The sequence below is a fragment of the Equus przewalskii genome, chromosome 9 (assembly GCF_037783145.1).
Source record: "Equus przewalskii isolate Varuska chromosome 9, EquPr2, whole genome shotgun sequence".
In the NCBI taxonomy this organism is placed as follows: Eukaryota; Metazoa; Chordata; class Mammalia; order Perissodactyla; family Equidae; genus Equus; species Equus przewalskii.
In genome coordinates, this window is record NC_091839.1 from 59,962,709 (window position 1) to 60,034,315 (window position 71,607).

The window sequence follows — 71,607 nt, forward strand, 5'->3', positions numbered from 1 at the left end:
TTAAAGCATATAATTCAGTGGTTTTTAGTATGTTCACAGAGTTGTGCAGGCATCGCCACTACTTCCCGAACATTTTCATCACCCAAAAGAAACCCCACACCCAGTAGCAGTCGTTGCCATTCCCCTCCCCCCGGGCCCTGACAGCTGCTAATCTACTTTCTCTCTATGGGCTTGCCTATTCTGGACATCTCATGTGGATAGAATCACTCAATATGTGGCCTTTTGTGTCTGGCTTCTTAGCATAATGTTTGCAAGTTCCTCCACGTTGTAGCATGTATCTGTACTTCATTACTTTTTTTTTTCTTTTAAAGATTTTATTTTTTTCCTTTTTCTCCCCAAAGCCCCCCGGTACATAGTTGTATATTCTTCGTTGTGGGTCCTTCTAGTGGTGGCATGTGGGACGCTGCCTCAGCATGGTTTGATGAGCAGTGCCATGTCCACATCCAGGATTCGAACCGACGAAACACTGGGCCGCCTGCAGCGGAGCGCACAAACTTAACCACTCGGCCAGGGGGCCAGCCCCTGTACTTCATTACTTTTTATTGGTGAGTAAGATTCCATGGTATAGATACACCACATTTTGTTTATTGTTTCTATTTTTATTTATTTATTTTTGCTGAGGAAGATTCACCCTGAGCTAACATCCTTGCCTATCTTCCTCTAATTTTTACTATGAGGGCAGCTAGCACAGCATGGCCACTAACAGAGCAGTCTAGGTCTGCACCTGGGAACCAAACCTGGGCCACCAAAGCAGAGCGCACTTAACCACTGGGCCACCACGGCTGGCTCAATTGCTGCTACTTTTAAGTGAAGATAATTTAGTCTTTTTCAGCTGGCATCTGTGCCTTATTATCTTTTTTAGGATTGAGAGTAGAAGGTATTAAGAATGGACTCCAATTACAGACCATGGAAATTCCTCCCAATCACCAAAAGGCTTCTTTTTCTCCCTCTTTCAAAGCTGATGCTGATGGGTTGTTCTGCCCATTAAGTTCTTGTTTTCTGCCTGAGAGATGTTTCAACCTTTAAGCTGATTTTCAAAGGGCATGAGCTCTTGGCATGGAGCCAATACTATAATGTCTTCTTTCCTCCCAAGGGAATGGCTTTTTAGTCTGTGTGCTATGTTATAATATTAAAATTATTTTACAGATTTTGTATACACATGTCTTTGTAAATACACAGACTATCTCTGAAAGGATACATAGAAATTGGTAAAAAGGGTTGCCTGTAGAAAGGGGAGCTGGGCGACAAGGATGGAAGGCTTACTCTTTCTATCCTTTTGTAAATCATTCAAAATAAATAAAAATAATTACTTCAGAAATAATAAACAATAATAACCTTAACCAGAAGTGTGAGGCTTGTTTATTTGAAAGGGAATTTTGAGTTATTACACTGACCTTGTAAAACACATATATATATATTTTTTTTTTTAAATTTTATTGAGATGGTATTGGTTTGTAACATTGTGTAATTTCAGGTATACATTATTATTTATCAGTTTCTGTATAGACTGGATTGTGCTCACCCCCAATAATCTAGTTTTAATCCAACACCCATACATATATGCCCATTTACCCCTTTCACCCCCCTACACACACACATCCTTCCCCTATGGTAACCACTAATCTATTCTTTTTATCCATGTGTTGGTTTATCTCCCACATATGAGTGAAATCATATGGTGTTTGTCTTTCTCTGTCTCTCGAGGTGGTGTGACCAGCTGAGAGTTGTTTCTCATGGTCTGGCCACTTGACCTGCACATTTGGGTTGAGACCATGTTTGTTCATGGTTTGCTTTATGTTGTATATAAAACTCTTTGGCTTATAACATAGGAAGGTAAAAATGTCTTCTCTTTTATTGTTGCCTTGACTGTGTTTCTTTTTGGGGCCAGTTACCACTGCATCATATGCCATTGGATTCCCAAGCAGAGAGCCAGCAATTGCCATACATTTATTTAGAATTATTTTGTTCTGATTCAAAGGCCTCTTGCCAGATGCTGGCATTTTATAGGGGGAAGGAGCCCTGTTTGAGATTCCATTGTCAAGGGTTAAGAAAAGCTTAGGCTTTGGAGGGGAGATCTCCCCTTTGAGAGAGTTTCCTCTCTCCCCAGCACCGTCCTTTACAGCACAACCCTGGAGCCTGGAAGCTGTAGATCAGTCTGGAAGTGACATGCTCCAGGATGAACAAGCTCTTGGAATGCAGTCCACCTCACCCAGCTGGAGACCAAGTCCAATAGCCATGCTACTTGGAGGCCTTACTGTTGGCGAGGGTGACAGAGCTCAAAATTTGTGATCCTACAGGAAATCACTGCAGAGTGATGTGAGCCAGCCCTGAAAAGCCCTGTCTGGAGATGAAGAATCACTCTCGGACTTACCAGGAAGTAAACCTCCAGCTTGTTTTCTGGGCACCAATAAGAAGAGTCTTTCTTTCCTTTGTTGTACCATTTTCTTGCTTATTTTGCTTAACATAATACCCTCAAAGTCCATCCACATTGTTGCAAATGGGACAATTTTGTCTTTTTTATGGCTGAGTAGTATTCCATTGTATATCTATACCACATCTTCCTTATCTATTCATCAGTCAATGGGCACTTGGGGTGCTTCCATGTCTTGGCTATTGTGAATCATGCTGCAATGAACATAGTGGTGCACAGATCTCTTTGTATTGTTGATTTCAAGTTCTTTAGATAAATACCCAGCAGTGGGATAGCTGGGTTGCATGGTATTTCTATTTTCAATTTTTTGACAAATCTCCATACTAAAACACATAGATTTTCATTTCTCAAGCCTTTGCACCTGCTGGTCCCTCAGCCTGGATTGTCCTTTTTATTCTCCCATTAGCCCGATAAAAGCTGACAATTTATGCACTTTTTCAATTTATAAAGCACTTTTAGATACATGATCTAATCTTCAAATAAAAAATATACAGTAAGTATAAATGTTTTTATCCTCATTTAATAAATAAGGACACAGGTTGACAAAGCATACCAGCCTGTGCCAGATCACAATTATTACATTTCAAAAGCTAGAACTCAAATCTGCAACTTCAGATCGAGTGCACTTTCTACTTTTTTTAAGCTAAGAAGTCCTATTCATTTAATGGGGCAACTGGGTAAAAATGTAGAAAGATGTTTACTAAAATGTTGTGTAATATCAATATTACACAATAAATACTATGCAGTTACTAAAAATTATGATGTAGATCTATATTTATTATAGAAAACATGGAAAAACACCCGTGATACTGTAAACAGTGAGAAAAGCAAGTTAAAGACAGATGTACAAGTTTGAACACATTTTGTAAAAAAAAGTGTGCATGTAGAATGCTGAAAAGATACATACAAAATGTTTGTCATAATACTCTAAAATTTTGTACTTTACTACTAATAGATTAAATGCACATTGAATGCTTAATACGTGCAGAATACTGGGCTAAATCTACTTTATATGTATTATCTCATTTAATCCTCACAATAACCAACACCTAAGGCCTTGCTGCTAATAATGCAGTGGAACCGTTCATTCAAGTACTGGACCCCAAAGCTCATGCTCCTGGGAGCTCGATCATCCTGTCTCGGGTACAAAGATCATTTATTTTATGATCAGGAGAATCCATGAGGTTACTTTAAGGAAATTCTGTTCAAAAGTTCACTTCTCCAGGTCTCTTAGTATTCCCATAACAATTTACATCCCTTATAGTGATGTGGATCAAGGCTGCCCCAGGGAGAGAAGCCCAAGGGGTCCTGGCCTACATGCCCATCTATATGACCTGATTCATATCTAAAGTCACACGACCACACAATAACCAGACCCCACCTGCACCCACACTATTTTAACAACTTTTTACCTTATCTTTTCTTTGGTAAAAAAATAAGTCAGTACCTATTCCTTATACATTTAGCCCTATCCTCAACACATCGCAGCTCTTCACTGCCCACGGGTGCTGTCACCACACCAGCCCCTCTCACTGCCCATGGGTCCTGTTCCCATGCTATTCTCTGAATAAAAGAGAACTACGACCAGACCTTGAGAGTCCAAGAAACATTTCTTTCAACTCCTCGGCTCACAGAGCCGACATCGACAGCACCTGGGGCACACTGGTTAATGTATAATTGGTTGGGTCCCTTTATCTACCTCTCCTGGACCCTACGCTCCGGCAGGACTGAAACGCAAGCCCACTTCCTACCGCCCGGCCTCGCGCGCAGCGGGCGTGTTGAATTGCCCGGTACCCTGAACTTGGCTCCGGGACCGCGAACTGAGGATGCGTGCTCACGCGAAATTAGGGATTTCCCTGCGAACAGGCAGGCGCGGGCCACCCGCAATCCTCTGCGCTTCCGCAGCACCGGGCGGCTTCCTAACTCGCCAAGCTTCTCCTCTCCTTTGCGCGGGAGAGCGAGGCCTCCCGCGGTCGCAGCACCGCCCCAGCGGCCGCCAGGGCCCCTCCTCTCCGCAGAGGAACGACGCCTGACCCGGACCCCCTGCGCGCGGCACGGTGGCTGGCTGCCCTCACTCAAGATGGCGGCGCCGGGGGGGCGTGGCCGGTGACGCGGAGGCCCGAGCAGGGCGGGAACATGGCGGCGGCTGAGGAGCCGAGTCGCGGGGACCGGGAAGACGGGGAAGAGGAGGAAGAGGAGGAAGAGGAGGCCGTGAGTGCCGTCCGGAAAGCCGCGCGGCGGCAGCGGCGGTGGTGGCGTGCGGGCTGTGTGTGGGGAAAGGGTCGGGGGCGCGGCGGGCGCCAAGTGCCACACGGTGGTTGGCGCGGGGAAGTAGAGGCACTTCCCGTAGGGCACGTCGCCTGCGGGCTGTCGGTGACAGCAGGCCGTCCCAAGGCGGGATCGTCGCCGTGGGGCTCTGCGGCTCCTTTTGTTAAATCGCTTCTCCCGCGCGCGCCCTAGCCGGCTGGCGTGCTAACCCCTCTTTCTTCCGCCAGGAGCAGTTGGTTTTGGTGGAATTGTCAGGAATTATTGATTCAGACTTTCTCTCAAAATGTGAAAATAAATGCAAGATTTTGGTGAGTCTTCTAGAGTTGGAGGGTGGTTGTAGATTTTCTTAAACGTGAAACAGTGAATGGTGAAATAGCTGTCCCCGAAGATTGATAATATTCGCTCCACGTAAACTCGAAGGCGGCTCCAAGAAGTACAGGGACTGTGGTAGCAGATCGGAGAAAAGGGCAAACTCTGCTCGAGTGTCTGAACGTGTGGCTGGAGAGAAAGGTGAAGATTGGGAGGAGGTCGCAGTTTGAAATGGAACAAGACATACATTTTTAAATGCACTGTTTTAGAAAGTGAGGCAGGAGAGAGAAACACAAGGCGAGGAGAGGACGATCAGATATGCACCCGGGTTAAACTGTGGAGCAGGGAAAGAAGAGAGCCGCTAAGACAAGACTTAGAGACCTCACGCTCTGCTGTTGCCTTGAGCCGTGCTATCATAAGTTACCATCTGTTTTATCACTTTACGTGAAAATCTTTGAGCTGTTGTTGACAAAACTTCCTCTGTCGTTGCCATAAACTTGAAGAGGATGTTGATTGAAATAGACCTTGCTACTTGGGTAGGAGTTAAGTAGTCTTCAGGTTGTGGCTACGGTGATGACAGCAGTTTTAGCTTCTCTTGTACTTGCTAGGACAAGAAGCCCTGGAGATTCCCTCGTTTTGGAAATTAGTCTCCTTGGTAGCTAGGTTACCCTTGGAAGCCTCTCTCTTTCTTTCTTAATTGAGATGTAATTGGCATAAAACATTGTATTAATTTCAGATGTGGGCCATAATGATTTGATGTTGGTATATACTGTGAAATGATCATAAGTCTAGTTAATATCTATCACCGCACATAGTTACAATTTTTTTTTCTTATAATGAGAGCTTTTAAGATTTACTCTCTCGGCAACTTTCAAATATATAATACTGTATTATTAACTATAGTCACCATGCTGTACGTTATATCCCCAGGACTTATTTAGTTATTTTGTAATTGGAAGTTTGTATCTTTTGGCTGCTCTTACCCATTTCACCACCCCACCCCCCACAAGACTTTTTTTTTTTTTTTTTTTTTTGCTGAGGAAGACTTGCCCTGAGCTAAGATCTGTGCCAGTCTTCCTCTATTTTGTACGTAGGTCACCAGCACAGCATGGCCCCCAACCAGTGGTGTAGGTCTGTGCCTGGGAGCTGAACCTGAGCATCCAAAGCAGGGCGTGCCAGACTTAATAACTAGTCCACGGGGCCGGCCCCATACCAAGACTTGTTTTAATGATGATTTTTTATGATCCTGTATCCTGTTCTAGGGAATTGACACTGAGAGGCCCATTCTGCAAGTGGACAGCTATGTCTTTGCTGGCGAGTATGAAGGTAGGAGGATGTCAGATAGATGACACTCTATTTTTTTTTAATATGCTTTTTAGAGAAAGTAGCTCTGTTATTTCTCAACAAGTTTCCTTCAAATTTTTCTACAGACACTCTTGGGACTTGTGTTATATTTGAAGAAAATGTTGAACATGGTAAGTGATTGCTATGCTAACTCAAGTCTTTTTACTATGAAATATTTCTAACATACTTATGTACAGTGAATATTAAAATTAACATCTCATGTACCCATTGTCTAGCTGTGTCAAATCCTACCATTTTGCCAGATAATTAAAAAACATCCCAGATACATTTGAAGCCCCTGGTATACCCCTCTCTAAACTTACTCCCTTCCTCTGTGTTCACAGGTAATCACTCTCTGAATTTGGTGCTTTTCTTTCCTATACCTGACTTTATATTACATATGTATCCACAATAAATAGCATTTTTTGGTATATTTTCAAATTTGATATAAACTATAGCATACAGTACATATCATTCTACATCTTTTTTCAATCAGAGGTATGTTTTGAGATTTATACGTGTTGATAGATATAACTCTTATTTTCCCTGTTGCTTAGTATTCCATTTGTGACTATACTGCAGTTTATTCTCCAGTTAATGGACGTGTTGGTTGCTTCCACTTTTACTAGTAGTTATTAATTACAACTAAAATTTATTGCGTGCCTTCTGTATGTCAGGCACTGTTCTAAATGCTACATGTCTAAACTCATTTAATTACCACAAGCCTATGAGGTAGATACCATTGTTATCTTTATTTTATATTTGAAGAAACTGAAGCACAGAGAGGTAAATGACATTCCCAAGGTCATACTCAAGTAAGCGGCAGAGCCAGGATTTGAACCCGGGGGGTCTGCTCCAGAGCCCACGTTCTTAATTATGCTTATAACTCACTACTAAATGCCGCCATGAATATTTTATATGTCTCCTGTGCCTATATGTAAAAATATCTTTAAGGTATACTCTTAGAAATGAAATTGCATGATTGATGGGTGTGTGTATCTTCAACTTTGCCATTAGGTTCAGCCATATGAAATTACCAATTTTGGCTGAAGCTCGACAGTTTCATATGGTTCAACTTAACAGATGCCATTATGTTGCTTTCTCAAGTGGAGTTTCAGTTTACACTCACAGTAGCAGTGTATAGAAGTTCTCAGTGGGGTTCGCATCCTTAGCTCAGACCCTCATCCTCCCTCCTGCCTGTGTCCACAGCTTTCTATAAAGCTGTAACCCTCAGCAGCAGGTTAGCAGCAGTGTCTGTCTCAGCCTTCTTTCATGATTAGAAATATCCGCACTCCAGTCTCTGGCTTCAGGATTTTGGTCCTTCTTCTTCTTCTTCTTCTTCTTCTTCTTTTTTTTTTTTTTGCTGAGGAAGACTGGCCCTGAGCTAATCCATGCCCATCCTCCTCTACTTTATGTGGGACCCCTGTCACAGTGTGGCTTGCCAAGTGGTGTGTAGGTCCATACCAAGGATCTGAACTGGCAAACCCCAGGCCATTGAAGCGGAATGTACGAACTTTAACTGCTGTGCCACCTGGCCAGTCCCTGGTCCTTCATTTTGAGTGGTAGAATTTTAGACCTCATTACCCTGTAAGGCCAAATTCTTGGCCCCAGTTTCCTATTTAAGGGCTGCAGCCTAAGTGGCCCATAGTTTAATCTCACTCAGAGCTTTGGGTTTTCTATCCCCTGGAGATATGTGTTGTTTTTGAGTCTGGTTGTGCCCTCAGTTGTTACGTGTTTTTGTTTTTTTTCTTTTTTCTGCTTTTTCTCCTCAAATCCCCCCAGTACATAGTTGCATGTTTTAGTTGTGGGTCCTTCTAGTTGTGGCATGTGGGATGCCGCCTCAGCATGGCCTGCTGAGTGATGCCATGTCTGCACCCGGGAATTGAACTGGCGAAACCCTGGGCCGCCGAAGCGAGGGCATGAACTTAACCACTCCGGCATGGGGCCGGCTCCTGTTACGTGTTATATCTGTCATTTATCTGTGCTTGGGGCGGAAGGGATGAGTAAATCTTGAACTTACTACCTTATCTTGACAGGAAGTAGTTTAGTCTTTTGAGGCTTAACATGATGATTTTATTTAATGGCATCCAGCAGTATAATAATTGAGTTGATTTTGTTCTAGTGGATGCAGAAGGAAATAATAAGACAGTGCTGAAGTATAAATGCCATACAATGAAGAAGCTCAACATGACAAGAACTCTTCTGACAGAAAAGAAGGAAGGAGAAGAAAACATAGGTTGGTTCACTTAGGTCTTTGAAAACAGATGATTTAATATTGGCTCTGGTAATGACATATTGCTGCCAGGACGTTCCTTGTACTTTGAAGTAATGACTGTATGTAATATGTTAAATATATTAAAATTGAGGTGCTCCATGAAAAGTACCAAACATAAATTTAAAATTCAGTGGAATTCTAATATAGCAGACATATGTAAGAAATCTCTATCTGCTTTGCATGGGAAACAATTGTGAGGAATTTCCCAAGAAACTTAATATGATTTCCAACCCCTAGGGAATTCAGCGTGTGTGTGTCTGTCTCTTCCTCTCTTTTATAATGAAAACTTCCCTGTAAGTAGAGGAGATATGATAGCAGTTCTGGATTCCCAGGGTGTAACCTCAGAGATCTCCTGACACTTTTGGCAGCTGCTGCAGCCTTCTCCAGGAGCTCACAGCTGGAAGAAGCTGGCTTTAGACGTGAGGGAGGGACTCAGACTCTAGTACACAGTTGTTAGTCCTGAGTCCAGTTCTTAATTAGTGTCCATTTAGCCTTCTCCAGTTGCTTGTCATCCCAGACTAGAGACTTTAGACCAGGGCTGCTTGTGTCCACAGCAGTCACATGTTTATGGAGATAAACAGAGAATCACTCGAGAGTTTTAAAAGCTCTTTGCTCAAAGACATATTTGAAACTCTAGTAAACATGACCTTAGTGATGAATATATTCATGACTCAGTAGGTTTATTTTATTTTAAGGAATAAAATTTGAAGGTACATTAATCATACAGAAATTAATAACACCAACTACACATTACTCCATAACAAATCTCTGTTCTTATGTATATCCCAAAACTATCCCCTTTTTTAGGCACTCTCTGAAAATAGCAGGAAGAATAGATAATACTTGAAGTTCTAGAATGAACTTGAAGGGCAGATGCATATCAGATGAGCTTAGCTATTGTTTAGATACTCTTGTTAAAGGAAATTATAGAATTTCCTCTCTTGTAGTCTTTAATAGTCTGATAGATCTTTGGAACAATTTGGATGTTTTGCTTAATCAAATAAATTAGTAAGCAACTGTTCAAGGCTGTATTAGTTATCTATTGCTGCATAAAAAATTACCCCTAAACTTAACGGCTTAAAACAATAGCAAAAAACGCCATCTTACACAGTTTCTGTGAATCAGGAATTTGGGAGCAGCTTAGCTAGGTGGTTCTGGCTCGAGGTGGCTCCCGAGGCTGCAGTCATCTGAAGGCGTGAGTAAACCTGGAGGGTCCGATGGTAAGATGGCTCACTCACATGGCCGGCAAGTTTGTGCTGGCCGTTAGCAGGAGGCCTCAGTTCCTTGCCTCCACTTAGTACTGTTTGAGTGCCCTCCTCACAAGGCAGCTGGCTCCTCCCAGATCAGGTGATCCATGAGAACATCTTATGAACTAGCCTTAGAAGTCACATTCTGTGATTTCTGCAGTTTCCTATACAGTGTGGGAGGGGGTGACACGGGCATGAAGGTGAGGATCATTGGGGACCTTAGAGGCTGGCTGCCAAACATGGCAGTATGCTGGAGGCAGGCAAAGCAGACAGGAGATGTGGTCCTTACTTTCTGGGAACTTCACTCTAAAGGAAGTCACACTGAAATAGCCGTGGATGAATGTGAGTCCACGCCTATTTCATTCAGCTTATTTTAAGTATCTGTTATGGGCCAAGTATTATGCTAAATAACAGAATAAAGGATGGCTTCAAGGTTTTGAATCTGGGTGACTAGGAGAATGATGCCATTGCAGGAAAAAAATAAGAAGTCAATAGTTGAAGCTGAACTGGAGAGAAAAGGACTAATCAGTTTTTGATAGAGGTAGACTTTATAGGAACAACACATGAGAAGACGTGGGATCAGCAGTGAGGAAGTTTCCACAAACAGCTGCAGAAGAGCTCATTTATAGTGGGGAGTAGGAGCAGATGGATGTGTGAGCAGGTGGCAGGATATGTTGGGGTATCTTAGAGATAGCTAGTGGAATTTTGAAAATGAGAGTAAACAGCTTGGGCTTGCTACAGAAATTAATGAGAATCAATTGCAAATATTTGGCTGAAAGGGTAATAAGAATAAATGAAAAAATGACTAGCATTATTGGAGCAATTCTTGATTATAGGGCTTCATTGAGGGGTTAGGGCTTTGACTATGAGTATGGAGAGAAACGAAACTTTTCCAAGTGTTTTTTTTTTGAGAGGTGTCTTATTTCACAATTGGATATTCCAACTCAAAACGACATGTAAGTGTTGACTTAGAAGATGATAGGTCAGTATCATCCATTGTGTTATGAAAACTGAGAGGTAAGGAGAAAATTGTAGGGAAGTGACAGTTTTCGTCACTCTGAGGTGTGAGGTGGCAGTGAGAGCTCAAATTATCGTTCAGAATGAGTTGGGAATTGAACTCTGGGAAGAGCCCTTGCAGTGCTAACTGAAGTTGATTGCTTTTAGTGATTTTGACAATACATCCCCTGTTAGCATTCCAAGGTCTCCATGTAAGATGGAAATGACTTAATTATTTATCAGTAGTTACAGGCACCATGTTCCTTGGTTTATGGTGGGCTTTTACTTTGACATTTATTCATAGGATGAATATTTAAATTAAAGAAAAATATACTTAAGTAACTAAGACTCCTTTTTCCTGTGTCTTTCTTGGTTTGTCCTCCCCTCTTTCCTCTCCCTCCCCATTAGGTGGTGTGGAATGGCTGCAAATCAAGGATAATGATTTCTCCTATAGACCCAACATGATTTGTAGCTTTCTACATGAAAATGAAGATGAAGATGTTGTAGTTCCAGCCTCAGATAAACCTTTGGAGTTGGAAGAGCAAGAAATTCAAATGAAGGATAATTCAAACCTGAGTCATGAACAGGGGAAGCCACTGCACCTGGAAATAGAGGATTCTGGTCCTCTTATTGATATCCCTTCTTTTGAGACAGAAGGTTCTGTTTTTATGGAAACTCAAGATGCTACTTTAGAAAGCTCTCCTAGATGAAATGTTTCTCGTAATAACTAGTCGTGAACTTTTTAGAGTTTTTATATAAAATATTTGGCTGTGTAGCTTTCAGTTCACTATTATTTTATTTTTGTTGGCTATACACATATTTCCAATTATAGCTACAACTTAATATAACAGAATCATTAAGGACCAGGTATGAACTGAATTTTTTAAAATATGGTTTAAATGACTATAGCAACCCTTCTCTGCTGAGTCCTTTAAACTGGAGATTTTACTAAGGTAAGTGTATAAGTTTTCTATTGCAGCCATCATAAACTACCACAAACTTAGTGACTTAAAACAGCAGGAATGTATTTTCTTATAGTTTTGTGTCAGCAGCTGGACATGGGTCTCAGCTGGGCTGAAATCAGGGTGCTGGTAGGGCTTTATTCTTTTCTGAAGAGGGGCGTGGGGAGACATTTCCTTGTTCATTCAGTTGTGGGCAGAATTCAACTCTTGGAGTTGAAGGATTAAGGTCCCATTTCCTTGCTGTCAGCTAAGGGCCGTTCCGGCTTTTAGAGGCTGCCTGCATTCCTTGGCTCATGGTCCCCTTCTCTTCAAAGCCAGCAGTGGCAGGTCAAGTCCCTCTCACGCTAAAATCTATGCTGCTTCCACCATCCTGTCTCTAACCAACCCTTCCTGCCTTTGCCTTTAAAGGTCCATTTGATTACATTGGGCCCACCTGGATGACCTTCCTGTTTTAAGGTCTGTAACTTTAATTTCATTTGCAAAGTCTGTTTTGCCATGTAACTTAATGTAAACAGGCATAAAACTGAGGATTAGGGCCTGAAAATTTTGGGGGGCCATTTTCCGGTCTACCACAGTAAGTATTATATCTAGGAACAGAAAAAGAATTCAGAAGTGCTTAAGGATAAAGTTCAAGTTCCTGATAGTCCAGCTGTAATTCCACTCCTTTCCCCCTTGAGAAAGATACTGGAATTCAGATGTAACAGTCATTCTATTATGGTGATGAGCAGATCTGGTCTAATTTGTGTTTTTTAAGTAAATTATTCACAAACTTTAATACTTTGTTATAGGTTGAACTATATGAAATTGCCAATATTCAATTGTTTCTAACTACAAAAAACAGCAACTTCGTATGGTTTTACCTGGTGTTAATACGTTAAAACAAACCTGACATTAATTATATCTCATAAGGGTTGGAGATATAACTGTTTTTTGTGACAGATCAGAGAACTAATGTTCTAGGGTGAGGAATTTTTTTCTTCAATAAGTTTTGTAACTTTTCAAAAAAAAACTTATGCTGATTAAAAACATTTCCAAATCATAAGTGCATATGTCTTCTCAATTTTTATACGGCTTTTTTAGCCTCAGCTTTTGTTAATAAAAAGCTTACTTTTCCCACCATATGTCTGTGTAGGAGAGACTGCTAATTATCTGACCCAATATCTGTTCTTCCTTTTTTTCTTTGTAACAGAATCCCAGAATTTATTCAGGTTATTAATGTGCCCAGCTTTCCTTGCGTGTATACATGGCCATTTGACTAAATTCTGGGCAGTGACATGGAATTAGAAGTGTCGAGAGTGGGATGATTCTGGCAAGTTTTCTTAAACTTTAAGGTGTAAGAGGAAATGGGCCAGCTCATCTTCTCTTTCTTCCTGCTGGAACATGGCTGTGGCGGCTAGAGTTCCACCAGGCTTCCTAGACTGTAAAGTAACCTTGGAAATAGAAGCCCTGGGTGGCAGAGCAACAAGATAGAAGATCGGATTCTGACACTATGCTGCTGCCCTAGACTGCTGTGAACAGAGGGTTAGTAAAACCCTTCTTTTTCTTCCTAGTAGAATGAGCTCGACTTTACCTTTCAGCAGCGTTTTCTCTGGAAGCCTGCTGGACAAGGTACTAATAGAGCATCAGCTGTAATGCCAGGCGATATTGTTTGTCATTTAAAATTACCCTTATTGGTAAGCTGTACCTGGACCAGGACGACTGTGACAAGTGCTATAAATGTCCATTGGAAAGCGTGTGCTTTGGACTTCCTTAAGTGCTGTGTTTCTTTTTGCAAAGATCCCTGGAAGCGACACTCATGGGCTCTGAAGAGATATTGGTTCTTAGGGAGCATGAAGGTTGTAAGCCAATGTGGCTTCTGCACCCACCCAGATGATCTTGTTCCGTTAGAGTGGAGCTCACACTCGGGAGTCTGGAGCAAAGACTCCTGCTGAAACAAGTCATGCTGCTGTGCTTTTTCCTATGAAGTCAAGTGAGCCGCTGCAGGTTGGGTCCCCCAGGCTTATTGGGTCCTGTGAGCGAATGTCATTCCAAAACTCTGACTACTACTGCTGTTCAGGCAGAGAAGGCATTGCAACTACCTACCTCTGGCCTTTTACGTGAGAGAAATAACTTCTCTCTTGTTTAAGTCACTCTGTAATGGCCACAGTTAACCCTAATGGATACAATGTGCATTTTAGAAAACTTGAAAAATGTAGAAAAGTATAAAGAAGTTGAGTGGAAGATTCTTGAGATTTGTAAACTTGTAAAAGAAACTGATCTAGACTATTAGGTAAGTTACACCTTAAATTGAAGAAGAAAATGAAATCATAAATTCTGAAGAGAATATGATGTGTTTTAGCTTCTTACCTGTTAATAGGATAGATGTTTGGAATTTAGTGAAATAAAATCTTATTTTTCAACCGTGAAATATTTTGTAAGACTAGAACTTCATATATGAATTTCTCCTCTGTTGATTTGCCTTGTAACTTACTAGGATTACTCATCTTGGAACCAGTCTCTCTGTGGCTGTCACACTAAAGACTACTTCTGACACCAAATGCAGTGGGTGGCTTTTACTTGCAAATGATGGTGTTCTATTCAAAAGGGATCATATTGTTAGAATGTATCATGGAGAATTCTTCCTTAAGGCCATTATAGAAATGTTTGAAAACCCACCCGTTTTTCTTTTGTTTTTCTTTTTTGAGGGAAGTACTGGTATTTTGTCTCTGGGTTTAATGTAACTGTACTTACATAACATTAATGAGAATGTCAAGGTAGCAAGAGGTTCTAGTTTTCTCAGATCCAAAATAAAATTTCTTTCACTATCGTGTCTTAACAAGCTCTTATTTCCTACTTATATTCCACGCTCCCAATTTGTGATTGTGTTAGTTTCCTACTGCTGCTGTAACAAATTACCAAGAACTTAGTGGGTTAAACAATATAAATTTATTATCTTATAGTTCTGGAGGTCAAATTTCAAGATTAAGTCTTGGGGGATAAAATCAAAAGGTAGGGCTGCATTTCTTCTGGAGGCTCCAGAGGAGAATCCACTTCCTTGTCTTTTCCAACTTCTAGAGGTTACCTGCACTCTTTGGCTTGAGGCCTCTTCCCCCATATTCAAAGCCAGCAATTAATATCTTCACTCAATCATCAGTCTCTTTCTTCTGACCTCTGCTTCTGTCATCATATCTCCTCTGATTGTTACACTCCTGCCTCCCTCTTAGAAGATCCTTTGTGGGTCAGCCCAGTGGCTCAGTGGTTAAGTGCACATGTTCCGCTTCGGTGGCCGGGGTTCACTGGTTCGGATCCTGGGTGCAGACATGGCACCACTTGGAAAGCCACGCTGTGGTAGGTGTCCCACATATAAAGTAGAGGAAGATGGGCACAGATGTTAGCTCAGGGCCAGTCTTCCTCAACAAAAAGAGGAGGATTGGCAGCAGGTGTTAGCTCAGGGCTAATCTTCCTGAAAAAAAAAATTATAAAAAAATAAATAAAAAAGATCCTTTGTAATTAGATTGGGGCCACCCAGGAAATCCAGGATAATCTTCCTATCTAAAGATCCTTAATCACATCTGCAAAATTCCCTTCACGTATAAGGTAATATTTACAGATTCAGGGCATTAGGACATGGCATTTTAGGGAGCCATTATTCTGCCTGCCACACTTTGGTGCATAAATTTTTCTGGGAGACAAATGAGGTGAGCCCTGTTATTGCCCCAGCATACCACCTGGAGAGAGTTTCCATGGCCCAGTGTAGGGAGGGGGAATCCAGATGGAGCCCAGTAGTCTCTGAGTTGAGGACATGGAACTGGGAATCCAGGGAGACCAAGGGGGCTGGAGTTTGCAGAGCAGAGTATTAGAAAGAGGAGAGTGTACAGAGAAGGATCCAGAGATCTGCAGAGAGTCTCCCTGGAGTCTTCAGCAGAATACCAATCAAGTGTGTCAGAAGACCCCTGGAGGCAGGGAAAAGAGCCGTCTGAACAGTCCCCGGAGCTTTTAACAGTTCCCAGCCAGAGTATAAAATCTCCTAATTCGTGGGGCATGGATAGAGTGCTTAGAAGGGTCCTGTCTCAGTACTGGAGCAAAAGTAGCCTAAATAGGGCTCTCGCCCCACCTAAGAAAGCTTAAAAACAAGACCTGAGAGGATCAAACTGTTAGCTGCATCCCAGAATGACACTCAAGAATATTTTTAATGAATCCATCACCCAGCAAGGTAAAATTGACAATGTCTGGCATTCAATAAAATATTACCAGAGACTTCTCGTTTCTGGTCTGGCATGTAAGAAGCTGGAAGTCATCACTCTATCCTAACAAATAAAAAGGTAAACTGAAAAGCAACTCTCCTAAGACCCATCAGAGAAGTGAGGTCCCAGGGCAAACCACAGGGACAAGAATTGGAGAAAGTGAATACAGACAATCACAACTTACCAGAGCAGAAACCCACAAGCACAAACCTGCAAGAAACAGTGCTGAGATAGGAAAACCTGAACTGTAATTGATGGATTGCTAGAGGCTCAATGTGGACAACCGAGAATTTAAAACCCCATGGGGTCTGGGTCATTGGGGGCCTCCACACTTGCTTTTTGCCTCCAAGAGGTAGACCAGGTTGTCACAGTGAATATTGGAGAAAAATTCCTTTGTGCTTCTAGCATGGGGAGGGACAAAGGAACCATTTTCAAATATGCCAGAGCATGTTCTTAACAATGTCTGCCTTTAGGAGAAAGTATTTAATCAGAGCCAGCTGACCCTGGGGAGGGGAAATACCCAACTCCATCCCATTCTAGCCATCCTGTTCCAGTAAAGAGAAGGGAGAAAATACTGAGAAGCACATGTGAAGTCCACAGTCCAGAGGATCAAGTCCACTGAGAGACCGAGTCCTCCCCATAGGTCTGGAGAACACTCCCCTGTCCCACACCTCACCACCACGTTACTAGAGGCCTGTTTACGGTAGTTCCTTTTACCCAGTACATCATGTCCAGCTATAAAAACAATTACAAGACATACTAAAAGGTAGAAAGCACAGTTTGAAGAGACAGAGCAAGCATCAGAACCAGACTCAGATATGGCAGAGATATTGGAATATCAGACTGGGAATTTAAAACTATGATTAAGATGCTAAGGGCTCTACTGGACAAAGTGCATAGCGTGCAAGAGCAGATGGGCAATGTAAGCAGAGATTCTAAAAAGAACCAAAAGGAAATGCTAGAGATCAAAAACACTGTAACAGAAATTAATAATGCCTTTGATAGGCTTATTAGTTTACTGGACACAGCTGAGGAAAGAATCTGTGAAATTGAGCATGTCTCAATAGAAACCAACAAAACTGAAAAGCAAAGAGAAAAAAGACTGAAGAAAAAAAAGAACAGAATATCAAGAATGTGGCACAGCTACAAAAGATGTGACAGACGTGTATGGGAATTCCAGAAGAAAAGACAAGAGTAGAAGACATAATTGAAACAATAATGACTGAGAACTTCCCCCAAATTAATGTCAGATAACAAACCACAGATCCAGGAAGCTGAGGGAACACAAGAGGATAAATGCCAAAAACCCTACACCTAGGCAAATCTTTTTTCTTCTGCTGAGGAAGATTTGCCCTGAGCTAACATCAGTGCCAGTCTTCCTCTATTTTGTATGTGGGTCACCGCCATGGCGTGGCTGCTGCCAAGTGGTATAGGTCCACTCCCGGGAACTGAACCCAGGCCACTGAAGTGGAGTGCACCAAATTTAACGACTTGGCTGTGGGGCCAGCCCCTAGGCGTATCATTTTTAAACTACAGGAAATCAAAGATAAAGTAAAAATATTGAAAGAATATAGAGGGGGGAAAAAAACCTTACCTATAGAGGAGCAAAAATAGGAATTATATCTGACTTCTCATCAGTAATCATGCAGGCAAGAAGAGAGTTGAAATGAAATAAAGCGTTGAGAAAAATAAATCACCCTAGAATTCTGTACTCTGCAAAATTATCCTTTAAAAGTGAAAGAGAAATACATTTTCAGACAAACAAAAATTGAGGGAATTTGTTGCCAGTAGATCTGTCTTACGAGAAATATTAAAAGAAGTTCTTAGAAGGAAAGTGATATGAGTCAGAAACTCAGATCTACATAAAGAAGGAAGAGCATCAGAGAATAAGTGAAGGTAAAATAAAAATTTTTATTTTTCTTATTCTTAATTGATCTAGCAGACAATAATTTGTTCAAATAAATAGCAACAATATATGTGGATTGTTATAGAATAAATGTCTGTGTCTCCCCCAAATTAATATATTGAAATCCTAACCTGCAGTGTGATGGTATTAGAAGGTGGGGCCTTTGGGAGGTGATTAGGTCGTGAGGGTGGAGCCCTTATGAATGGGATTACTGCTCTTATAAAGGAGACCCCATAGAGCTCCCTTGACCCTTGTTCCTTGTGAGGACACAGCAAAAACATGGCTATCTGTGAACCCAGAAGTGGGCCCTCACCAGACACCAAATCTTCTGGTCCCTTGATTTTAAACTTCCCAGGTTCTAGAACTGTGAGAAATACATTTCTGTTATTTACAAGCCACCCAGTCAATGGACTAAGACATGTATGCTTATGTACAAGTGAAATGACTGACAGTAATGATACATGGGACAGGAAAGATGAATTAGGATTATTTTGTTATTATAAGGTACTTCAACACCCCATGAAGTGGTATGTTGTTATTTGAAAGTAGACTTGGGGGGCCAGCCCTGCAGCCTAGTAGTTAAGTTTGGCATGCTCCACTTTGGTGGCCTGGGTTCAGTTCCTGGGTGTGGACCTACACCATTTGTTGGCTGCCATGCTGTGGTGGTGACCCACATACAACATAGAGGAAGTTTGGCACAGATGTTGGCTCAGGGTGAATCTTCCTCAGCAAAAAAAGAAAGAAAGGAAGAAAGGAAGGATGGAAGGGATGGAGGGACGGAGGAAGGAAGGAAAGAAAGACCATTTTTAAAAAAACAAAAAGTAGACTTGGATTAGTTGTAAATGTATATTGCAAACTCTAGGGCAACCACTAAAAAATGTTAAAAAAAGAAGTATAGCCAAATATGCTAGGAAAGGAGTGGAAATGGAATCATATAAAATGTTCAATTAAAACCACAAAAGGCAGAAAAAGAATGGAAGACAAAACTATGAATGAAGAACAAGGGCAACAAATAGAAAACAATAATATATATGGTAGATATTAATCCAACTATATCAAAAATCACTTTGAATGTCAATGGTCTAAATGTACCAATCAAAACACAGAGATTGTCAGAGTGGATGAAGAAACAAGACTGAACTCCATGTTGTTTACAAGAAAGCTGTTTTATGTATAAAGACACATATAGATTAAAACTGAATGGAGAAAGATATACATGCTAACACTAATCAAAAGAAAGTAGTAGTAGGGGCCAGCCGGGTGGCATAGTGGTTAAGTTCGCATGCTCTGCTTCAGCAGCCTGTGGTTTGCAGGTTCAGATCTCAGGCACAGACCTACACACTGCTCATCAAGCTACGCTGTGGCGGCATCCCACATACCACAACTAGAAGGACCCATGACTAAAAATACACAACTATGTACCGGGGGGCTTTGGGAGAAAAAGGAAAATAAAGTATTTAAAAAAAAAGTTTAAAAAAACAAAGAAATGGACAGATCCTGCAGGCAAAAAATCAATAAGGACATAGTCGATCAATAACACCATCAGTCAACTGGATATAATGGAAATCTGTAGATTGCTTTATACAAGAAGAGCAGCATTTACCTTCTTTTTAAGCTCACATGGAACACTCACCAATGCGGACCATAATTGGGGCCATAGAACACACCTTAACAAATGTAAAAGGATATAAACCATATAATGTCTGCTCTCAGGCCACAACAGAATTAAACTAGAAATCAATAACAGAAAGAGAGCTAGAAAATTCCAAAATACTCAGAGATTAAACAACACACTTCTAAATAACATGAGTCAAAGAAGAAATCTCAAGAGAAATATAAAAATATTTTGAACTAAATTAAAATGAAAACACAACTTATCAAAGTTTATGGGATGCAGAGAAAGCAGTTCTTTTTTTTTAATTTTTTTTTTTTTTGAGGAAGATTAGCCCTGAGCTAACATCTGCTGTCAATATTCCTCTTTTTGCTGAGGAAGAATGGCCCTGAGCTAACATCCGTGCCCATCTTCCTCTATATGTGGGACACCTACCACAGCATGGCTTGCCAAGTGGTGCCATGTCTGCACCTGGGATCCAAACCGGTGAACCCTGGGCCACTGAAGCAGAACATGCGCACTTAACTGCTGTGCCACCAGGCTGGCCCCAAGAGAAAGCAGTTCTTATAGGGAAATTTATAACACTAAATGCATATATTTGAAAAGAAGAAAGATCTAAAATCAACCATCCAAGCTTCCACATTAAGAAGCCAGAAAAAGAAGAGCTAATTAAATCCAAAGTAAGCAGAAGAAAGAAATAATAAAAATTAGAGCAGAAAGGAGTGAAATTGAAAACAGGAAATAGAGAAAATCAACAAAACCAAAAGTTGGTTCTTTGAAAAGATAATAAAATCAATAAACCTCAAGCCAGACTAAGAAAAAAGAGAGGACACAGATTTCTAATATCAGAAATGAAAGAGAGGACATCATTAGAGATCCCATGGGCATTAAAAGGATAATCAAGGAATACTATGAACAACTCTGTCTACAAATTTGATGACCTAGATGAAATGGACTGATTCATTGAAAGATACAATCTGCCAAAGCTCACAAAAGAAGAAATAGACAATCTGAATCGGCTTATACCAATTAAAGAAATTGAAGCAATAAATTATAAGCACCAGACCTAGATGGGTTCACTGGTGAATTCTACCAAACATTTAGAGAAGAAATTATAAGAATTCTCTACAATCTCTTTCAGAAGCTAGAAGCAGAGGGAATACTTCTTAACTCGTTCTAGGAAACTAGCACTATGTTAATACCAAAAACACATAAAGACATTACAAGAAAAGAAAACTACAGACCAACATCTCTCATTAACATACATGCAAAAATCCTCATCAAAATATTAGCAAATTGAATCCAACAATGTATAAAAAGAATTATACACTGTGACCATGTGGGATTTAGCCCAAGTATGCAATGCTAGTTCAACATTCGAAAATTTATTAATGTAATTCATCACATCAATAGGCTAAAGAAGAAAAATCACATGATCATATCAATAGAAGTAGGAAAAGCATTTGACAAAAATCCAACACCTATTCCTGGTAAAAACTCTTTGCAACCTAGAATAGAGGGGAACTTCCTGATCTTGATAAAGACTATCTACAAAAAAAACCTACCACTAACATTATACTTTTATTTTTTTAAGATTTTATTTTCCCTTTTCTCCCAAAGTCCCCAGGTACATAGTTTTATATTTCTAGTTGTGGGTTCTTCTAGTTGTGGCATGTGGGATGCTGCCTCAGCATGGCTTGATGAGTGGTGCCATGTCCGTGCCAAGGATTTGAACCTGTGAAACCCTGGGCCGCTGAAGCAGAGCATGCGAACTTAACCACTCAGCCATGGGGCTGGCCCCCTAGTAACATCATACTTAATGATTAGAAACTTGAAACTTTCCCACTAAGATCAAGAACAAGGCAAGGATATCCTCTCTCACCACTGCTTTTCAACATTGTACTGGAAGTCCTACCTAATGCAATAAGACAAGAAAAGGAAATAAAAAGTATACAGATTGGAAAGGAAGAAATAAAACTGTCTTTGTTCTCAGATGACATGATTGTCTACATAGAAAATTTGAAAGCATTGACAAAAAAACTCCTAGAACTAAAAGTGATTATAGCAGAGATGCAGGATGCAAAGTTAGTACACAAAAGTCAATTGCCTTCCTGTATATCAGCAATGAACAAACGGAATTTGAAATTTAAAACACAATACCATTTACATTAGCATCCCAAAATGAAATACTTAGGTGTAAATGTAACAAAAAATGTATAAGATCTATATGAGAAAAACTACAAATCTCTGATGAAATAAATAAAAGAAGAACTAACTAAATGGAGAGATAATTCATATGGATAGGAAGGCTCAATATTGTGCAGATGACAGTTCTTCCCACCTTCCCAACACTGATCTATAGATTCAATGCAGTCTCAATCAAAATCCCAGCAAGTTATTTTGTAGACATTGACAAACTGATTCTAAAGTTCATATGGAGAGGCAAAAGACCGACAATAGCCAACACAATATTGAAGAAAAACAAAGTAAGGAGACTGACACTGTCTAAGTTCAACACTTACTATAAAACTACAGTAATAGAGACAGTATGGAGTTGGCAGAATAGACAAATAGGTCAATGGAACAGAATAGAGAGCCCAGAAATAGACCTATATAAATATAGCAATTGATCTTAGACTAAGGAGCAAAGGCAACACAATGAAGCAAATATAGTCTTTTCAATAAATGGTGCTGGGACAAGTGGATATCCATATGCAAAATATTGAAGTTGGACTCCTTTCCCACATTATACACAAAAACTAATTCAAAATGGACCAAAGGCCTAAATATAAGAGCTAAAATTATAACTCTTTGAAGAAAATAATAGGTGTAAATCTTTATCATCTTGGGTTAGGGAATGGCCTCTAAGATATGACACCAAAAGTACAAGCAACAACAACAACAAAATGGATAAATTGGACTTCATCAAAATTGAAAACTCTTTTTGCTTCAAAGGACACTATCAGAAAGTGAAAAGACACCTGCCCAATGGGAGAAAATATTTGCAAATTATAGTTCAGATAAGAGACTTGTATCTAGAATATATAAGGAACTATTACAACCCAACAATTAAATGAGAACAGAATTTAAAAAGGGGCAAAAGAGGGACCAGCCTGGTGGCGTAGTGATTGGGTTCACATGTTCCACTTCAGTGGCCCAGGGTTCACTGGTTGGGATCCCAGATGCGGACCTGCACACTGCTCATCAAGCCATGCTGTGGTGGCAACCACATAGAAGAACTAGAAGGACCTAGAACTAGGACATACAACTACGTAGTGGGGCTTTGGGGAGAAAAAAGAAATGGGGAAAAGATTTGCATAGACATTTTCCCAAAGGAGGTATACAAATAGCCATCAGCCTGTGAAAAACTGCTCCACATCAGGGAAATGTAAATGAAAATGTAAATGAAAGCTACAATGAGATACCACTTCACACCTGCTGGGATGGCTTAATTAAAAAAAAGATGAATAAGAGCAAATTTTGGTGAAGATGGGAGAAATTGGGAACCTGTGGTTTGTAGACTAATGCTCTCCCTAAAAGATGTCCATGGCCTAAACTCAGGAATCTGTGAATGAATTACCTTACGTGGCCAAAGTGAATTTGCTGTTTGATTAAGTTAAGGATCTTGAGGTGGGGTGATTATCATGGATTATCCAGGTGAGCCTCATGTAACCACAAAGGTCTAATAAGAACAAGTCAGCATTGTCACAGTCAGAGAAAAAGATGTGACAGTGGAAACAGGTTCAACTAATGCCCTTTGAAGATGGAGAAATACCAAGAAATGCAGACAGCATCTAGAAGTTGGAAAAGGCAAAGAAACAGATTCTCCCCTGGAGGAACGAAGCCCTACTGACATCTTAATTTTTGACCTGTAAAACCAATTCCAGACTTATGACTTCCAGAACTGTAACATAATAAATTTGTGTTATTTTAAGCCAGTAAATTTGTGGTAATTTCTTACAGCAGCAATAGAAAAACCAATACCAAGCACTCTTATATTGCTAATGGAAATGCAAAATGCTGCAGGTGACAAATAGTTTGGCAGTTCCTCAAAATGTTAAACATAGAGTTACCATATGATCCAAAAATTCTACTCCTAGAGAATTGAAAAGTCTGCGCAAAAACTTCTACATATTCAAAGCAGCATAATTCATAATAGTCAAAAAGTGGAAACAATCCAAATATCCATCAATTTTTGAATGGATAAATAGGGTATATCCATAGAATGGAATATTATCCAGCCCTCAAAAAAGAAATGAAGTACTAATACATACTACAACATGAACCTTAAACACGAACACGTGTACACCTAGTAAGTCAAAGAAGCCAGACAAGGAAGGCCACATATCGTATGAATCCATTTATATATGTTCATAATAGGCAAATCCATGGATACAGATTGGTGGTTGCCAGGGGTTGGCAGGAGGGGAAAATAGGGAGTGACTGCTACTGGGTTGGGAGGGGGCTGTTTCCTTTTGGAGTGATGAAAATACTCTGGAATTAGATAGTAGTGATGACTGCACATCTTGTGAATATACTAAAGACCACTGAACTGTTCACTTTACAGAGGTAAAATTTTATGGTATGTGAAGTATATGGCAAACAAGAAATTGGGAAAAAAGTCACGGTCAGCAGCGCTTTTCTGCACACCTTTTACATGCCAGGCACTGTGGTAGGTTATAAACTTTGCCTCACCGATCTCACAGTTCAGTCAATAGTGCACATTTCACACGGATATTTTCAGTGACTACTTGAGTACCCATCGTGCTATCAACCTTTCTAGCATCCCGGGAGACTCCCAGAAGAATAATACCTGGTCCCTGAAAACCTGACTCCGGGTACACACACAGGTGTGTAAGTCAAGCTGCTAGAGGTGAAGTTACCCAGAGCGTTACCTGCGGGTAAAGACCCAAAGCAAAAACGCGTAACCAAGGAAACCAGGCGCGACTCCACCCAAAATGGCCGCTCACGCCTCGCAGTGCCCGCGGCGCAGCGGCCCCAGGAAGTGGCGTCACGTGCAGCTTCCGGTTCCGCCTGTTCCGGGGCACGGGCCTATCTCGCGTCCCCGCGCGGTGCACGTGTGTTCCTCCGGCTCGGGTTGCGGTAGCGATGGACGCCTTGGATCGAGTTGTGTAAGTTGGCTGGCTGGCGGCCCCGGGGAAGGCTGGGGAGAGGGGCTCCTGTGGCGGGAAGGCGTGGTGCAGCCCCTGCCGCCCGCTCCTCCTGGCTGCCGCTCCTTCCTCGCAACCTCTGCCTGTTGGGCCCGGTCGACCCGCTAGCCTGCGTCTCCCTCGGTTCGTGCCGCCTGCCGGGAGACGGAGAGCGGGCAGGCCCGGGGTGGGGGCCGCGGCGTGGAGGTGCCGCGTTTTTCCTGGCGGGTTAGAAGCGTCCTGATTACTGAAGCAGTGTGAGCGAGGTGGCGGAGTGAGGCTTACGAGCACAGGCCTCGGAGTCTGACGGACCTAGGTGACAGTCCGGGCGGTCCACTTAGAGCTTTGTGACTTGGGGCTATTTCATCTCCATAAGTCTCAGTTTACTCTGTAAAATAGTGTTCCTAGTAGCCGTACTTCGTAGAACTGTGAGGATCGTTTTCGAGAATGTATGTAAAAGCCTTTGCCACAGCACGTAGAAATGCTCATTTGCTTTTTTTCCTTTCAACCTTGTCCACGTCTCCGAGTTATCCTGGAGCGATGGCTGTTTTCAATTCGTTCCATAAATATTTTTGATCTCCTAAATATTATTGCAGTTATTTGCTGTGGTTTTCGTGCGATTTACCTGGGTTAACATGCGATCAAGAAGAGCAAATTCTTTCAGTCATTAATGCCTAGATTTTTGCACACTTGCTGTCTATTTCTCTAGATGTGAGGACGGCAAATATCCGTAAGACTGGTTTATGGTCTAATTGGGGCACAAACAGCTAGTAAAACATAGAAGGTGTTACATTTGTTGCTGGTTAGCGAGAAGTAACAAACCACATGGAATATAGAGCACATATCACTTAATTGCTGTATAGACCCTAAAGACCTCTTGATTCCATTTAATAAATAATGTGTCTTTACCAACCAGTAAGGGATTAGAAGCTTTATATGTGCTTGACATTTTATCTGGAGAGGAATTTTTTAAGTATGCACGGTAAACTAAAGTGTATGTATATTCTGTTTTTCTTCTCGAAGAGTCCATAGGACTGGAAGAAGTAGGGAAGGTCATAGTTATTTAAAAGAAGAATTCTTTCAGTAGATGGCAGAGGACTGTTGGAAAAGCGACATAATCACTGTAGAGGAAGTAGAAGTGAAGCCCTTTCTGAGGAGAAACATATAAAAAACATTCTACTCCTGCTGTCACATCATCAAATCAGAGTAATGTATTTGTTTTCATATTGTGCAGGATGACTGGTCTAGATGAGTTTTTAGTCTAGCTCATTTTGAAGATTTGCCTCCTTACAAGTTATGTGACCCTGGGCAAATGACTTCTCTGGCCTCAGGTGCCTCGTCTGTAAAGTGAACGTGATTGCGCCTGTCACATAGGGTCTTGGTGAGGATTAAGGCTTAATAGAGTGACTCTATAAAAGTGTCAGTCATTTTATCCTCCTTTTTTTGGAGTCGTATTTGACTTCTCAGCAGTGATGTTGTAGTGGGACAGTGTATACTTCCTGGCAGGCATTATGGTCTTAAAGCTGGAGGAAAGATAAGCAAGAATTTGCCTCCCTATGCTTAGTAACTGCCCCCGAGTTCATGAGCTGTCGGTGTGCAATTCTGTGTGTTAGGATACAGCGTACAGTTTGATTGCTTTAAGATTAAAGAAAAAATAATGGAGTAAAAACAGCAAGAGTATTCAAGTCTTTTTTTTTTTAACTAAAAAAAAGATTTAGGAAAAAGCAGTAATGAAAGAGTGCTTGGACTATGAAAATGAAAGTGTTATTGAAAAACCAAAAGCTAATAAAATTAACGTTTAATTTAACAGTAATAACTGAATGTCCTTTACTAATTATCTCCTTAAAAAGTGAGATTTTGTTTAATGGTGGAATCCTAACTGATGAATGTTATGTAATGCCTCTGTTGATTTTTAAGATTTTGCACATTAGTCAAGTCATGGTTTTGTAATAGGAGGAAAATGTTTTAAGTTGTTATGAATTGTTATTTTCTGAACAGAAAGCCCAAAACGAAAAGGGCCAAGAGATTCCTTGAGAAGAGAGAACCGAAACTCAGTGAAAATATTAAAAATGCCATGCTGATTAAAGGGGGCAATGCAAATTTAACAGTGACACAAGTGCTTAGAGATGTGGTACGTATATATACTTATTTTTAAAATAGTATTGAAATCATTTTAGGAAATTTTCTGCATGCTAGTGTGGGCTGCTGGAGAAATGCATAGGTGAGTTTGCCTTGCCTTAAGAACTGCTAGCCTTAGAGAAAAGCTGAAGTCGGAGGTTATTTGCCTTGCCAAGGCACTGACTATTGTTTTCCTTAAAGCAACTAGTTCCTTTAGAAAATTTTAACTGGTTTCAATTACTAGAATTTGGTTTACTCACCTTTAAGGCATCGATCTAATTTGTGAAGTGAAATAACTGCATGTTACTGTATATATTTATTCCCTCACCAACACCACTTAGCTGTGCTAGGTGCTGGGCATTAACAGATACGGCAGCTTCTCCCTTCGGCGAGCTTAATGAGGGAGATAGACAAGTAAAAAATTTATAGCCCTGTGAAGTAAGTGCTGTGCTGGAAGCGTGTACAGAGTGGGATGGGAGGCAGAGTTAGAGTCCCATAGGGGTACCCGCACACAGGATGGGCTTCCCAGAGGTGATGCTTAAGCTTCATTTTGTAGGAGGAGTTGGAGCAAGAAAGGAGAGAGGAAAAGGAAGAAAGGGGCTTCCAAGGATGAGGAAAAAGCTCGTGCAAAAGGGAGTGTGGGGGAGCATGATGCGTTTGGGGAACTGCAAATAATTGGGCATGGCTGAAGGAGGGTGGGCTAGATGAAGCTAGAAGAACAGGCAGGGATCAGATAGTAACGTGGAGCTTGGACTCTATTCTGAAGGCTCTAAGGAACCGTTGAAAGATTTGAAGTGAGAGGTATGATCCTTCCATTTAATTGGCTTGACTAGAGAGGACTGAGAGCAAATGTAGGAAACTAATTAAGCCATTGCTGTCAGCCAGGCACAGAGCAGCTGGAGTCTGGCAGCAGTGAACATGAGAGATGACCAGGGAGAACAGATGTTGAGGGTAGAAGAGTTTGTGCAGGAATAAGAAGTGTGACTGACCAGGTTTCTGTCTTGGATGCCCATGAGCAATAATGCCAATTAAGGGAAAATATCCGGTGAAGCAGGTTTGGAGGGAAAAGTGACATGTTCAGTTTAGGATGCGTAATTTAGGTGATGAAGATAAAAGCTCTGTTTTTTTTTCCTTCCTCTGTAGCCTGGTGTGTAGCCCAGTGTCTGGCACATAGTAGGTGCTCAGTAAATGTTTGATCAGTGACCGAAAGGCATAGTCTGTGGGGTTATCTAGTAGATAGTTGAATATTTAGGTCTCCAGTATAGCAGATAAATTCGTTGAGTTAAATGAACTAAGTAATTGAGTAGATTTTTAAATTTGACTAAACTCCCTATGCTTGTTAAATACGATGGTCAGTTCAGATATCTGAATGTCTAAATTGGCTCATCCTTTTTTAATATATTTGTCTGAATGTCATTGTATTGATGGGATACGGCCCGTCTTCTAAGAGCAGTACAGTATTACAGGTTATTACAGTAGGTAACGCTCATATTGATGACTCTGAGTTGTCAACAAAGGTGGTAATTCATTACACTGAGGCAGGGAAACGTTTGGTCAAGAATCGTCAAAAGTTTTAGGACTTAAGATAGATTTTCCCTGTGAATTTCCCTTGTTCACCAGCTCTGATAGTTGATGACTGATCATTTCACCCTATTTTTTGTTGTTTCCCTCACTTTCCCCTTTCTCTAATGCGAGATAATGCCTTAGATCTTTGTTATTTCCTATGGTAGAGCATGGGACCATATGGGTAATAAGTGATTATTAGTGGATGGGTGGAAGGTAGTAGGAAAAAAATGAAAGAAGGCTTGAATCACAGGAATTTTTTTGAAGGGCTTTGTCTCTGGCTAGTATTCTGATTGTCATCATTGTGACTGTTTCTCAGTTCTTTTATCTCCAGACAATGAGTTTTCGATTCTCTCAGCCTTTCCTTATAGGATTTATCTTTTGTGTTTTCTTCTGCTCTTCTTTCTACTCTCAAATTGTTTGCCTGGAAAGAAGGGAATAGGTAGAGTTTAAAGAAATGAAGGGAATCTTTTAAGTTGGATGGACTGTTGAAAGGACATAGAAACCTTTAAGTAAGAAAATCTAGTCTAGGTTAGAGTATCAGGCATGTGTTGCAAGTTGTAAGTGATCAAAAGGGAGCCAAGCAGAAGACATCAGAATAGGATTCAGGGACCAGGGTAGTCTTGTATAGTGACTATTATAATGCTTTATTTTGTCTCTGCGTTTTAGAATATGTTTTTTTTTTAAATCTGTAAATTATGTTTTACAGTATGCACTGAAAAAACCATATGGCGTTCTGTATAAAAAGTAAGTCATGATTTCTTTTACTTGAAATTGTATTGTTCCATTATAAAAGTAGCAACCAACCACTTTATGGAAGATTTAGAAAAGAGTTTTTTTAAAAAAACACTGCAGTTCCTTATATACTTTTTTTTTTAAAGATTGGCACCTGAGCTAATGTCTGTTGCCAATCTTTTTTTCCCCTTCTCCGCAAAGCCTCCCCAGTAGATAGTTGTAGGTCCTTCTGGTTGTGCTCTGTGGGACGCCTCCTCAGCATGGCTTGATGAGTGGTGCCATGTCCATGCCCAAGATCCAAAGCGGCAAAACCCTGGGCCGCCAAAGGGGATTGCGCAAACTTAACCACTCGGCCACAGGGCCGGCCCCCCTTACGTACATTTTTAACTTATTTCTTTCCAGTCTGTTTTTTCATTTGTGTCGAATATTCTTACATAGTTGTAATCATATATATTATTTTGAAATAATTGATAGACTTAGAGAAAATTTGCAAAAACTGTAGAGTTCCCATATACCCTTCACCTAACTTCTCCTAATGTTACATCTTGCATAGCCATGTTACAGTTATCAAAAGTAGAAATTAACACTGGTACAATAATGTTAACTAAATTACAGGCTTGGGTTTTGGTTTGTACCAGTTTTTCACTAATATCATCCTTTTCTTCCAGTATCCCACAAGTTTAATGAGTCTTTACCTACTTTTGGTTTATTTTTTTAAATTAAAATCATATTTTGTTTAACTTAAATTTTTCATTTGTTCCCAATAGGTCATATTAGCTTATTTGTGAATTGCTGTTACCTGTTAATCATAAATCCTGCAATAATTTTTCCTGATTTGTTTCCCTTATAATTTTTTTTTTAAAGCTTTTTAGTAAGGAAGATTGACCCTGAGCGAACATCTGTTGCCAATCTCCCTCCTTTTTCTTTTTTCCTCCCCAAAGCCCCAGTACATAGTTGTATATCCTTGCTGTAAGTCATTCTAGTTCTTCTGTGCAGGATGCTGCCACAGCATGGCTTGATGAGCAGTCTGTACGCCCACACCCAGGATCTGAACTGGCGAAACCCAGGCCACTGAGCCAGAGTGGGTGAACCTAACCACTCAGTCACAGGGCTGGCCCCTAATCATTTTTTTTTAAATACTTTCTTTTTACTGATTATAAAAGTAATACATGTTTATCTTAGATAATTGAGATAATGCTTAAAGGAGTAAATAACCACTCATAGATAAGCACTGTGTAATTTTAACATTTTCTCCCAATTTTTTTTTTTTTTTGCGGAAGATTAGCCCTGAGCTAATGTCTGTTGCCAATCCTCCTCTTTTTGCTGAGGAAGACTGGCCCTGAGCTAACATCCATGCCCATCTTCCTCTACTTTTTATACGTGGGACGCCTACCACAGCACGGCTTGCCAAGTGGTACCATGTCTGCACCTGGGATCCGAACCAGCTAACCCCAGGCCACCGAGGTGGAACATGCGCACTTAACTGCTGCACCACTGGAGCAGCCTCCTGTTTTATTCTTTTAGACAAAATTGAGATCATATTGTATATGATTTTCTTTCTCTTTAAATTCTTAAAAATGATGAATTATATACTTTATTTACCTGATTGAAAATCAGAAATTATACAGTGAAAATATAAACACACACTCTTCCCAGAATAACCACCACCATTATTTTCTTGTATATATTACAGAATTTCTTTATGCACATTTAAGCAAATAAAAATATATATTCTTATTTCTTTCCCTTTTGCATGAAAGGTAGCGTGTTCTCCATTTCTCTGCCCACTGCTTCTCTGTCTCCACTACTGTCGTTCCTGGTGCAATCCATCATTTTCTTCTTTCTCTTCTGGATTTCTGCAACAACTCCTTACTGACTCCTTTCACTCTTGCTGCACCGCATTCCATTCCATTCCGATCATATCACTCTTCTGCCTAAACCCTCCAGTGCTTATTCTTCTAATATCTACATTCCTTACCTTGACCAGCGAGGCCCAGCATAGTCTGGGCTGTCTATACTTATTTGACCCGTACCCCACCATTATGCCTTTGTTCACTAAGCTCCAGTGACTCCTGCCTTCTTTCTGTTTCTTGAATAGTCTAAGCTTGTTCTGTCTCAGAATCATTGCGTTTTCTATTCTCTCTTCCTAGAATACTCTTAACCTCAAAACTTTTCCGTGGCTAACTCCTCATTAATCAAGTCTCAGCTCAAATAGTCATTTTCCACTCTTCACACTAACAAAATGCCTTCTTTTACTTTTCTCACAGGTTATTTTTGAATTTGTTTATTTTTCCACTAGAATGTAAGCTCCATGAAAGCATGGATCTTGTTTGACATGGTATGATAGTGTCGCTAGCTCCTAGAACAGTGCCCGGCACATAATAGGCACTAAATAAATATTTGAACTGAGGATATCCTTCCAGGTTCTTTTTTTGATCATCTGAATATAAAATTTACCTGATATGTTACTTAATTATTATGGATGAATTACTAAGATTATTAAAGTTAGGATTAAAATTAGAGTCACCTTTTTTTTAAATTTTCTTAGGAAAAATATTACAAGACCATTTGAGGATCAGACATCATTGGTAAGTACAAGGATTTTTCTGATTTAAGAGAGCATATAAATGATTATTCAGGCTAATTTATGCAGTACTCCTAATTTATGATTTTTTTGAATCATAAATTTTTATGAATACATAAATTTGATGTAAAATCTAGGGGAAATAAGGCTTTTATACTTTCAAAAATAGGAATATAGATGTTACATTTCTCTGTGATTAGTATGTATATTCACTGCTTGCAAGTACTATATTGGTAGAATTTTTAAAAATTGAATTACATTTTAAGTGCATAATTAATAGATTATTAAAAAGGAAGCTTGTTATGAATCTATTTTATAAAGGAAGTTTAATTTTAAAAATTTGAGTTTTCTTTCTTCCAATAAAGGCTAGTAAGTGAAATCAGAAGATAAAAGGTGATACGTAGTCAATGGTGAATGATGAATGGACTTTGAGTATGTGGTGGTATTGGTTTCTTTCTAAAGAAAATCTTAAGGGAATAAGTGGTTTAAACTATTTAAATTGACTTAAAAAAATCAGAATGTGATTGTGTTCTCTTGACAGGAACACATTACGTGTTTTTTTTTTTTTAGTGAATTTAAAGAAGAACTTTCTGAATAGAATCTCAATAATTAATTAGAAGACTAAAATTGAACATATTATCCTAATGTGGCATCTAACTGCAATGAAAATTATATTAAGATATATTGCCAAAAATATTGGTAAAATAGATATTCAGTTTTTTACAAAATTTCTTTCATTTCAATCTTGAGTTTTTCAGTCATTTGTTGAAGAGATCACAAGAATAAAAATACAGGGCTTACGCCAGAATTCTAGCTCTTCCATCCACCACTTACTGAGGACTTGTTTTGTTTTGTGGCGCTGTGATGTTAAATGACCATTGTAGCAGTGTCATATTGTAAAATCTGTAGCATTCTGTACTTCTTTTTTAAATTAGTGCTGATATGACAGCTTTTCCTACACTTGAAATTAATAAATCTCAGTCATCTAGAGCTCGAAATGGCTGTGGAAACAGTGGTCATGTTGGCAATGTGGTTGAATTCCTCCTCCTGACCCCTTTTCCCCAGTCACACGTTTCTTATACTATCGTCCTGGAACTGTGCTTTAGAACAAGAGTTGGCAAATATACCTCCTGTGAGCGAAATCCCTGTGTGTGAGAGGCCTGTGAGCTGAGAATGGTTTTTACATTTTTAAAGAGGTTTTTTTTAAAGCATATTAAAAGCCTAGAATATTTACTACCTGTCCTTTTGCAGATAATTTGACTACCCTTTCTCTAGAATTTTAGCTTATAAAAAGACTTCATGGAGAAGAATGACAGATCAGTACTGTATGTATGTGAAGGGTATTTTACGGAAAGCTTTGGGGTATTAGTCATAACATGAGAATGTAAAAAAAGATTTTAAGAAATCATTTTCATTGATTTGAGCATTTTTTTTTTTTTTTTTTAAGGATTGGCTGCTGAGCTAACATCCGTTGCCAATCTTTTTTTTCCTTCTTCTCCCCAATGCCCCCCAGTACATAGTTTGTATTCTAGCTGCAGGTCCTTCTAGTTGTACAGACTTGAACATTTAAAAAACGTTTTTTGAATACCTACTTTGTTCCAGACGTAGTATAAGGTACTTTCACATAGGATGTCTCATGTGGCCCTTGCAGATTTTTGCAGGAGGTGTTATTGTCCCTGTTACACATGATAAAACTAATTTTCAGAAGGTTGAACAGATCCCATAGTAAGTGGCAAAACCAGAATTCTTGTACCTTCTGACTCTGCATCTAGGCTAGTGGGTAGTTGTGTGCTTGTTTGCTTCTGCTTAAATACTGGAATGAATGATAATCAAACGAGGGGCGCACACCTCAGGGACTCTTGTAACCAATGAAGAAAAGTTGAGGATTATGGTTGTTTCATCTGTTATTTAATTTTTTGTCATTAGTTTTGGAAGCTTTTCCAACTAGGACTAGACTAGAACACGTGGACTCTAATTTTTGTGCTGAGATTGGGAATCTCAATAACTATCAAAGTGTGTGTGAGAGAGAGAGTATAGGCCTCAGTTTGAAACGAGCTGTCTAGGATAGAAAGCTCCATAACTGTATTTCCACTTCTCTCAAATCTGTAATGGAAGTCAATACTTTTGAGAACCAAATGGAGATGCTATCTCTTACTGGTAGGAACATCATAGATCTGTCAGTCCGTCCTTACCGGATGTACCACATGGAACTAGTCACAGCTGGGGTGGCATGAAGATTCGAGGGCAAGATTGCTGCATAGATGAAGTTTGCAATGAAAAGTTGCTAAATGTATTATAAACTCATGAGTCCAATTATAAACATCCAAGAACACCATTTTGATTAGTTCATGTAGGTCCTCTGTATATTCATGTGTGTTTTAAATGCATACTAAGATGCACCATTGATGTCAGTAATGTCCCATGAGTAGAGGCATTTGTTCAGCAAGTGAAATATTTGGTGTGCAGTTCCAAAACAACTGCATAGCTGAAAATAAATGGTCTCATTTTATTTAGTAACCTAATAGTTGTCATGTATTTTTAGTCTTGATCTTACATCTTTCTTTTTTTTTTAGTTCAGTGGTACAATTCTTAAGGTTCTTATATTTATGCATTGACCAAATGGGATTTCTGTGGTTTTACAGGAATTCTTTTCAAAGAAGTCAGATTGTTCTTTATTCATGTTTGGCTCCCATAATAAGAAGCGACCAAATAATCTAGTAATAGGTAAGTATCATTTACTTTTTAATATTTTTATTTATAGAGTCAGCTCTGTGACTCAGATTAATTGATGGTGTTGAGGATTCAGGAGTAACCAGTAAGCCCTAAGCTAGTTATTTTTTTCCTTGTGAATTTGAATAAAATTTTTTATCTACCTCTCTGCAGGCAAAGAGTAGGCATGTAAATATCACCATACCTGAAGTTGTAGATATTTTTCTAATATAAAACATATATATCCTGAGGCCAGCCCAGTGGTGCAGCAGTTAAGTTCACACATTCCGCTTCGGTGGCCTGGGGTTCGCCAGTGTGGATCCCGGGTGTGGACATGGCACCACTTGGCAAGCCATGCTGTGGTAGGCATCCCACATATAAAATAGAGGAAGGTGGGCATGGATGTTAGCTCAGGGCCAGTCTTCCTCAGCAAAAAGGAGGATTGGCAGTAGTTAGCTCAGGGCTAATCTTCCTCAAAAAAAAGTATATCTCTCTCTCTCTTTCTCTCTCTCTCTCTATATCTCTCTATATATATCTCCTAAGTCAGTATTAGAATTAGAAAAAACAACGTGGCATACCTACCCACGTAAATTAACTCTTTGCTAGTAAGTGTCTGTTGAATGAATACATTTGAAAAAGAAACCTTGCTTGGGTTTATTGAGACTTGTTCTTACATGCTCACTGGCTTAGGCAAGCCCTTTACCCTCTGTGGGGCTTCATTTACTCTTCTTTAAAATAAGGGAGTTTGGCCAGATGATCTCTGAGATCCTTTCTAGGGCAAAGATCCAACAGTCTATTCTGGGTAGAGTTGAAAACTTAAGAAAGAGAGGACATGTTTAGAGAGTATAAGGAGGAAGAAAAGAGGCAGATATTGAGACATTTTGAACATGCCAGTAACTGGGCACATATAAGCCAGCTGTTTGCAAAAAATAAATGCTTAAAAGAAAATGTATTTTCTTTCTAGGTCGTATGTATGACTACCATGTGCTGGATATGATTGAATTGGGTATCGAGAAGTTTGTATCTCTAAAAGATATTAAGGTAACATACTGATCGTAAAAGTTAAAAGCGTTTTGTGATGTTGCTCTTGGGTGAGAGTGACATCTTGTGGTGAAGAGTACCAATACAGTTTTGTACCTTAAGTGAAAAAGAACTTTGTTGCTCTAAAAGCACAATTTCATTTTACCTTTACTTTAAAAGGAGGAATATGTTTATGGCACGTAACACATACGTGGGTCTTCTGGCCCTTAGACTTCGGTCTGGTCACTGACTCTTCTCTTGGCCCACGGTTTAAATGCTATGCTCTCCCTCTGAATTATCGCGGCATCTATTTTATGGAACCGTGAAATACTAGAATTTTCAGTGAGCCCTGTTCTAACCCTAGGAAGCTCTGGCTGATTCTACGGTATTTTGGCTGCCAGCCACCAAATGGCTAGATCTGTCCTCCCCCTGAGGACTTGTATTTTGTGTCTCCTTTGTTTGAATGGGATTATGAAATAAAAAGTAGTTAAGTAGCCTCAGAAAAGCAAGAAAACTGTCCTAACTCAGCTCCTAGGTCCAAATTGGCCTTCTGCTCTTTCGAAACTCTGCTTCTGGCTTAATCTACTCCATCAAATACATTATTTCACTTAGACCTCATAGCTAACCTCTGTAAGGCTTATCGTATCAGATTTGTATAGATTTGGAGATTGAGGCCCAGAGGGATTCCATTGGTGACCTAGAGTCATACATAGAGTAAATGGTATAACCAAGGTTAGTACTCAAAGACTTTGAAAGAAAGGAGATCGAAGTTTGTAATGGGAAGCTATGTAACTGTTCTAAATTTATGGATCTTTGAGGCTCATGGTATAGTTGAAAGAATTACAGCAAATATGTAATCTCTCCTTTTCTGAGCCTTTCCCTAAGAAGAAGACATGCCTTCTGGGTTTCCTGTGGGTTTGAAAAAAGGCTCGGATCAGATCCCCACTTAGTCAGCTGCACCAGCTTCCTCAGGTACAAGTAGAACAGTGCTTGAAACTGCATTTAGAGGCAGAACACTTAGAGGCCTGTCTTGGCCGTTTAGATGCTGTTTGTGACCTGACAAGTCAGTTACTTCCCCAACCCTCAATTGCAGTCAGGTCTTAGGTAAGTAAAACCACATCAAATGAGATATGTGAAAATACTTATCAATGAATATAATATGTTGGAAGGTGTTTTGTGAAGTGTATAAGCTGTAATCTTTTATTATGGTGGAATCCATCCTTTTATTACAGTTTCTTTGGGACCATGCATGAATCCCTGGAGATGAGCAGCAGGTCCCCACTTCACCTTTACCACTGCTCCTAGTGTGGTCCCCAGTTGGTGCACATGAGCGCTGGCTGATGTCTGCATGCCAGCCCCTCTTCTCCACTTCGCTTCCAAAGCAAAGAAATACTTCCATCACTGTGCGGCTTCGAAACTGGACCACAAAACCATTATTGCTTGTCAGGTCTCATTCAAGAACCATTTGAATTGAATACTAAACAGTCACTCATGGAATATATCCATAACTATAAAATTCATTGATTTTTGAGAATATGCTTACATTGGCATCCTAACATAGACTGTTAGCCTGTGTTCAACTTTTTACCCCATTTTTGGTTACAAGCTTATATTTGCAGTGTATTTTGGAGTTGCCTGTTTCATTACACTTTCCTTTTATATTTATTTCTTCTTTAATTCTACGTCCTCATTTTTAGGACATCTTCACCAGGTATTTCTTTTCTCTCTGGCTTATTTTTGTTGCTGAGCATCATCTGTCTGTTAACTCGTAAGCAACAGGTGATCAGCGTCTGCCAGGAAGTTGAGTGATTATTCCAGGAGCCTGTTTTCTAAGATGGCCAAACTTCTAGGGATGGTTATTCTATGTAAAATAAACCTTAATGAATGAGATGATTAAAATTAAAGGCTAGTTGATTCTATTTTAGACAGGATAAAATACATTGCAACTGTCTGGGGATATCTTATTTGAAAAGTTTGTATATAATTTATAAGAATTATTTCCTTTTTTTCCTTTGTTTAAGAAGACCTAATTCCAGATGTTAGTTCAAGGCCTTCACATAATTATAGTATTTTTAGTATACTATATCATAGTGTTTTTATAGTATTTTGAATGTTAAGTGCCTTTCAGACTACTTAAATAAAGCTCATCTCTTGTGGTTTCTTCTAGTTCAGGGTTTTCGCATTGGGAAAGATATCAGTGATGCACACGTTAAGTACTGTTTCGCATAACTTGTTTGGTTATACTTTTATGATGTGTATACTGGGTCATGACTTAAAATAATATTTTTTATTACTATGCACTGTGGTCAGGATGGTTTGAAAGCCAAAGCTGTAGTTGATGTTGCCTCACTTTCTCTTACTGACTGTCTGCTTAAATAGCCCCCATAGACCTAGGAGGAGCAGTGGAGGGTCCGGTAGGCACAGATGGAAAATGGAAGAGTCATTGGATCTGGAGGGTCCATCTAGACCCTCTATCAGACAGACAGATCTTAGGCACATCTCCTAAGGATAGACCGTTAAAGTTCAGGGTTTGGAAGCAGAGAATGTCAACACGAGTGGTTATGGTGAACAGGGAAGCAACAGGCGACCTCTTGTCCTAGGGCAGAGGATGTTTGTTTTTTAGTCCTGTTTTTCTGGGTTTTTTTGCCAGGTTTGGATAATCCTTGATTGATGTCAGAGCACAGGTACTGGAATCGATAGGAAGCTCAGACCAACAACTGTTCACCACCCTCCATAGATCAATCCTTCAGTTAAAGAATTTTTTCTATTTGATTTTTTTTCTTCTTTCACGTTGGTGGCTTTTAAATCCTCTTATTACTCGTGTCGCATTCTTATAGAAAATCCAGAACTGGACAAAATACTTTTTATAGTAAGCTTCAACCCTGCTGAGTGAGGCTTGCCCATACTTTCTCTCGCTTGTATAAAATTGTATTGCTTCCCATGTGAATGTTTAGTCGGTAGTTTAGTTTAGCTTTCATTTAAAAATGCTATTTATGTGATACAGTAGGAAAGGCACAGTGGTACAAATAATTCAAAGAAGTTAAATTTATTTTGATTCTGGGATGCTGGCTATTAGAGGGCTATGTTTGTTCTACAGTAAGTTTAGCTTTTTATTTTATTATTTGCATAGAATAATGTTAAAAGGTAGCTTAGATCATTCTTTAACCACTAATTTGGTAGTGTGAGGGAGTGGAATGAAAAATTATTTTTTAGTATAAAAATCTGTAAGTTTAAAAATCCCAACTCTAGTTTTAAGTCTAAAATTAGTATTCATAGACATAGTTTTAGGACAGTTAAGAAAATATGAAAACAAATCACTGTATATAAGTATTGACTGCAACACTTTAGCATACAAACGGTTTAGACTTGATAATTATATAATTACAATTTTTTTTCATTTCGTAGAATAGTAAATGTCCAGAGGGAACAAAACCTATGTTAATATTTGCTGGTGATGATTTTGATGTAACAGAAGACTACAGAAGGCTAAAAAGTCTCCTTATTGGTAAGTATTTTAATATTTACTCCGAGTAGGGGGAGCTCAAGTGGACAGTCTAAGATGTCACTGGGGCACTTTCCACTTCGCTCTAGGTATACAGCTTTTTCTTCCTCCTTTTTCTTCCTGATCTCTTTTTTTCCTTTTTGTTATCTTCTTTATTCCCCACTAGCAACAGGGGACAGTTAAAGGGATGTTATATTCTATGGATCATTATTATTTTTAGTAACTTTGGTATCAACCTATTTATATAGCATTTTACACTTTATAAAATGCTTGCACCCACCTCCTGTCATTATTGTCATTAAATTAAATTCAGAAAATTGGAAAGTTAGATTTTCAAGATTGTTATAAACCACTCACTTCCAACTCGGAAATCTCTGTTACTTTTTCTTAGTTTGATGTATGACTTTTCACGTTACGACCCCACATAACTTGCTTTTTTGATCTCCTTCCTCCCTTTTCCATTAAAAAAGTTGTTTATTGAAAGTATACCATGCCCGTTCGTATTGTCTTTTCTAATTTCATTCTTATTTATCTGGTTTCTTCGGTTCTTGCAAGTTTCAGATCAAGTTTCTTTCCCAGGAAACCCTCAGTGACCTCCCTGGCTCCTTTTATTTCATTATCTTCGTCATCCTAAGTGTCAGGCCTGTACTTTATATATGTTGCTTCATTTTCACAATAACCTTGTAAGGTGGTTTTGGAGTTGACTTACTCTTAGTGAACTACGCTGGTTCCTAATGATTTATATAATGACTACATCCTTGCCTATGTGTTGACAAGTCACCTTCTTAAAATCCAGTCTACGGTTACTGTCATTATCTGGGATTCACATTAAATTTATCAATTTTAAACTGCTTTTTCTGCCCTATTTTGAAAAGCTGGCACTTTCGTTCTCCATGATTTCTTAAAGGTTACTAATACTTAATATTCTGTGATCACATCTGCCAGCTCTTTTCTAACTCTGGAAAGTAATTTAGTTTGTCCCTAGAGATATGAAGTTTTCTGATACTCAGCAGCATTTTCTTAAGTTTAAATAATTTATTCCATTTGCGCTTTTCTTGCACCATTCTTACAAGCTATGACACTTTTTTGGTTGCCTTTCTTTGGGATTTTTAGATACAGTAGTCTAGATCACTTTTTAAAAGTTATTAGAGTATATGTTATAAATAAATTAAATTGTGTACATGCTCTTTACAAATCTGAGCCGACTGAAAAAGGTTTGTAGACAGACTCATTGCTGTCATTTTCCTTACTTGAGATTTTGTTGTTAGTGCTGTTGAGTGGATTCTGACTCCTGGTGACCCTGTGTGCAGCAGAGTGAAACACGACCTGGTCTTTTTGTACTATCCTGTCACCCTCTAGCACTAGGTCAACCAATTCTCTGTTGCTACTCATAGGGTTTTTTTTTCTTTTTTTCTGCTTTTTCTCCCCAAATCCCCCCAGTACATAGTTGTATATTTTAGTTGTGGGTCCTTCTAGTTGTTGTATGTGGGACACTGCCTTAACATGGCCTAATGAGTGGTCCCATGTCCACGCCCAGGATCCGAACCAGCGAAGCCCTGGGCCGCCGAAGCTGAGCGCGCACTTAACCACTCAGCTATGGGGCCGGCCCCTACTCGTAGAGTTTTCATGGCCAATTTTTTTCCAAAGCGGGTGGCCAGGTCCTTCTTCCTAGTCTGTCTTTGTCTGGAAGCTCCAGTGAAACCTGTCCACCATGGGTGACTCTCCTGGTATTTGAAATACTGGTGGTGTAGCTTTCAGCATCACAGCATGATAACCAACAGGTGGGTAGAATGGTTCCCTGACCAGGAAGTGAACCCAGGCCATGGCGTTGAGAGCACTGAATCCTAACCACTATACCACCAGGGCTGGCTGTTGGAATTACTTATGGTCTTATTGTTGGGATTACAATGTTCAGAACTTCTCATTTCTCTTATTAATGATGGCTATTTTTTCTTTTTATTTTATTGAGGTCATAATGGTTTATAACATTGTGAAATTTCAAGTGTACATTATTATTTATCAGTTTCTGTATATACTGCATCATGCTCACTACCAATAGTTTAATTTTTATCTGCCACCATATATATCTGCCCCCTTACCCATTTTGCTGACTCTCTGACCCCTTCCCCTCTGGTAACCACTAATCTGTTGTTTTTGTCCATGTATTTGTTTATTGACTTCCACATGTGAGTGAGATCACACAGTGTTTGTCTTTCTCTGTTTGGCTTATTTCACTTAACATAATACCCTCAAGCTCCATTCATGTTAGTGCAAATAGGACAATTTTGTCTCTCTCCCTTTTTTTTCTAATAGCTGAGTAGTATTCCATTGTATATACATACCACATCTTCTTTATCCTTTGGTCAGTCAGTGGGCACTTGGGTTGCTTCCACATCTTGGCTATTGTGAATAATGCTGCAGCTAACATAGAGGTGCATAAATCTCTTTGGATTGTTGATTTCAAGTCCTTTGGATAAATACCCAGAAGTGGGACAGCTGGATCATATGGTATTTCTATTTTTAATCTTTTGAGAAATCTCTATACTGTTTTCCATAGTGGCTGCACCACTTTGCATTCCCATCAGCATTGTGTGAGGGTTCCCTTTTCTCCACATCCTCTCCAACATTTGTTATTTTTTGTCTTGGTAATTATAGAATAATGGCTATTTTTTTAAAAACTGAGTACAACTGTTATCTGTTTAATCCTTAATAAAGCTCTTGAGTTTGATGACATTCCATATTACAGATGGAAAAATGGAGAGTCAGAGAGCTGGTAAGTATGTGAGTCAGAATCAAAACCCAAAACCTGAGCTTTCCTGCCTCTGTTGTTCATCTTGCCCAAGGTGAACAGTTCCCTTGAGAGTCTTTGCTATAGGTTCTTATCTGTACTTTTCATGAATTAAAAATGATAATAATACACGCAAGACAATGACCAACATTTCCTTCTTCCAACATTACATACCCCCAAATACCAAGGGTGTTTTTTCAGCCAAGGTTTCTATTACTTGTATTCCATTGGCCCAGATTTCCTGTCTTTTTTTCCTCTAGTTCTTCCGTGTAATTATTAACTGTCAGTAAGGGGAGTACTTATACTATAATTTGTTATAACAGAGAGGGCTTTTGTTTAAATGGTTTTTATAAAAACTTTATCTTATTTTGTGCTTCCACTAGATGGCAGGAATGACCACATAATGCAGTGATGAGGGTGAGGGAGCGAAAACCAAAAAGGAATCTGGGGAAAGCCCGAGAAAGAAAGGTAGAGGAATGGAGTGAGCTTCTCAGGCTCTGAGGGGAGTTGAGTTTTTAATATAAATATGAAGTAAGACGGCTGCAGACTTCTCGGTTTATGTCGTGTGTTCAGATGAAGTAAAGTAGAGCAGTAGGGAGAAAGAATTTTATCAAGGGCTTTCTTCCTTCTAGGAAGTTCTTCTTTTGTGTGTGATTCGCCAGAAAGAAAAGTTACCTTCTTAACTTTAGCATTTTCATGCCAGGCACTCATTTTGTTCATTCTGAATTTTGCTTCTGTTTTGCTTTCTTAAATATTTTATAGATTTGTAGTTAATCTTAGCAGGTCCTGCTTTTCTTTATAGGAAGCCAGGAAATACCTATGTTCAGATTCAGTCCATCCTAATTTTTATGGTCCATTTTTTATATGACTATTCATTGTCTATAAAGATGATAGTAAATCAGGTAAAAGGTTAGTTTTGTTAAATATTCGTTTAAGGCCTACCTTAAACTTAGCTACCTAAGTGGGTTGCTTTTTCTTTGTTGCCCTTATCTCCATCAGTGGTCGTTGTTTTAATTTTTTTTTAACATTTCTCATTTCCTAATTCTTATTCCACTTGAAAAATGTATAATAAAATAACTGCCATAGATTAGGTCAGGTAATTTATTAAATTTAATCCTTTCTGCCTCTCTACAAAGATAATTGCAGTAGTCTGTTCAGGCTGCCATAACAAAATACCATAGACTGGGTGGCTTAAACGACAGAAAGTTATTTTCTCATAGTTCTGGTGGCTGGAAGTCCAGGAGCAAAGTTCTGGTGAGGGTTCTTGCTGGCTTCTTGCTGTGTGCTCACATGGCTTTTCGTCCATGTGTGTGCAGGGAAGGCAGAAAGGGAGAGAGAGACCGAGGAAAGAGGGTGGCAGTTTTCTAGTGTCTCTTCTTATAATGGCACTAATCCTGTGGGCTCAGGGCCCCACCTTTCTGACACACCTCATTTAACCTTAATTACTTCCTTAGAGGCCCCATCTTCAAATGCAGCCACACTAGGGTTTTAACATATGAATTTGGGGGAGACACAAACATTCTGTTCAGGTGCCAGCCCGGTGGCCGAGTGGTTAAGTTCACATGCTCCACTGCAGTGGCCCAGTGGTTCGCCGGTTCAAGTCCTGGACGCGGACATGGCACCGCTCATCGAGCCGTGCTGAGACAGCATCCCACAATGCCACAACTAGAAGGACCCACAACTAACAATATACAACTATGTACCAGGGGGCTTTGGGGAGAAAAAGGAAAAATAAAATCTTTAAGAAAAAAAAAATTCCGTTCATTAAGGTAATGTTATTCTCATGTTATGGATGAAGAAATTGAGACTAGTTACCTAACTTGTCCAGAGTGAAGAGCTAGTAAATGGCAGAATCAGGATCTTATCTATTCTCTGACTCCCCATCTCCTAGTCTTTCCCATCAACACCCTGGTCAACTACCTCTGCGCTTTCCCAATGTGTTTACTCATGGACACAGGCACGCTTGAGATCTTATTTGTGCTTGGAATTGATCCATTGAAAAATCCAAACTGGGGCTTTCCTTCTGGCTTTAATCTGTTTGTCTTCTGCCTCTTCCTCCTCCTTACTTCCGTTTAACCAGGTTCTTATCCTTATCCCTGTACTCATAATATGTCCCTTTTTATCTCAACCATTATCCCTGCCCATTTTAGAGTCTGCCTTTTTGCAAGTATTCTGAGTTTCAACACATTTTTTTTTTTAAAGATTTTATTTTTTCCTTTTCCTCCCCAAAGCCCCCTGGTACATAGTTGTATATTCTTCGTTGTGGGTCCTTCTAGTTGTGGCATGTGGGACGCTGCCTCAGCGTGGTTTGACGAGCAGTGCCATGTCTGCGCCCAGGATTCGAACCAACGAAACGCTGGGCCGCCTGCAGCGGAGCCTGTGAACTTAACCACTCAGCCACGGGGCCAGCCCCTCAACACGTTTTAATCCATCACCCTTTTGATAGTTCAGACTCTTATTGTACTGTCATATCCCCAGGCCTGGAATCAGCTATTTCTCTAAGGAGCCCTGGGTGTTTTTAAGTGAGAAATTATTTTAGAAATCACAGTCTGGGTCCTAGGGATGTTTTGGGGGGTTTGTCATTGTTTTTAGGCTTTTTTAGTAGACAAAAGTATGAAATATGTTTGTTTGCTAAGATAAAATATATCGTGAGTTCATACTGAAACTTCCAACTCAAGTTTAGGACGAAAGGATCTTTACTTCATTGACCTCATGTATGTACCTCGTTTTATCCATGACAAAAATCCAGATTCTCAGTGACTCCACCGTAATTATGCATTTGCTTTATACTGTACTACACATACAACAGTCTCAGAATGAGGTATCGGTATTACTGCTACTAATAAGAATATTGAATGCAGTTGAAGGTTTTTTGATTTTTGTGTTTTTTTCCAGTTCTGTTTGTCTATAAGATACGTCCTATTAGGAATAAATGGTCAAATTTCTGTGTTTTGAAGTCACTTGAAGAGTTCTTTTCTGTATGATAATGCCTCCAGCTCAATCTCAATACACAGGTTCATTTCATTTTGTTTTCAATTGTTGGGGGATTGCTTTAAATTTTTTTCATTTTAAACAACTTTTGAGGTATAATTTACATACAGTCAAGTACACATAAAGATTTAAAATTTGATGGATTTTGACATAGCTATACACCTGTGAAAACACTACTGCAATCAAGACACACTTTCCATCATCCCCTAAAATTTCCCTGTGCCCCTTTGCAATCCATCCCTTTTCTCTACTCTAAGCAAACGTTGATCTACTTACTGTCGTAGATTAGTTTGCGTTTTCTAGAATTTTAGATAAATGGAATCATACAGTATGTATTTTTCTTGGCCTGGCTTCTTTCACTTAATTTGTTTTGATATTCATCATTTTGTTGTGTATATCCAAACTTCATTTCTTTTTATTGCCAAGCAGTATTCCATTTATAATTATTCCATAATTTGTTTGTCCCTTCATCTGTTTATGGGCATTTAGATTGATTCTAGCTTTTGACTATTACCAGAAGAGCTGCTGTGAACGTTTATATGTAAATTTTTGTGTGGATGTATGTTTGAATTTCTTTTGGGTAGATACCAAGGAATGGAATGGTTAGATCATTTGAATAGTGTGTGTGTAACATTTTAAGAAACTATCAAACTGTTCTCCAACATAGTTTTACCATTTTACATCCCCACCAAGAGTGTATGAGAGCTCCGGTTACTGCACCTCCTTGCCAATACTTGGTAGACCGTTCTTTTTAATTTTAGTTATTCAAATGGGCGTTGTATAGTGATAGTAATGTGTTTCCAGTAAAATCCACAAAATAAAATAGTGGTATCATTGTAGTTTTAATTTGCATTTTCCGATGATAAATGATGAACATCTTTTCATGTGCTTATTGGCCATTCATATATCTTTTAGCAGAGTGTCTGTTCAAATCTTTGCCTGATCTTTTTTTTTAATTGAGTTATTTGTCTTCTTATTATTGAGTAATAAGAGGGGTGTATGTGTGTGAAATAAGTCCTTTGTCTCTTTTTCTGGTATATAGCCTTTGAATATATTCTGTTAGTCTGTGGCTTGCCTTTTTAATGATGTTTAAAGAGCAGTCTTTTTAAATTTTTTAAAAGTCTGTTGTATCAGTTTTTTTCTAATGATATGTTCTTACTGTGTTTTAAGAAACCTTTGCATATTCCCAGATCGCAAAGATTTTTCTCTTAAATTTTCTTCTCCAAGTATTACAATTTTAGGTTTTACATTTAGGTTTATGATCCGTTTTGAGTTTATTTTTGTGTATGGTGTGAGGTAAGGGTCAGTGTTCTTAAAACTTTCTACCTTCATTTCATTGTTTTTTCTTCTTTCCTTTTCAGTCTTAAAAGCTTATGGAAAAAGCACATATGCCTCCAAGGTTTGCATTACAAAAGCTGTTTCAGGGGATACTGGAATGTACATATCTTGTTCTCCAGAATGACTCTTGACTTCAGTAACCCTACCACAGTAGTGAGTGGGGCTTTATTAACTTGGTCACTGAAGGAGAATCAGGTTTTGGCAAATTATGGCATTAATTATGATCAAAATTTAGAGCCAGCCCTGGTGGCTTAGTGGCTAAATTCAGTGCGCTCTACTTTGGCAGCCTGGGTTCTGTTCCCAAGTGTGGACCTCTGCTGCTCTCTTAGTGGCCATGCTGTGCTGGCGGCCCACATACTAAAAAATAGAGGAAGATTGTCATGGATGTTAGCGCAGGGCAAATCTTCCTCAGGGGTAAAAAAATTCTATCAAAATACCTTGAAAAGGGGGGACAGCTTAGTGGTGCAGTGGTTAAGTTTGCACACTCTGCTTCAGCCGCCCGGGATTCGGCTGTTCAGATCCTGGCTGCAGACATACGTACCACTTTTCAAGCCATGCTGTGGCAGGTGTCCCAGATATAAAATGGAAGAAGATGGGCACAGATGTCAGCTCAGGGCTGATCTTCCTCAAAAAATAAATAAATAAATAAATAAAAATAAAATACCTTGAAAAGTATATGCTTGGTTTTTAGAAACATCCCTGTGGGGTTTTTGTTCAGGGGAGTAGGGAAGGGTGGTGTATACATGTGCGCGCACACTTGTGTCCGTTTTATGCGTATTAGTGCTGGGTTTTTGGGGTTTTTTTGGTTAACCACGGGAAAGAAAAAGCAAACAACCAAAGATGTGTGCACTGCATCACCTGCCTGGGGCAGCTCCTCCTGAGTAATTAAGCTGGATGAACTTTGTCTGTAACTTTCCCTTAGCTAAATATTGTTCATGTATTTCCATTTAGCCTCCTTGGGGTTCAATCTTAGCTTTAAAATGAGGGGCCTAAACTTGATCACTGTTTTCCAAACTTCTTTATGCACCACCTTCCTAACTTTAGCCAAGTCATGTAGTATCCATAGTGTTGTTCGCTAGAGATTTTTCTTTAAATTGACTCCTCTTTTTAAAAGGAAATTTATGTCCCTACCATGAATGGGAAATGGTATACAATACGATAAATAATACATAGGAAATTAGGTCTGCCTGTATGTCGTTTGAAATTATCTCATGTGCCACCAATGGTTTGATTACACACTGTAGGAAAACAGCCTACTCATTGATCTCGATGGTTCTTTTCTGATTTAACAGTTTAATTTGTTAATTTTTGCTCATATAATTGAGATTTCTTGTTAGAATTTTCTTACTTGTTGGCCTCCTCCATAAAACAAAGGTGAGTTTGATTTAATAGTCAAAGTTTGCACACCCATTTCTGTAGAAATTTGCCGTCTTAGACTACCTGTCTTATAGATTGAAATTTTATCCCTTGCTATACATTTTTTAAAAAGTAATATCCGTGATAATATGATACACTCCAATGCTGAGCACTAGCTTAGAGGGAGAACTTCAAAACTGAAAAATTCGAGGGCTCAGGGAACAAAACACAGAAGTAAAGTCATGAGGTTAAATGGTGGAGGGTGGGATCGCCGGACATTTTTTAGGGATCAGTTTTTGTGAAACCTGTCTTATCTCTTTAGGTATTAGTATATAAAACAGAGCATTTAGAACGTAGTTCTTTGTAACTGAATTTTAAAAGTGTGTTAGCCTTTTTTTTTTTTAACAACCTAATATGTACTTGTAGATTTCTTCAGAGGCCCCACAGTATCAAATATCCGCCTGGCTGGTTTAGAGTATGTTCTGCACTTCACTGCATTGAATGGGAAGATTTACTTTCGAAGCTATAAGTAAGTGCGTTTCTTGGCATGTTTTTGTTAATCCTCAAGGTTGGCCCATTAGTGTGACTGTTTTATGGAGCTTAAACTTAGAATTGGTTTCTGGCCAAAAGTTTGTTTGGAGAGTTTGCAGAATAGCTGTGGCACGGCAGCTCCGTGCTGACCCTCAAGCCTGTCCTTCCCCTGCCAGCGTCTGCCTCTGAACCCCACTCTTCCAGGGCCCCAGAGCATCCAACACTGCACTCCCTCTGAGCTTAGAACACTCATTGAGTCTTCACCCCCCCTGCTTTTATGCAGTCTCTCCTTATTTTTCTTGACTGGATTTAGAGCACCAAGCTGCAGGTCTTAGGCCAGCCAAAGCAAATCTCAAAACCCTGAGTCTAAAAAGTGTAGTCTGGAAGGAATAAGGAGATTCAGTGGCTAGATTCATTTTATCCTCTGTCTCCCGTGTAGGCTTTCTAGCCCTACCCCCACCACAATATAAATATGGATCCTAACAAACTGATTTTGTTTTCATTAAAAAGCTTAATGAGGAGGCAGCCCTGTGGCCGAGTGGTTAAGTTCATGCGCTCCGTTTCAGCAGCCCAGGGTTTTGCTGGTTTGGATCCTGGGTGCAGACATGGCACCGCTCATCAGGCCATGCTGAGGCAGCGTCCCACAGCACAACCAGAGGCACTCACAACAAGAATATACAACTATGTAGTTGGGGGCTTTCGGGAGAAGAAGATTGGCAACAATTGTTAGCTTAGGTGCCAATCTTAAACAAAAAAAAGCAGCTTAGTGATATGCTACAGTTGCACCTCTTGAGGTAAGCATGACTTTTTTTTAAAATTGAAGTAGAGTTGACATACGATACTGTGTTTGTTTCAGGTGTACTGCACAGTGTTTTGACATTTATTTACATTACAAAATGATCACCCTGGGAAGACTAGTAACCATCTGCCATCATACAAAGTTATTACAATATTGTTGTAAGCATGAGTTGTTTTTTCTTTGAGGAAGATTAGCCCTGAGCTAAGATCTGCTACCAATCATCCTTTTTTTGCTGAGGAAGACTGGCCCTGAGCTAACATCCTTGCCCGTCTTCCTCTACTTTATATGTGGGACACCTGCCACAGCATGGCTTACCAAGTGGTGCCATGTCCGCACCCGGGATCCGAACCAGTGAACCCCGGGCCGCTGAAGTGGAACATGTGCACTTAACCACTGTGCCACCGGGCCAGCCCAAGTTTTTTTTCTTAACTAAGATAAAGTGTTGGCACTGACTGATAGAGCCCACACTTTCCTAGAGAATACGTTGACTCCCCACAAACCTCCTTCCTTTGAACATTGAGTTCAGACTGATGTCCATTTTGAGTTGTGCATGACAGTGCAGCCTGAGAGCTGACAGCTCAGTGTTGACAGTGTCTTCTGTGCAGTCATGCTGTTTGTGTGACCATTTGTGGACTTCAGCATTTCATCCATGGTTTTTAATTTTGTTTTTTCTTCACAGTGGAATACATGGTTGACCAGCTTCTGTCGTGTGAATGTCCAAATGAAGCTAAATATTTACCTGTTTTGTTGGCAGTTTCCATCTTTGTCTCAGTTGCGTTGTGTCAGAGATATTCAGTTCTTTTCACCATATGATTAGTACCACCACTTCCGTTTTTCTATTTTCCGCTTGTTTAAATAATAATAGTGAGGGGGCCTGCCCAGTGGTGTAGTGGTTAGGTTTGTGCGCTCCACTTCTGCGGCCCAGGGTTCACAGGTTCAGATCTCGGGCACAGACCTATACACCACTCGTCAAGCCGTGCTGTGACAGTGTCCCACATATAAAATAGAGGAAGATAGGCACAGATCTTAGTTCAGGGACACTCTTCCTCAGGCAAAAAGAGGAAGATTGGAGACAGATGTTAATTCAAGGCCAATCTTCCTCATCAAAGTAATAATAATAATAATAATAGTAAGGCAAAATACAATAAAATATCCACGTGATTGCAAGATGTAATTAGAGATTTTAATGTTGTTTTCAGCTAGTTGAGATTGAAAGCCCCTTAAGTCTGTTGTTTGAATTTCCAAACTTGATTTTGGGGCTTTTAAGAATATATTATAAAGTTGGTGACTCCTGTTTATAGAACAAGAAATAAAAGATTAAAAATCACTAACATAAGAAAAATCTTTTTGAAAATTTGTGTTAAACAAGGAGACGCTAGGGATATAAAGGAGCCAAAGATATAAAGGTAACCATCTTTGAGAATGAATAATAACAATAACCTAAAACTCTTTCATGTTGAACAATTTCACAGAAAGTATTCATTTGTATCAGAACTTGTATTTAGTGAAAAGAAAGATTAATTTGTAAAGAGACAAAGAGATATATATTGGAGAAATAAATTGGACTGAAAATTAGCAAAGCAGACTTCAGAACAAGGATAAATTAGCAGTGTAACTAATATATCTACTCATCCACATACTTTAAGAAGAATATAATTGCTGGAATCACTGTTAGGTTGGCATGGCAGCTCCTATAAAGGAAAAAAAAAAGTTGGAATTTTTAAAGTCAGAGACCAGGGGCCAGCCCCTGGCAGAGTGGTTAAGTTCGGTGTGCTCTGCTTTGGTGGTCCCAGTTCAGGGGTGTGGATCCCAGTGTGGACCTACACACTGCTCGTCAAGCCATGCTGTGGTGGCATGCCACATACAAAACAGAGGAAGATTGGCACAGATGTTAGCTCAGTGACAATCTTCCTTAAGCAAAAAGAGGAAGCCTGGCAACAAATGTTAGTTCAGGGCTAATCTTCCTCAGCAAAAAAATAAAAAATGAAAAAAAACAGAGACTGCAGTGTAAAATTTTAGGTGTTTCATATATGCCTTGTAACGCCTCTTAGCTATTGATTTGAAATAGAAAATGGACAGTGTGGTTGACAGCAAGCTGCTACTGGGAAAATCACTAAATGTGGATCAGCTTAATCTCTAGGGTCTGTGCCACACTTGGGAGGGGAAGAAAGAAGTGTCCCAGGAATGAGCATCACTTCTGAGCCTAGTGACCTACTCTGGGCTGGGTCAGCCACAGGACATGGGCAGGACACTTCTCAGGGTATCTGTTTGTCATTTGTAAAGTGTAGCGATACCATTTAGGTAATTCTGAGGCCCCTCTGAGATGGATGGTCCTCCTTTAGAAGAGGGAGAGGGGTGCAAATAGAGGTGGGGATGTGACAGAAGTGTGTCTGACTTAGCGACTCCTCAGGCAGTCTTGCAGGCTGCACCACGACGTCCTGCCCTCTTTCTTTTACTGCGAACCAGCCCTTAAGCAGTTGGTAAAAGATAATAGTTAATATTCACACTCATTCTTTGTGAAGGTTAGTAAGGCTTATAAAATGGTTTTGAGCTTTTTGGATGAAAGGAACTCTGAACGGGAAATTATGTTAGTATAACCTTTGACCTAGCCTTTTGGGGAAATAAATCAGTGTTACTAACCTCTTCCTCTGTATCCTATAATAATTAATTCCTTATACATGAGTGACTATTTGTATTCCTTGGAGAATTTTATTCACTATATGGCCAGAGCCATTAATATGAAACAGAAAATCTTCAGTAACTGCCACGTTTGCCTTTGCCATGGCATTGACTAGGTTTTAAAGGGAGAAATAGGCAAAACAGAAAGTGTTAGCATACTTTTCTTTCTTTTTTGAGGAAGATTAGCCCTGAGCTAACTACTGTCAGTCTGCCTCTTTTCACTGAGGAAGACTGGCCCTGAGCTAACATCCATGCCCATCTTCCTCTGCTTTATACGTGGGACACCTACCACAGCATGGCTTTTTGCCCAGCAGTGCCACGTCCGCACCTGGGATCCGAACCCACAAATCCCAGGCCGCCGAGAAGCGGAACGTGTGAACTTAAGCGCTGTGCCACTGGGCCGGCCCCAGCATACTTTTAAAAAGCAAACACAACATTCTAGACAAAGGGTTTAGGTGATGAAAATCTCTTCTGTTGGTGGAAGAGAGGGATATAGAAGGGAGGAATATAGGGAAATTACAGTTCAAACCAGAGTGGTAATGCCAGTCTTTCTCAAGAAATAGGCAAATAGTATTTTAAAATATATAGAATTTGCCTATCAACATATCTAACAGCCTGAGCCCATTTGAGAGTGAAGGAACTGGGCTGTGTCTTTGTGTCCCTGCACCTTGTGCCATAGAGCTTGCAGGACCGAGTGTCACTTTTGATTTAGAGCTTAGAGGGAAAACCGAGGATCTGAGACGGAGATTAGGCTTATGATGTCAAAGTTCTGGACAGTAGATATTTGGTTGAAAATATAAAGGCCTGGAGTTGAAATGTCTATTTAAAAAAAAAAGCTACAGTGTGTATGATGGGATGCAGGTGAAGGAAATGGTTTTACTTCTGTTTTAGTGAGGCGGTGTTTAATAGTCTCTTCATTTTGCTTAGTGTGATTACAAAAATTATTTGTAAATTCTCCATTAATACTTTTCCTCTGAGAAAGAGTAAACGGGTTGCTTTTTAGGGGATTAACAATTGATACTTGTAGCTTCTAGATTTCACTGTTTGAGGTCTTACTGAAGAGAAGGGATGATAGGTCTGTCACCAGAAACCATATGCAGAGAGCTGAAAACTGAGAGTTTCCTTCTGTTTCTATCTATTTGATCTACCAGGAAGCATGCTCAGTGAAGTGATTCAGACTAGATCATTTACACAGACAGTATGGCTCTGTAACTTAATTCTTCAATAAAGAGCAACATACGTAGTTATTCTGAAATAATCTTAATTGTATTTACCACTCAAAAAATTACTTTGTTAGGAAGACACCTGTATAAATAAAAAGATGCTTTAGTGGAGTTTTGTCATGTCCAGTGGTACTTGGGTGATCTGAATCCATAAGGTGTGCCATGAGCTGTTCTGGATTGCCAGGTTTCCCATCTAGCTGAAAATGAGCAGTTTTGTATTCATCAAGATATTAATCTTGATATGAGTTCATTATAAATATCATTTATTTGGAGGTACTGAAAATATGGATGCAAATGCAGCAGTATGTCTGATATGACAGTCATATGGTCACTGCTCTTAGACGCTTGGAATTCGCTCTTAGGGAAGATGCCCTGGACCAGCCAACTTCAGCTTGTAAAAATATATCCCCCGCAGTGAACCCGAGACAGGCATTCTCTCAGGTCTCTTCTCCTGGAACCACCATGAAGAGAGTGGCCTAAGGGCTCTTGTTCAGACTTTTTCCCTGTGCTTGCTCTCTTCAAGTCCCGTACTAATGTTCATTTTATCTTTTAATGTTCGTATAGCTTGTTTGTTTGTTTAATCCTTCTGCTCTTTACGTATCCTATGCTGGTTTGGGGGGGCGGGTTGCCTTGTTCAATTGGGTATAAATAGCTGTGTCCGACACAGTCTGTCACTATGGCTCTTCCTGCGATCGGTAAGTGTGCCTCCCGTGGGTGAACTGTATTGGTTGGCCGTCTGCATGTGACGCACTTTGGGCCCAAAGGGCTGTTAGTGAGCTTGTGCACACTCACTTCCTCCTGGTGTTTGCTGCTCTCTCAGGTATTCCTTGCTGTGCTTTCCTCATCTGTTCTTTCTCTTCTCTCATGGCACCTGTTGCCTCTCTCACACTCCAGCTTTTGTGTGAAGTGACTGACTGATCTTTTATAAACATTGTTGTTTAATCACTTCTTTTTTCCGTGTGGAGATCTGCCCACTGTAACAAACTGAGTCTTTTAGCTCAAATAATCTTCAGGTCTTTCAGCTGTTAGTGTGGTGTCACTCACAAAAGCAATTTCCCAGTCTCCCCTCCTCCCCTCTCTGTCCCTCGATGTTTCCAGATCCAGAGCTGTTTGGACATATGGTATCCAGAAAGTTGTGCTTTTGTTATATTAAGATTTTAAAGTTTATTCCAATCTACAGAGATCAGCAAATGTCTGTGCTATGAAGAAAAGTTGATTCTGAATGAGTCTTAGAGAAACAAGAATTTGTTAATCATGTGAACGTAATGTTTCAAAGACCCAATTAAAATTAGTTTTATAACTTACGTAAATCTTATGTAAGGTGAAGTCAAATCAAAGGATTCTGTTTCTTAGAAGAATTGTCTGTCTCACTTGCTGTTTCGCAACAGTGTCATATACTTTTATTTTTGATTTTTAAAAATAAGTGAACCAAAGAACACACTTGGCCTAAATGTATAATGTATTTAAGAAGCTTAGCCTTCCTAAAGATTTTATGTTATTTTATGGAACTGTAAATTCTCTTGAACAAAAATATTTGGGAGCAATAGGACTTTTATCAGTCAAAGCAGCATTTCTTTTTTCCTATTTCATAAAGGTTGCTGTTGAAGAAATCCGGTTGCAGAACACCACGGATTGAATTAGAAGAGATGGGACCCTCGTTGGATCTGGTTCTGAGGAGGACACATCTGGCATCCGATGACCTCTATAAGTTATCTATGAAAACACCAAAAGCCCTCAAGGTACGTAATCAGCAGATTGGTGCCATATTTATCTGTACATTCCACTCTTCTTTCCAAAAGGGATTTGTGGCATATTACATTAGAGGACATACGAAAAAGAGATCAATAAAATAGATACAATTAGACTCTCAGAGCCAGGAAAAGGAGGAAGAAGCAAATAAGCCAACCATAAAAGATAATAAAAGAATTGCAGAAACCTAAGCATCAAGTGTGGCCGAGAGCTTTCTAGTAGCTCAGACTGCCAGTTCTCAGCCAAAAAGAGAATCAATTTTGGCATTGTGAAGACATGGGATTTAGAGCACAACATGTGTAACCCAAACTTGCATAAAAATGTGTTTTGACTTTTGAATGGTTTTAAAAAACAAATAGAAATGACGTCTCTGGAATGCCAATAAAGATTAAACTGATAGTTACAGTTCCTTAAGCTAAACACCGGAAATTCTCTTGGTGCATGACAATGGTTACTGTATTCTGTAGTGTTGCTTCTCAAAGTGTAGTCTGACGACAGTTTACCTGGGAATTGTTAGAAAGGCTGAATCTCAGGTCCCACCCTAGGCCTACTGAATTAGAATCGGCATTTTAACAAGATCCCCAAATGATTTGTATGTACGCTTAAATTTGAGGAGAAAGGTCTATAGGACTATAGACTTTATATCATTGAAGGGGCGCTCACTAATGGAAATAGTAAGATATTTGTTGTACACTAGATTTTTACCAGTTCATGGTAATAGAGACTATTAAATATATATATTCTTGTCTCATAGCCAAAGAAGAAGAAAAATATCTCTCATGATACTTTTGGTACAACTTATGGAAGGATTCATATGCAGAAGCAAGACCTAAGCAAACTACAAACCAGGAAAATGAAGGGGTTGAAGAAGAGACCTGCTGAAAGGATAACAGAAGACCAGGAGAAAAAATCAAAGAAAATGAAAAAACATTGATGCAACTTAGCTGATAACTGTGGTTTTATTGTAGGCTGTTTCCTTAAGGGAATTATCAAGCATCAGTCATGTCAGAGATTTTTACAAGATTTTGTTGTATATTTTTGTAACATGAAAATTTACCTAAACTATGTATCGTATATATTATGAACAGTAATGTGCTAGTATTAGGTTGAAACTAGGCCTCTCAACTTGCAACATTACACCCTGTGTGCCATTTTTCCTCTGTGTTCTGGTATTTCCCTCTGCCCATCGCACTGCAAAGTCCCCTGTCTCATTGGGTGGGCGGGTGAGGAGGGATCTCCAGAATGACCATTGGTGTCTTAGAGAATTTCTGGGTTAAGCTTTAGCTAAAGGGAAGAAGCCATGGAAAGTAGGAAATGGCCCGGAGGAGCTGTGTGCACACTCAGTGTGAGCTGCCTGGAAAGTTAACCCCATCTCCCACGATGTGCTGACAGCCTGACTTCCATTTTTCACTTTTCTGTTCTTTTGCCTGAAATTCTCCCAGTTAGAGATTCATTTGAGATTTTAAGCTTTGTGTCTTAAAACATAGGTCTCTGAGAGAGATGTTCACTACCTGATCATTGACAATATTACCTTACTATTGATTATTTTAAGAGATTCTGCTACCAGGTGGGGCCCTAACCCCTTCTCTGAGAGAAAGGAAGTTTTGGTAAGGGTAGAAGTGAGGAAGGAGAGAATGGCTGGGTTTTAGGACAGGGCACTTGAGGGTACTGGGTAGCCCTGGGTTGCTAAAGGTCACACAAAGGCCCTGGGTATTTGCACACCGAGTAGGAGTAAGCCAAAGCCAAACAGCTTGTTTCGAAATGTTCTTGAAGACTGGCACTGGGCCTAGGAAAATGGGAAGAAACTTCCTACTTCCTCTCCTGGTGTGTTGCATACTTATTTTCCCTCAATGTAGAGTTTAGCTTCCTTGCTTGAGACCTCAGCAAAGAAGCTCCTTTAAACAGTGCAAGCCAATTATGTTGTAAAAGCACAAACATCCATAAACCATAATTTGTTATATGAAGCAGAAATGCTTTTGTTTTCAATTCCGTATCAAGGAGCTCCTCCATGCCTGTGTGTGCATGCCTTGTGTGAGTTTGTTGACACTAAGACAAAGCTAGGGCCTCAATTTTACCTGCCGTATCTTTTCCCTTGCAAACACGTTCTCTGGACTCACGTCTCCCCATCCCTTTCCAGATGGCTAACATTTTCCTCTTCTCCATAAAAATGAGGCAGCTGGTATCACTCATTTACACTTGTTGCTTGATTGTATGTTTAACCAAAGACTGAGCAGTTTTAGATCTGAAGCAGGCATTTGCATTTTATGTCTAAATGAGGAGAAAGAGCTAAAATGATTCCTATGTCCCATCTGCAAGTCGATGGACAATAGTCGGGAAGAAGGGGAGTCATGGAAGGGGCATCAGAAATGGATGCATAGTCTTTCCCTAATGCCTGACCCCTGACTGGTCCGGCTAATGCTAATGGAGATAGTGAATCAGGAGGCAAAGCAATGGGTCTGTCTCACCTGCCGCTTAGAGGAAAGACTCTGCCTCTCCATCAGGAAGACCTACCCCAACAATTCAGCCAATCTCAGTGTAAAGATGGCCACAATTGCTGTATATAGGATGTTGTCTTTAGGGTCTTTTTGTTTTAATCAACAACCCTTTTGTTTGAGATTTTGTAATGCAGCCTTCTGTTTCCTATGCACTTTTTATCCCTGATAATAGTGTGTCTGATAAGTGTTTGAATTCATTTTCTTCACTAAATATAGTATTACTAAAATCTAGTTCAAAGACTTTTTGTTGAAGTCTTTTTGTTGTAGAACCGTCTGGAACCCTTGATCCACCATTTATATCAATGTTTTTGTGGGAAGTGCATTTTAATTTCCAGTTGTCCTTGAACTTTATAACATATATAAATTGGAGAATATGTATCCATTTCAATAGAGGTGGTAAATTGCCTGTCTTAAATTTACTTAACTTTGGATGTTAGTGGATGAGGAAAGCAGGTTAGGTTGTTTTTTTTAAATACCAAACTCCTTGTGTTTTTTCCTAGAATGTTAATACTTAGTACCAAGCTATATTTTTTATTTTGTGAAATTTGGTTCGTTTTTATAACTTAAATGATGATACTTGTTTTCTTGGTGTTGAACATAATCCAAAGTAGAGATGTTATTACCCAAGTCAGGAAAGGAAAGGGGGAAAAGAAAGAACTTGCCTGAAGTCAACTTTCAATTATCTGATTATCTAGCTCCTTCTGATCTCTCCCTCCTTTCATTTATATGTTTAGCCAGTTCTCCCCCACCTCGAGGGTGGGGCCAGCAAAGGATTCACAGAAGCTTTAAAATGGAAGAAGTTAAAACCACTACTAAAATTTTACCAGTAAGGGGAAGGTTTGTCTGTTTTTTTAGTGCAATTTCAGTTATCAGTGCTTTGTCTGTTATAAAATTAAGAGCCTGCAAAAAAATACAATGTCATCATGTCCTTAATGCATTTTTTTTGCTGAGGAAGATTGGCCCTGAGCTAACTTCTGTTGCCTATATTCCTCTTTTTGCTTGAGGAAGATTGTTGCTGAGCTAACATCTGTGTCAGTCTTGCTCTGTTTTGTATGTGGGACGCCATCTCCAGAATGGCTTGAGGAATGGTGTGTAAGTCTGCACCCAGGATCAGAACTCACAAACCCTGGGCCACTGAAGCAGAGTGTGTGAACTTAACCACTACACCACTGGGCTGGCCCCCTTAATGCACTTTTAATAGAGCATAGAAATGGTCAACACATGCCATAACTGCATTAAAGGCAAATGTATCCTAGCATATATACATTATGAAATTGTATAGGACATTATGTACATCCGTTGAAATAAGCTACTGTGAACGAGAAGATAAAATGGGATTACCAGCTGAGGTTTATGCCAGCTGTGAGAAGAAAGTCCACTTGCTTTTAAATGTATGTTGTTTTCCTCTCATACTAACAACTTGAGTTGTTTAAGTTCAAAAACAGCGAAGATAGCACTGTGTTTCCTGTACCACCCAGAGTGGGCCATGTCAGGAATTTTAACTGGGCCTCCGTTGAATTGGAGCCATTCTACACTTTTTCCGTTTCAAAGCCCTTTGAGGAAAAGTTTTAAAATATAGCATAAATGTAAGGTAGGCCTTTCTTTTTAGATAACAAACATGCATTTTAATTCTGTTTTTGTTCTGCTTCCTTTAGACAACTTCCCTCCTTCCTCCCCCTAAATCATCTCCCCCCCACCCCCACCCTTCACGCACACACTGCATCAGAAAGTAGCTTCCAGACGGGAGGAAGGTCTGGCACTGTGCAGGCCCCTGCTGCTGAGCAGGGCTGGGCCGGCATGAAAGAAGGCAGATAAAAGGGAAATGGCAGAGCTTCTAGAACTCCGCAGTGAGGGTTTTTGCCAAGCAAAGATCAAAGGCCCTGAGCTTTAAGTACTTTACTGGATTGGAATTGATTCCTCAGACTCAAACCGAGCTTCTGAGGGCTCAGCGAGATGCAGGCTGGCAGATGTTGGCTCTGTGAGGCATGCGCTCCCACTCAGCTGGAACCCGGGGCTGCCCAGGCGCCACCTCTGGACGCCAGATCAGGGAAAGGGACCTGCAACCAGTTAGGGCCAAGCGGAAGGGGAGGCTGTGTTCAGGTGGCCCCTCTGTCCCTCTCAAACACTGCGAGTGAGCTCAGAGAGAGGAGGCTGGGGGACAAAGCACAACCTGTTTAACTGGTGTATTTGAAATGCACTTGCAAGATTCACCTTCATCGACTTGAGAGGTTTATTTCCTCAGTGTTTTGGCTAGTTCCCCAGAGTCACCTGACAAAGCAGATGGCAAGGTCACTTTAGATGACAACTTCCAACAGTGCCTCTGGCCCAGCCTCTCAGAGGCAGTTCGGGTTTATGGCGCTGAGGGAAAGAGTGTGAGAACACTGCTGTCCCCGTTAGACCCCATTTCTGTCCGTTTGGCTCATCACTTAAAGCTAGTCTGTCCCAAATGTGTCAGTTTTACCCACAGCACCTTCCTCCATATGGGGAGGCCTTGGGGAAGGAGAAGACACATCTAGGAAAATCAGCAAACACAGAAAGCACAAGCGGTGTGGGAGCTCCTCAAATGTGGAATCTGGGAGGGAGGGACAGCGGGCCTGCAGGGTCAGGGGAGGAAGTTGTGGCGTTAAAAGGAGCTGGTGTCCTCTCCTGATGCGCTCAGAGCTCAGCTGAGATTTAAAAGGACAAGGACCCAATTAAAGACAGGGCACAAAACCATGGGCAGCAATACCACCAATTACGGGTATGGTTCTCTAAGAGTAGCGTTAGAAGCGTTAGTTCCCAGCATTTTTCCAGAAACACAAAGGAGATAAATGAAGCTGTTTTGTTTTGCGGTAGTAGTAGTACGATGACTAAAAGGGGCCTGCTAAGGCAGGTGGTATAATGTCGATGGAATCCTTACATTATTCCCCTGCTCAGAAAAGGAGAGGAGCAGAGCCATCGCAGTTGAGAGGTGGGGCTCCAGAGAGTAATGCTGTTCCAACCTCAAGGTGAGTGAGAGGGATGGAAAGGCCCTGGTTGGCTGAAATGACTTGGAGCCTCAAGTCCAGACAAGGACACTCAACAATCTTGAAGGAAGTGTGGGGAGGTGAAGTGAGGCAGAGGTGGTTATCTTCTAGATTTGGCCTCAGGGGTATTTTGGGAAGAATCATCACATAGGTGACTTGTGAGCACTCGCTTAGAAGTGGAGGTAGTCATGGGTAGGGGCCAGCACGGGTTCCTGGAAGCCGAGAGTGTCAAATGATCCCCTTCCTGTTTTGAAAGGAATACTTGCCTGGTTATGTTTCAGGCCTTGTGCTAGAATCATGCCTTACATTGTACATGTTTACAATCTAGAAAACATTTTCTTTAAAATACAAGTTTGATTTTTTTTCCCAATATAGAAAACCAAATCATTTTTCTGATTATCAAAGAGAAAGTTGCAGAGGAAATAAAAGTCACTTGTAATCTCACCATCCAGAGACACCACTATTAACATTTTGCTGTATTTCTTGCCACTTCTTAAGAATACAGTTTCTTTGGCTGGCTCTGTGGCCAAGTGGTTAAGTCTGTGCGCTCCGCTTTGGCGGCCCAGGGTTTCACCGGTTTGGATCCTGAGCACGGACCTAGCATTCATCACACCATGCTGAGGCGGCATCCCATATAGCAGAGCTAGAAGGACCTACAACTAGAATATACAACTATGTCCTGGTGGGCTTGGGGGAGAAGAAGAAGGAAAAAAAAAAGATTGGCAACAGATGTTAGCTCAGGTGCCAATCTTTAAAAAAAAAAAATTCATATATATACTCACATTTAACTATAAGAAAAATACAAGCTCTTAAAATAAGAATATCTTACCATGTTATTTGGAGTTCTGCTTTTTTTAAAAAAGAACTTTTTAAAGTAAATATTTCTTTAATATACACGGGGAAGTGCTCAGATGGGTAAATGTGAGGACTTTTTACAAAGTGAACACATTGTATAACCATTATCAGGATCAAGAAATAGAAATATTGTCAGGACCCACAGAAGCCTTTGCATCCACTTATTAGCCCATTAGTGGTAGGCTTAATTTCTAAGTGCCTTGCTGTTTAAAATCAATGTTATACTGTAAGCATTTTCCTGTAACTTTTTTTAAAAACGTTCTTTTTGATAGCTACAAAATGATGAGGATTATTTTAGGCTGGTTAATTTTAAAACTGCAGATGAGAAGCAGGCTCCGAGGACTGGAATTTGCTTGCCCTTTGAGAGACATTTGCATTTGTGAAAGAAGGGAGATGACCTTGTCTCTAGAAACTCTTAATGTGGAAGGCAAGAACTTAAGTTGGTTGCTGTCTGGCAATCTCATGTAACTGATTTAGGGTGGTGGCTTCTGACCTTTACGTAATCCGATTTGATTCTTGTCTAAAAGTCATGGGATCACCCAATAACCAGACCCCACTTGCACTGATACCATTTTAACTTTTTTTCATATTCTTTCCTTTGTCTTGTAAAGAGATGGCTCACACACCTATGCCTTAAATTTAGCCTTACTCTCCACCCGTGTTTGCAGCAGTGCAGCAGAAGCGGAGGCAGCAGCACCTCCTCCTACCCGTGGGCCCTGTCCCCACGCAGCAGCCTGACTGCCCATGGGTCCTGTCCCCATGCTATTCCACACTATTCTCTAAATAAAAGAGCACTACTGCCAGATCTTGGGAGTCCAAGAAATCTTTCTTTTCGACTCCTCGGCTCACCGACCCCATATCACAAAATATTTGACTATATAGATGATTTAAATTTTATTTAGTCATTCTATTATTGGGCATTAATGTTATTTCCTTTTGGCTTTGTTATCAATAATGTGATCTATATCTTTGCACAGAATTATATATATATGTGTGTGTGTGTGAGGAAGAGTGGCCCTGAGCTAACATCTGTTGCCAGTCTTCCTCTTTTTGCTTGAGGAAGGTTGTTGCCGAGCTAACGTTGCACGGAAATATTTTTAGAAAGCATTTTCACATGCTAGTTTCACTTGATATTTAAAATATCCTGTAAGATGTGTAGTGCAGGTGGTATTATAATTTCCGGCCAAGGAAACAGAGGCTGAGAGACACCAAGTAACTTGTCTGAAGTTGCACAGCTAAAAGGAGTAAAGCTGGCCCTAGAAACCCCGTCTTCTAACTCCTAGTGTAGTGGATTCTCAACGAGACATCTGTGTCTCTCAAGGTGATCTGATAAATCAGATGAAGCAATGAGATGTAACTACAGAAAGCACTCAGGCTAATTCGAAGCAGTTTGAAGGACTCCTGTACCCAAAGAGTGCTGATGAATGGTGACAAAATCTGTGGCGTCTGCAAAGGAAATCTTTACTGGCCTCAGGCCTCTGTCCTTGGCCTTTGTCTCCTTAAACCATTGTATCTTCCATTGAATGAAGACGAAGAAGACACACTCATTAAATTTGTGGATGACGCGAAGCAGTAAGAATATTAGATGACATAAATGTAAAACATCTTGGCATATAAACTATCTTGGCAGGCTGGGAAGGTGGACCGAAGCCAAAAGGAGAAATTTAGTAAGATAAATGAAAAGTTCTGTATCTGGAGGGGAAAAGATGAGCATAGGATAAGAGAGGCGTGGTTCTGCAGTTGGGAAATGACCCAGGGGACAAATCCAAGGTCGGTCATCAGTGTGAGCAGACTTCCAGAAAGGTCCACAGAAATTTAAGCTGCATTGACAGAAGTAGAACATTCAGGTTGACTGAAATAGTAAACATGAGATAGACAAGAAAGTCTGAAAACAGCAAAGGCTGAGATGAACATAGCAGAGTAGTAAAAAGTGGAGGTAACAAAGACCCAGTGTACTAGAGTCTGCTCAAACCACGCCTACAGTATTGGTTCCGGTTCTGGGCGCCGCCCTTGGAGGAACGTGAGCTACCTGGAGTGTGTTCAGAAGGAGAAGTGAGGAAAATCCCCAAACCTTGCCAGACGGGGGGGAAACAATTTACCAGGATAAAAACGGCATTCACTGAACAAAATTTGTTTTCATCAGCTTAGTTGGAATATAATTTATGTACAATAAAGTACAACTAGTTAAAGTATATGATTTGGTGAGTTTTGACATTTGTATGTGGCCATGAAAACACTGGCACAATAAAGATGGGGACATTTTTATTAGGCCAAAAAGATTCCTCATGCCTATTTGTGGTCCATTCCCCCTCTACCTCAAGCCCCAGGCAACCACTGATCTGCTTTCTGTCACTACAGATTACTTAATGTTTTCTAGAATTTTATAGAAATGGAATAGAAGCAGAGAATTCTTGTGACTGGCCTCTTTCACTCAGCATGAAGATTTTGAGATTCGTACCTCTTCCTGCATCTATCAGTAGTTCATTTGTTAAGTAGTACTCCATCATTTGGGTGTGTCACAATTTGTCCATCTGTTTACGCACATTTGGATTGTCTCTAGTTTTTGGCTATTATGCAAAAAAGCTGCTATGAACATTCATGATACCAGTTTTTGTATGGACAAATATTTTCTCTTTTTATAGGTAGATACCTAGGAGTGGAATGGCCGGATCATATTGAACGTGCCGTTCCACTAGGAGTTGAATGAACAAGAGAAACAGGTTCCCCGATGCCAGGAGGCTCACGTTCTAGTGGAGGGAAAGAGGCAGTAAAACACGTAAACAAACAGGATAAATTTAGAAACTGGTAAATGGTACAAGGACAGTAAAACAGAATAGAGGAGAGTGACTAAGAAGGGTCTACTTTAACTAGAATAAGAAAGGAAGCTCTCTCTGGAAAGGTGACATATGAGTTGAGCTGAGTCCTGAATGTTGAGGAGGAGGCCATGTATGAAGATTTGGGGGAGCACATTCCAGGAATCGGGAACTGCCAGTGGAAAGTTCTTGAGAAAGGAGAGAGTTTGACTTAAGAAGGACACAGCAGTTGTCTCTGGATGTTTGAAAAACAATCAGGAAGAAAAGAGATTACATTTATTCTATGAAATTTCGGAGGCAGAAGTATAACCAATGAGTGGAAGTTAGATGGAGAAAAGTTTTGGTTCAGTCTAACCTTTTAGTAGTGGGACATTTGGGGATAGGAAAGAGACCACATTTTAAGTTTTGTTGTTGTTGTTTTGGCTTTGTTTTCTTTCTTTCTTCCCTTTTTTTTTTTTCATTAAGACATTTCCCACTAATGTGATTAACTACTACAAGTAGATGGACCTGAAACAAAACTTGTGACTCTAGTGTCTGAAAGGGAATTACTAAGAAAGTGTAAATCTAGCTTAAAAACCAACTGCAGTAATTTGCACTAATTTGTAAGGCAATTGATAGAAAAAGTATTTCCTTTTCCTACTAAGTCTGGGTTTAACAGCAGGCACTTAGAAAACACTCAAGTATTCCTTGAAGGGCTGGGGAAGGCAGGACATGTTACATGTCCCATGACATTTTCTATAGTCAGCATACAAGGAAGTGAAAACACGTTAATAGTAAAAATGGGGAGCATTTACCTACATCTGTCCATTTAAAAATAATAACAGTAATTTGAAATTAAATGATAACTACCAAGGTATTAACCCAGATAAAAGGTGCAATAACACAATTGGAAAATGCATTAGAATACTAAATTATATAATTTCTTATCATAATTATTGTGGGGCCGGCCCCATAGCTGAGCAGTTAAGTTTGTGTGCTCCGCTTCCGAGGCCCAGGGGTTTCACTAGTTCGGATCCTGGGCACCGACATGGCACTGCTCATCAGGCCACGTTGAGACGGCGTCCCACATAGCAGAACTAGAATATACAACTATGTACTGGGCGGTTTTGGGGAGAAGAAGAAGATTGGCAACAGATGTTAGCTCAGGTGCCAGTCTTTCAAAAGTAAATAAATAAATAAATATTGAAAAAAAGAAACATAATTATTGTGCAAACTTGAGAACAAGAAAGGAACAGAAGAAGGAGGAGGAGGTGGAAGAGGACAAGGAGAGAGAGGAGGAGAGAACCATCCTTCTGCCGTAGGAAACCTACCACTTTCATCCGTCCGTGAGCTCCTTCAGTCCTTGTCTGTTCACTTCCGTAACCATCAGGTAAGGGCATAGGCATACTTTTAGTATATAATTTTGTGGCATGTTAATTCAATAAGGCATATCATTAATCACAAATTTTTTATATAAAAGGGCTGTATATTTAGGGTCACCAGCAGGAGGAACTTCTTGGCATTTCTTTGGCGTGGGAAGGGCCTGTAATGGATGGGAGTAAGGTACAACTCCCCAGGCAGGGTCCCAGGTACCTCCAGGGAATGTGGTGTGGCCTGCTTCCCCAGCCCTTGTCATCCTCAGGGTCCTCAATTTGTGCAAGAAGATGTCTCATTTACCAGTAAGAGAGAACAGCCATTCTCCATGAACTTGTCAGGGAATATCATCTTTATTGAGATGTAACATAAAATTCACCCTTTTAAAGTGTACAATCCAGTGGTTTTAGTATATCAGAGTTGTGCAAACATCACCACTATCTAGTTCCAGAACATTTTTATCACCCCTGAGAAGAAATCCTGCATCAATTAGGAAACACTCCTCATTCTTTCCTGCTTTGTCTAGTCCAGGTCCTGGGTCTACGGATTTGCATATTCTGGAAATTTCATTTAAGTGGAATGGTACAGTAAACGGTCTTTTGTGATTAGCATTTCACTTAGCATAATGTTTCCAAGGTTCATCCATGTCGTACGTAGCATGTGTCACTACTTTACTCCTTTTCATGACTGAATAATATTCCATTGTACAGATATAATATACCAGAGTGTATAATCTGGAACTCACTGTCATCAGAACTCAGCAAAGATAAGCTAGGCCCTTGGAAAAAATGGGTGAAGTGCTCAAACATATATAAAAAAACCAATACTCTTTATGGAATTGTGCTGCAAAGGTCAAACAAAGAAATGAAGTTTGTCTTATAAGGCTATCAAAAATATCTTTATAAAATTACACATCTCAAAAATAAAAACAATTCACTCATGCTTGCAAACCCAATATGAATTGTACAAATATTCATAATTTTTAGTTTTATTTTTCAACTCAGAATCCAAAGCAAACCTTCCCCTCCCCACCCGAAGTACTATTTACTATAAAATGTTGGCTCTTGTTTTAAGTGGATTTGCTTTAAACAACTTTTTTTCCAATGCCAATTATCTCCAACTTCAAGGACCGAAAAACTGACAGTGATCATTTCTAGGTGGTGAGATTATGGGTGATTTTAGTTTCCTCTTTGCATTTGTTTCCATTTTCCTCTACAGACATGCTTTATATTTGTAAATAAGAGGAGGAGGAAAGAAAAAAAAAAGACTGAGGGAAATAGTTGCGGAAGTTCTGAAGGATGCGCAATCTGTCCATTCTTCCAGAGCACATACTTGGCTTACGCCAGAGGGCAAGTTACATTTACTGTGGTGCCCTAACCTGTGTTAAGGTGTATTCCAGGAACATTCTCCTTCAGGGTACTGCCGCATTGCTTAAAGGATATGACTGAGACTGTCACTTTCTACATTTCACAGGGTCTTCTCTATGAACATCTGCTGGAGAGACATCTCTTTGGTCTCAGTACCACGAATGATAGTGCTTCTTCCAAGGGAGTAGGGGTTTTTTTTGTGTGTGTTTAGTGTCAATTTTTTAAATAGCTTTATTGAGCTATAACTTGTATACCATACAATTCACCCACTTAAAATGTACAATTCAAAGGCTTTTAGAATATTCACAGGGTTGTACGACTGTGGCTACTATCAGTTTTATAATATTATCGTTATCGCAAAGAAACCCTCCTCCCCTTAGCCATCGTCCTCCAATTCCCCTATCTGTTCCTTTTCCTAGACGACTACGAATTTGCTGTCTCTATGGCTTTATCTAATCTGGACATTTCATACAAATGCAGTGATATAATATGTGATCTTTTGTGCCAGGCCTCCTTCCCTTAGCATGGTGTTTTCAAGGTTCATCTATTTTGTAGAATGTATCAGTACCTCATTAATTTTTATTGTCAAATAATATTCCATCGCATGGATATGCTACGTTTTATTTATCCTTTCATCTGTTGATAGACATTTGGATTGTTTTCACCATTTGGCAATTGTGAACAAGACGGCTGTGAACATTCATTACATATGTTAAATGAATACTTGTTTTTAATTCTTTTGAATATATACCTAGAAGTGGGATAAATGGATGCTAGATCATATGGTTAATTCTATGTTTAACTTTTTTTTTCTTTTTAAAGATTGGCCCTGAGCTAACATCTGTTGCCAGTCTTCTTTTGTTTTCCTTCTTCCTCTCCCCAAAGCCCCCCAGTAGATAGTTGTGTATTCTAGTTGTAGGTCCTTCTGGTCTGCTGTGTGGGATGCCGCCTCAGCATGGCTTGATGAGCAGTGCCATGTCTGCGCCCAGTATCAGAACCAGCGAAACCCTGGGCCACTGAAGTGGAGTGCGTGAACTTAACCACTCGGCCATGGGGCCAGCCCCATATGTTTAACTTTTTGAGGACTCTCCAAACTATTTCCACAGCAGCTATATTATTCTACATTCCCACCAGCAATGTGCGGGGTACCAATTTCTCCACATTCTCACCAACACTTGTTATTTTCCATTTTTATTATAACCATCCTAATGGATGTGAAATGGTATCTCATTGTGTGTTTTTGGATGCTATTTAATTTATCTCACCCATCAACAAAAAGAGCTACTTGTCAGTAAATAACAGGTTGCCATAAGTTGTTTTCAGGCAGATTTGCTTTTCATTTTGGTTTTGATTTACACTTCCCTGATAATCAGTAATGTTAAGCATCTTTTCATGTGCTTATTGACTATTTGTATATCTTCCTTGGAGAAATGTCTACTCAGATCCTTTCCTCATTTTTAAATTGGGTTATCTATCTATTTATTTATTTATTTATTTATTTATTTTTTTGAGGAAGATTAGCCCTGGGCTCACATCTGCCACCAATCCCCCTCCTTTTTTTGCTGAGGAAGACTGGTCCTGAGCTAACATCTGTGCCCATCTTCCTCTACTTTATACGTAGGATGCCTGCCACAGCATGGCTTGCCAAGTGGTTTGTAGGTCTGTACCCAAGATCCAAACCGGTGAACCCTGGGCCGCTGAAGCAGAACATGCAAACTTATCCACTGCACCACCAGGCCAGCCCCCTTTCCTCATTATTAAATTGGGTTATTTGTCTTTTTTTTTTTTTATTGAATTGTGTTCTTTTATATTCTAGATACAAGTCCCTTATTACATATATGACTTGCAAATATTTTCACCTGTTCTTTGAGTTGTCTTTTCACTTTCCTGATGATGTCCTTTGAAGCACTAAAGTTTTAAATTTTGACGAAGTCCAATTTATCATTTTTTCTTTTGTTGATTGTGTTTTTATGTCATGTCTAAGAAACCATTGCCTAGTCCAATGTCACAAAGACTTGCTCCTATGTTTTCTTTGAAGAGTTAAGAGTTTTAGCTCTTACATTTAGGTCTTTGATCCATTTTGAGTAATTTTTGCGTGGCATGAGGTCTGGGATCCAACTTCATTGTTTTGTCTATGGATATCCAGTGTCCCAGCACCATTTGTTGAAAAGACTATTCTTTTCCAGTTGAACGGTCTTGCACTCTAGTCAAAAAGCAATTGACAGTAAATATGAGAGTTTATTTCTGGACTCTCAGTTTTGAAATGGAGAAATGGAATCCTCCAACTTTGTTCTTTTTCGAGATTGTTTCGACTATTCTGAGTCTCTTGAATTTCCACATGAATTTTAGCATCCGCTTGCCCATTTCTGTGAAGAAGTCAGCTGTGATTTTGATAAGAATTGCCTTGAATCTGGGGGCCAGCTCCGTGGCTGAGTGGTTAAGTTCGTGCACTCCACTGCGGCAGCCCAAGGTTTGGATCCTGGGCACGGACATGGCACTGCTCGTCAGGCCATGTTGAGGTGGTGTCCCACATCCCACAACTAGAAGGACCTGCAACTAAGATATACAACTATGTGCGGGGGGTTTGGGGAGATAAAGCAGGAAAAAAAAAAAGAAGATTGGCAGCAGTTGTTAGCTCAGGTGCCAATCTTGAAAAAAAAAAAGAATTGCCTTGAATCTGTAGATCAATTTGAGAAGTATTTCCATCTTAACAATTTTAAGTTTTTCAATCCATGAATGTGGGATGTCTTTCCATTTTTGTATGTCGTCTTTAATTTTTTTCAATAATGACCTAGTTTTCAGTTTATACGTCTTGTACCTCTTTTGTTAAAGTTAGTCTTAAGTATTTTATTCTTTTGACACTACTATAAGTGGAATTCTTTGTTTAATTTTATTTATTCATTTATTTTTGTATTTGTTTCATTTTTGATTGCTCATTGTAACTATTGTGTAGAAATATAATTTATAGTTGTTTATTGATCTTGTATTCTGCAATCTTGCTGAACTTAATAGTTCTAATAGTTTTTTAGTGGATTCCTTAGGATTTTCTATATCCAAGATCACATCATCAGCTAATAGGATAGTTTAACTTCTTCCTTTCTAATCTGGATACCTTCTCTTTCTTATTCTTGCCTAATTGCCTTGGCTAGAATATCCTGCACAATGTTGAATAGAAATGGGGAGAGCAGATATCTGGTCTTGTTCCTCATCTTAGGGGGAGATTACCCAGTCTTTCAACATTAAGTATGTTGGCTGTGGGTTTTCTTTAGATCCTCTGTGTTGGGTTGTGGAAATTCCCTTCTATTCCTAGTTTGTTGAGTGTTTTTATCATGAAGCAGTCATGAATTTTGTCAAATGCTTTTTCTGCGTCTATTGAGATGATCCTGTGAGGTTTGACCTTTATTCTATTAATGTGATGTACAGGCATACCTTGTTTTAACCACATTTTGCTTTATTGTACTTCACAGATATTGTGTTTTTTACAAATTGAAGATCTGTGTCAAGCAAGTCTATCAGTGACATTTTTCCAATAGCATTTGCTCACTTTGTATGTCTGTGTCACATTTTGGTAATACATGCAATATTTCAAACTTTTTAATTATTATTTATATTTGTTGTGGTGATTTGTGATCCGTGATCTTTGATGTTACCATAGTAATTGTTTTGGGGCATCGTGAACCACACCCATATAAGACAGCAAACTTAACTGATAAATGTTGTGTATTCTGACTGCTCCACGGACCAGCCATTCCCCTGTCTCTCTCCTTTCCCTCAGGCCTCCTTATTGACTGAGACACAACAATATTGAAATTAGGTCAATTAATAACCCTACAATGGTCTCTAAGTGTTCAAGTGAAAGGAAGAGTTGCATGTCTCTCACTGTAAATCAAAAGCTAAAAATGATTAATCTTAGTGAGGAAGGCAAGTTGAAAGCTGAGATAGGCTGAAAGCTGGGCCTCTTGTGCCAAATGATTAACTAAGTTGCAAATGCAAAGGAAAAGTTCTTGAAGGAAATTAAAAGTGCTACTCCAGTGAACACACAAACGATAAGAAAGTACATCAGCCTTATTGCTGATGTGGAGAAAGTGTGAGTGGTCAGGATAGACAATCACACTAGCCACAACGTTCCCTTAAGCCAAAGCCTAATCCAGAGCAAGGCCTAACTCTCTTCAGTTCTCTGAAGGCTGAGAGAGGTGAGGAAGCTGCAGAAGAAAAGTTTAAGCTAGCAAAGGTTGGTTCATGAGGTTTAGGGAAAGAAGCCATCTCCATAACATAAAAGTGGAAGATGGAGCAGCAAATGCTGATGTAGAAGCTGCAGCAAGTTACCCAGAAGATCCAGCTAAGATCATTAATGAAGGTGACTACACGAAACAACAGATTTTCAGTGTGGATGAAACAGCCTTATTTTGGAAGATGATGCCATCTAGGACTTTCATAGCTAGAGAGGAGAAGTCAATGTCTGGTTTCAAAACTTCAAAGGATAGGCTGACTCTCTTGTTAGGGGCTAAGACAGCTGATGACTTATAAATTGAAGCCAATGCTCATTTATCATTCTGGAAATTCTAGGGCCCATAAGAATTGTACTAAATCTACCCTGCCTGTGTTCTATAAATGGAACAACAAAGTTTGGATGACAGCACATCTGTTTACAACATGGTTTACCGAGTGTTTCAAGCCCACTGTTGAGACCTACTGCTCAGAAAAAAAGATTCCTTTCCAAATATTACTGCTCACTGACAATGAACTTGTCACCCAAGAGCTCTGATGGATGTGTACAATGAGATTAATGTTGTTTCCCACCTGCACACACAACGTCTATTCTGCAGCCCAAGGATCAAGGAGTAATTTTGACTTTCAAGACTTATTATTTAAGAACTACATTTTGTGGGGCCAGCCCTGTGGCCAAGTGGTTAAGTTCATGTACTCTGCTTTGGCAGTCCAGGGTTTTGCTGGTTCGGATCTTGAGTGTGGACCTAGCACCACTCATCAAGCCATCAAGCCACGCTGAGGTGGCATCCCATATAGCACAACCAGAAGGACCTACAACTAGAATATACAGCTATGTACTGGGGGGCTTTGGGGAGAAGAAGAAAAAAGGGAGAAAAAAAGATTGGCAACGGATGTTAGCTCAGGTGCCAATCTTTTTTAAAAAAAAAGAAAGAAAGAAATTTAAGAAATAAATTTTGTAAGGCTATAGCTGCCATGGATTACGATTCCTCTGATACATCTGGGCAAAATAAATTGAAAATCTTCTGGAAAGGATTCACCATTGTAGACAGCATTCAACATTTGTGATTCATGGGAAGAGGTC

General features: G+C 39.8%; 2 protein-coding genes across 7 annotated transcripts; both read left to right on the forward strand.

Moving 5' to 3' along the window:
• The first annotated feature begins 4,267 nt into the window (after nucleotides 1–4,267).
• GTF3C6 (general transcription factor IIIC subunit 6) lies at nucleotides 4,268–14,636 on the forward strand. Of its 4 annotated transcripts, XR_545067.2 has the most exons (8): nucleotides 4,345–4,642; nucleotides 4,927–5,007; nucleotides 6,271–6,334; nucleotides 6,439–6,483; nucleotides 8,475–8,588; nucleotides 11,279–11,823; nucleotides 12,241–12,288; nucleotides 13,022–14,636. XR_545067.2 is itself a non-coding variant. In XM_008521297.2 (6 exons), exons 1-6 carry the CDS (start codon nucleotides 4,568–4,570, stop codon nucleotides 11,578–11,580), a joined length of 681 nt encoding a protein of 226 aa, XP_008519519.1. In that variant the 5' UTR covers nucleotides 4,278–4,567; the 3' UTR covers nucleotides 11,581–14,636. The 4 variants fall into 4 exon arrangements, 1 of the variants encoding a protein (XP_008519519.1); XR_545065.2 differs by having other exon boundaries at nucleotides 4,268–4,642; nucleotides 11,279–12,288; XR_545066.2 differs by having other exon boundaries at nucleotides 12,241–14,636.
• A 9,394-nt stretch (nucleotides 14,637–24,030) lies between these two features.
• RPF2 (ribosome production factor 2 homolog) lies at nucleotides 24,031–57,141 on the forward strand. 3 transcript variants are annotated; one of them, XM_008521298.2, is made up of 10 exons: nucleotides 24,031–24,705; nucleotides 26,722–26,854; nucleotides 29,114–29,151; nucleotides 31,688–31,727; nucleotides 34,366–34,447; nucleotides 35,397–35,473; nucleotides 38,858–38,957; nucleotides 47,854–47,956; nucleotides 54,254–54,398; nucleotides 55,163–57,141. In XM_008521298.2, exons 1-10 carry the CDS (start codon nucleotides 24,683–24,685, stop codon nucleotides 55,340–55,342), a joined length of 921 nt encoding a protein of 306 aa, XP_008519520.1. In that variant the 5' UTR covers nucleotides 24,031–24,682; the 3' UTR covers nucleotides 55,343–57,141. The 3 variants fall into 3 exon arrangements, with proteins under 3 accessions (XP_008519520.1, XP_070412931.1, XP_070412933.1); XM_070556830.1 differs by having other exon boundaries at nucleotides 24,599–24,705; nucleotides 54,254–54,531; nucleotides 55,045–56,379; XM_070556832.1 differs by lacking the exon at nucleotides 24,031–24,705 and adding an exon at nucleotides 25,747–25,929.
• Nucleotides 57,142–71,607: the final 14,466 nt, after the last annotated feature.

Bases quoted from the DNA above. Each gene is read 5' to 3' on its own strand.
- GTF3C6 (XM_008521297.2), top strand. From the start codon at position 4,568: ATGGCGGCGGCTGAGGAGCCGAGTCGCGGGGACCGGGAAGACGGGGAA. The intron at 5,008-6,270 runs GTGAGTCTTCTA...ATCCTGTTCTAG, and splicing joins AAAATAAATGCAAGATTTTG to GGAATTGACACTGAGAGGCC. The intron at 6,484-8,474 runs GTAAGTGATTGC...ATTTTGTTCTAG, and splicing joins TGAAGAAAATGTTGAACATG to TGGATGCAGAAGGAAATAAT.
- RPF2 (XM_008521298.2), top strand. From the start codon at position 24,683: ATGGACGCCTTGGATCGAGTTGT. The intron at 24,706-26,721 runs GTAAGTTGGCTG...TTTTCTGAACAG, and splicing joins GACGCCTTGGATCGAGTTGT to AAAGCCCAAAACGAAAAGGG. The intron at 47,957-54,253 runs GTAAGTGCGTTT...TATTTCATAAAG, and splicing joins ATTTACTTTCGAAGCTATAA to GTTGCTGTTGAAGAAATCCG.